This window comes from Gadus chalcogrammus, chromosome 1 (genome assembly GCF_026213295.1).
Source record: "Gadus chalcogrammus isolate NIFS_2021 chromosome 1, NIFS_Gcha_1.0, whole genome shotgun sequence".
In the NCBI taxonomy this organism is placed as follows: domain Eukaryota; kingdom Metazoa; phylum Chordata; class Actinopteri; order Gadiformes; family Gadidae; genus Gadus; species Gadus chalcogrammus.
The window spans coordinates 24167025-24238764 of record NC_079412.1 but is presented as its reverse complement, the minus strand read 5'-3'; the positions used below and the strand labels follow the sequence as shown (position 1 = coordinate 24238764).

The 71740-nt window shown below is 44.4% G+C and overlaps 5 protein-coding genes across 6 annotated transcripts in view; 2 read left to right on the top strand and 3 right to left on the bottom strand.

Annotated features, from left to right (window-relative positions):
* Window positions 1-12245, bottom strand: part of LOC130387927 (deoxynucleoside triphosphate triphosphohydrolase SAMHD1-like) — an 18950-nt gene extending 6705 nt beyond the window's left edge. The window contains exons 1-5 of the mRNA XM_056597222.1: window positions 12054-12245; window positions 10671-10713; window positions 10271-10431; window positions 6689-6819; window positions 6474-6550 (exon numbers count right to left, since the gene is read on the bottom strand). Of these exons, the coding sequence (XP_056453197.1) occupies window positions 6474-6550; window positions 6689-6819; window positions 10271-10431; window positions 10671-10713; window positions 12054-12061 (420 nt within the window). The 5' untranslated portion in view covers window positions 12062-12245. The remainder of the gene's footprint in view (window positions 1-6473; window positions 6551-6688; window positions 6820-10270; window positions 10432-10670; window positions 10714-12053) is intronic.
* A 27619-nt stretch (window positions 12246-39864) lies between these two features.
* LOC130385800 (deoxycytidylate deaminase-like) lies at window positions 39865-43929 on the top strand. Its single transcript, XM_056594538.1, has 5 exons — window positions 39865-40011; window positions 42553-42634; window positions 43206-43341; window positions 43483-43599; window positions 43829-43929. The coding sequence occupies exons 1-5, from the start codon at window positions 40004-40006 to the stop codon at window positions 43927-43929; spliced, it is 444 nt and encodes a 147-aa protein (XP_056450513.1). The 5' UTR covers window positions 39865-40003.
* Window positions 43930-53550: 9621 nt separating this feature from the next.
* Window positions 53551-62616, bottom strand: LOC130385723 (WD repeat-containing protein 6-like). The gene is made up of 8 exons (XM_056594421.1): window positions 62523-62616; window positions 62244-62339; window positions 62002-62154; window positions 58918-61768; window positions 58694-58771; window positions 58349-58465; window positions 57539-58152; window positions 53551-53753 (listed from the first exon to the last, which is right to left on the bottom strand). Exons 2-8 carry the CDS (start codon window positions 62311-62313, stop codon window positions 53551-53553), a joined length of 4086 nt encoding a protein of 1361 aa, XP_056450396.1. The 5' UTR covers window positions 62314-62339; window positions 62523-62616.
* A 123-nt stretch (window positions 62617-62739) lies between these two features.
* LOC130387968 (uncharacterized) lies at window positions 62740-66637 on the top strand. 2 transcript variants are annotated; one of them, XM_056597268.1, is made up of 6 exons: window positions 62740-63032; window positions 63179-63597; window positions 63857-64167; window positions 64367-64422; window positions 64609-64813; window positions 65155-66637. In XM_056597268.1, the coding sequence occupies exons 3-6, from the start codon at window positions 63990-63992 to the stop codon at window positions 65700-65702; spliced, it is 987 nt and encodes a 328-aa protein (XP_056453243.1). In that variant the 5' UTR covers window positions 62740-63032; window positions 63179-63597; window positions 63857-63989; the 3' UTR covers window positions 65703-66637. The 2 variants fall into 2 exon arrangements, with proteins under 2 accessions (XP_056453243.1, XP_056453239.1); XM_056597264.1 differs by lacking the exons at window positions 63179-63597; window positions 63857-64167.
* Window positions 66638-71221: 4584 nt separating this feature from the next.
* Window positions 71222-71740, bottom strand: part of LOC130385645 (cadherin EGF LAG seven-pass G-type receptor 3-like) — a 30394-nt gene continuing 29875 nt past the window's right edge. Inside the window, exon 21 of the mRNA XM_056594302.1 lies at window positions 71222-71740. This exon is cut by the window's right edge and continues 332 nt beyond it. Within this exon, the coding sequence (XP_056450277.1) occupies window positions 71222-71740 (519 nt within the window).

Sequence of the window (71740 nt, the reverse complement as noted above, 5' to 3'; positions counted from 1 at the left end):
GGGGAATTCGGGGGGGGCCCATCAGTACTTCTTGTATAGGGGCCCAGGATTTGGTGCAACGGCCCTGGATGTGTGGAAAGCACTATGAATGCATTCCACACGCACGTTATCTTAACTTGTTCTCTATGGAGTTAGAATCATGCAAAAACCCCGCACACACGCAAAACGTCTTTTGCTCACTTATAACGATTCACACGCATACAAAACGTGTTTTACTCACGCAAAATGATTCACACACACGCTCAGTGTGGTTTGCAAATACAAAACATCATTCACAAACTAATGCATTTTGCTTCAGAAACAAATACAGTATGTTTTACACAAAGTACAAGTACAAGTACAAGTACGGAACACTGAAAGCTGCGCGTGGATCGGAAGGCATTTGCGCACGGATCAGCAAGGCGGAAAATTAGTGCCAAAAGTCACGTGACACACAAATGTCCTGTGATTCACACTACACAACAGCAGGTGGCGCTGTTGAGTCAGTTTAAGGCCGCCAGGACGATCTTTTTTCTCCCCAAAATCTTTATTTGATGCCGGCCAACCGTGTGTGGATTCTATGGAAAGCCAAGAAGGCCACTAACTGGCCCTAGAATGGCGCGGTAAAAGTGCTAAACCGCACGGAAACCGTACGGAAACCGTACGTAATCCGTGCGGTTTGGCAGGAACAACGCCACCTGCTTTTGTGTAGTGTGAATCACAGGATATTTGTTTGTCACGTGACTTTTGGCACTAATTTTCCGCCTTGCTGATCCGTGCGCAAATGCCTTCCGATCCACGCGCAACTTTCAGTGTTCCGTACTTGTAGAATTGTTTTGTGTACTTGAAGGATTTTTTTTTGTACTTTGTGTAAAACGTAGGCATTTGTTTCTGAAGCAAAATGCATTAGTTTGTGAATGATGTTTTGTATTTGCAAACCACACTGAGCGTGTGTGTGAATCATTGTGCTTGAGTAAAACACGTTTTGTGTGCGTGTGAATCGTTATGCGTGAGCAAAACACGTTCTGCGTGTGTGCGGGGTTTTGGCATGATTCTAAATCCATAGTTCTCTTACACACACATACAAACACACACGCACAGGTATGCCATCGGCACACTCGCAGGTAAGAACACCTAATCACGCGCACACACCGCAGCGACGCTCGCAGAGGGGCCTGTACCACGTAGCTCGCTGAACATAGCGGAAATCCTAGCGGAAAACCTTGCTTGACAGAGCCGCAACTCGCAATTAGAGTTAAACGGTACCACAACGCTCACTTTAGATTCAATTAGTCGAACCAGGTTTTCCGCTTTAGGTTCAGTGCGCGTTCACTCGAAATGGGCGTTTTTTGCATAATCTTTCTCACCTTTACGATAGATCAAGCAGTCTATATGCGTATTAGTGAAAAGATTCTGCATATTGTCTATAAAATAACTATGCCAAACGCAGAATTGTTCGCCATTAATCCAAATAGAATGATGATGATTTAAAAATGCATAAGCAACGTCTATCCTGCCTTATTCTATCATTTAGGGAATTCATTTTAAATACACCCTATGTAAGAAATGTATCGCATGTTTTTCAACCGCTGAGAGGTAGCGGCTGTAGCGTAGTGGATTAGTATAAGACCCGAACGCCAGCGACCGGGGTTCAAATACGCCGGTCTATCATCATTCATTTTACCCCCATAGATGTGATGCCAGCACGGCCTTGAAAATATGGGTTCAAGTTCGAAATGAGCACAAAAATATAATTCCATAAGCTTTAGTGAATAAGTATTCCATATGCATGAGAATTGGGAAAAATTTGCGTCACTTGGGAGTCGAACCCCCCGCGCAGAAATTCAAGACTGACGCGCTACCTCCACTCTAGCTCTCTGTCACGGAGACACATTGCGCAACAGTAAGCATTGTCTACATAAGGTCCAACAAGGACGATCAAATAAGGAACACCCTCTGATGAGAATCTGTATCTCTCATGAAGAACCCAAATTTCGTTGTTTTAACAATGACTATAAAGTCTGAAATCTGAATATCGTCAGACAATGCCAAGGGATCAGTTCTGTCCCGTAAAACCCTCTGTCTCCGGAGAGACGCCTGTACGAGAAGTGCGCCGAGGTCCATGGGAACACCCACAAATGGTGACGTCATTGTCAGAGGAGGGGCTAAGAAGCTGCGCACGCCGATTTAAGTAGCTGATCTCCGGCTAGACTTACTAGGCCCCGTCCACACGAAGCCGAAACGGGTGAAACCGTTCCGGTTTCGATCTATCCGGTTTCAGAGTATCTCCGTAAAGACGGAGTCAAGCGAAACCGGGTAAATCTGTAGAAACGCTGTAGTACACATGCCAGGCCCATAAGGGGCGCTGCTTCTGCAACTGAAATCCAGAAGAAAATTAGATAAGAAGAAGAGGCGGGCATGCGCATAAAGGCTTCCCCCTGAACCACTAACAACACAAACAGTCAGTCAGTCAACAGTCTCAATAAATAATTGCTCAGCAACCCAACAAGCGACATGATCTGCTGCAGAACGATTACAAGCTTGTAGTCCGCCATCATCTTTGTTGTTGTGAGTTCTGAGACTCCGCGGGCTTAACAGTCATTGGCTAGAAGGTCGAGGGGGGGGCGATGACGTCATTGGTTTACGGTTTCAGTCGGTTTCAGGCGTCCACACGAATCCAAAACGAAACCGGGTAGAAATTTACGGTTTCGGTCAGCGGATTCGCCGGCTTCGTGTAGACGGAAGGCCGAACTGTACAAGACCTTTGCGGTTTCGCCATGAAATCGGCTTCGTGTGGACGGGGCCTTATGCCGCGTATTAATATCCATCTGTCTCGGAGGTCCGAGGACGTTGCCTAGCGACACGCACGAACACGCCCCTTTTCCTCGGACGGCGATCTCGCCATCTCGGTTGAACTCAGTGGTGACCGAGCAAAATTCCGAGACAGAATTCAAGATGGCTGCGCCCATTGTGACTTGAAGTATGAACTGTTTTCATTGTGCTTTGACCACTTTGGTGGTTTAAATGGTAATTTCAATCACTCGTATTACTGCAATACCTTACTGCGTCCGTATCTCTGCCTATGTACACAAATATAATGTATTTGTGTACAGCACTTTGGTCAACTACTGTTGTTTTAAATGGGCTACATAAATACATTTGACTTGACTATGGCCTATAGCCTACTTATTTTGGAGCGCCTGGTCCTCTGCCAATGCTACCGTGAAAAGAGCTTTCTGGGTGGCGTCCATGTTTTCCTCCAACGACCGAGCGAAATAATAAAACTCCAATAAAACTTGAAGTGTGGGCGTGGCGTCAGATCCGAGATCCGAGTCGGTTCGCAGAGAATACTCGAACGCAGCATAAGCCGAAAAACTGCTCCCGACCAGGTTTGGTTGAGAGCATAAGTAACTATGGTGATACAGCGACGCTAAAAGAGATCGACTTTCGTGGTACAACTAACCCAGGCTTTGAGCTCAACATACCTCGCTAACCCTCTAAGCGAGCTTCGTGGTACAGGCCCCAGGTAAGATGTTATGTTTTTAAACATAACAGCTCAGCCGTCAACAAACTCTCCCAGGTAAGACGTTCTGTCTATAGACTATATCAATTGCGATAAAATGAAGGAAGAGACAATTTCTCACCTCGACAAGCAAAGGCAGGTCGTTCATTTTGTCATATAAAAACTAGAGCTGTCAGTTAAACGCGTTATTAACGGCGTTAACGCAAACCAAATTTAACGACGTAAGTTTTTTTAACGCGCGATTAACGCAAACAAATTTTTTTTTTAGGGCTCAAAACAAAGAAGCAGTGCCCTATACCACGAAGCTCGCTGAACATACCCAGGCTTTCTTGGGAAAACCTGGCTCGACAGAGCCGCAACTCGCAATCAGAGTTAAATGGTACCACGAAGCTCACTTTAGATTCAATTAGTTGAACCAGGTTTTCCGCTTTAGGTTCAGTGCGCGTTCACGTGAAAGGGGCGTTTTTTGCGTCATTTTTCTCACCTTTACGATAGATCAAGCAGTCTATATGAGTATAAGTGAAAAGATTCTGCATATTGTCTGTAAAATAACTATGCCAAATGCAGAATTGTTCGCCATTAATCCAAATAGAATGATGATGATTTAAAAATGCATAAGCAACGTCCATCCTGCCTTATTCTATCATTTAGGGAAATCACTTTAAATACACCCTATTTAAGAAATGTATCGCATGTTTTCGACCGCTGAGAGTTAGCGGCTGTAGCGTAGTGGATTAGTATAAGACCCGAACGCCAGCGACCGGGGTTCAAATTCGCCGGTCTATCATCATTCATTTTACCCCCATAGATGTGGTGCCAGCACGGCCTTGAAAATATGGGTTCAAGTTCGAAATAAGCACAAAAATATAATTCCATAAGCTTTAGTGAATAAGTATTCCATATGCATGAGAATTAGGACTTTTTAAGCTTCACATAAATTCGCGTCACTTGGGAGTCGAACCCCCCGCGCAATAATTCAAGACTGACGCGCTACCTCCACTCTAGCACTCTGTCACTGATACACAATGCGCAACAGTAATAATTGTCTACATAAGGTCCAAAAGGACGATCAAATAACGAACACCCTCTGATGAGAATCTGTATCTCTCATGAAGAACCCCAATTTCGTTGTTTGCACAATGACAATAAAGTCTGAAATCTGAATATCGTCAGACAATGCCAAGGGATCGGTTCTGTCCCGTAAAACCCTTGTCTCCGGAGAAGTGCGCCGGGGTCCACGGGAACACCCACAAATGGTGACGCCATTGTCAGAGGAGGGGCTAGGAAGCTGCGCACGCCGATTTAAGTAGCCGATCTCCGGCTAGACTAAGCCGAAAAACTGCTCCCGACCAGGTTTGGTTGCGATCATAAGTCACCATGGTGATACAGCGACGCTAAAAGAGATCGACTTTCGTGGTACAACTAACCCAGGCTTGGAGCTCAACATACCTCGCTTACCCTCTAAGCGAGCTTCGTGGTACAGGGCCCAGTTGCCTGACTGCTATGTTCAAGGCATATCTTTGTATGTTCATCGTTCATCGCTCATCGTACCGTCCTGTTTTGATCAGTATATGCCAATGTTGTTATCAATAAAAAAACATTTGCACAAGGCAAGCCGATGCATTTCTCCATGTTGATAAGAGCATTAAAATGAGAAAGATGAATGGGACAAAGAATTCAAAGGATATTTAGCATGGAAAAAAAATTGCGATTAATCGCGAATTTAACTATGGCATCAATGCGATTAATCGTGATTAAATATTTAATCGCTTGACAGCCCTAATAAAAACCATTAAATTCAAACATCGCACCCACCGGCATATCAACCCTACAAGTGACGTGATTTTAAAGAGACAGCATCCCTATAACACAACGAAAATATGTCAATAACCAATAGGCTATGGTGAATTATGCCTATAGAGTCGACCAAAAGACTACACTTTATTCTACTCCTCGATGAGCCTCTCGAAATGTCTTGCGATATTGATATCCCCCTTCCCCCCTGCGGACTGTTTTAGTTGTTTTATTTTTCTTATGTTTTGTGTGTATGCTATGTGTGACTGTAGGCTACTACTGCCTGTCTTGGCCAGGACACTTGAAGAGATGTTTAATCTCAATGATTATTGTTATTTTCAACTAACCAATAGTAGTTGCCTTGCATTTTAATATGTCAATGCACTTATCAGCCTTGAATAACAGCAAAAGCTATTTAATAATTGATTTGCATGCATAGTATACTACACTTTCCATTAAAAAATTACCCCTGTTGATTACAACTAGCGGTTGAGCACGAAAACTCTAAATTCTAAAAATAATTATAATCCTCGTTGGGTTATATGCATTTAAGAACCGACTGATTCTTGCTTAACACTGCTAATGAAGTGAAGGAAAAGTTACAGTTTACCCCTTTCAATAAGTTGCCTTAATGGAGAATACTGTATCAAGGATGCGTTCAGTGTTTTGGATTGTTATGCTTAAATTATAGTTGTTTAAGAGCTATAATTTGAGTATAATCTTTTAGAAATGGCATAGTCATCCACCAGCCATGAGAATTTTAGATTTTAAACAATTAATGGCCCTTCCCTGATTGATTCTGGATTCTTCTTGCCTATCAATCACATTTGCAACCATGGCGTTATCATTGAAACAGAGGAGAAACGATGAAGGGAGCTGGGAGGGAGGCTGTGTGTAGACAGAGGGTTGTATATTTACCAAATTTTGCTCTCTTCCACTCATTCCTCTTCACTTAACAAATCTCTAATCTTACCTACGACATTTTGTTTTGCTTTCTGAAAGCTTCAAGTTTTTAGGTTGGAATGCTGGAGATGTGGATGGAAGTTAGTAGTTTAGGAACGTTAGGCCAGACTTTTGGCTTTGGTTTTAGCGTGTTGCCAGATAAGGGTCTGTGAAATGTCCCGGAACAAATAGCGAGCGGAATTTTGGGTAAAGCAGTAGGAGAATCATTCAGTACCTTCCATTTGACTGCCAAGTCTGGAAGTACTTTAGGAATGAACATCGCATCAAACAGATGAGAGAAAGGTCCGTGTCCTAGAGAGAGAGATATGTGTTTAGAAATTTGAAACCATTCATTATTTACCAATCCCTCATTCATTTCATGCTCACACAGAAACTGGCCGATGTTGGATGTTTTGGGGTAAGGGTTGGGGTGCAGCTCTTGTTACTCACCAAGATCATGGCAGAGGCCAGCGATTTGCACACAGAGGATGTCACTCTCAGTGATCTCCGGTTTAGGCTTTGGCAATCTCAGAAGTTTCTTTTGCAGAGATTTAGCAAGCTTTCCAGCCAGGTACCCAACTCTGCAAACAATAAATTAACAAAGATGCTTTAATTGATTAACGTTGCCACAGAGAATCTGGTTAGATACAAACAAAAGTGACCATTATAAGATAACGCAGTTAAACGCTGCAATATAAGTGTCAGTTAACCCTGCCACATGCCAGTGGGTGCCAGCCAGGGGTGTGTCTCCTCCGACACCAAGCCACAGGTAAAAGCTATTCTATTGTAATTGGCAAAATGTTTACATGCAGATCAGCTGCTGAATACCAACATGTCAGAGCTGTCTGTGGTGCTGGCTGGTTTGACCTGTGTGCCTGCTTTGATTCTGAATGCACCCAAGGTGTGCAGCCCCACCCAGATTCCAATCAATCTGACTATAACTCAGGCCATCAGCCACAAACGCTCCACAATACACTTGGTTGGGAGCCTCAAACACTGCTATTCAACAATGTAGGTTTGCGAAACGAGAATATTTAATAATTTTCGGACTGTAAGCCGCGCCTTTTTTCCCATTTTTCGATTCTGCGGCTTATATGACGGTGCGGCTAATCTATGGATTTTGACAGCTAACAGCCACTCGGAAAATTAGCATTCGAAGCTTAAATCAGTATTCGGAGTTCCGTTTTTTTTTCACGTAGGGGAGAGCCGGGTCGATCGAAACACTTTTCAGTTAAACGTCTTTTTCAAAGATGACGTTACGTATACAAATAATTTCAACATGTGATCAACAACTCACATGTGTGTTCTCTTAGTTACAAGTGTAATTTAATACATATGTTGGATGATCGAGCTGTTTTTTACTTTGAACGTAAATTGACATCTGTTTCAAACTCCCCGCCTAGTCGGGACGTTTGAAATAATGCCGGACGAATGAAACAGCATATTTACAAAATAAACTATTGACCTTACTCTTGTTTTTATGCAACATACCGGACAACATAGTAGTGTACTCGTCATTGCTAAAATTTCACATAATTCCGCACAATATAAATAGGTTAAAATATATTTTTGGCCCGTGCCTAATTATCAAGATGCACATTTCGATTAAAACTCACCTTTCTTCTTTTGGACGACTACATTTGCATTAAATGTACTTATTTACCTGTCCTAAGTCCTGTTTAGGGATACACAGTTGAACATCGTTTTATGTATTTACTACCACGTCAACCGGATAACATGACTCCTGTTGTATTTGAAACAAGTGTTTCAATCGTCCCGACAGAGACTACTGACACTTTTTTACATCTAAACTTCAAAACTCTGACATTGCACACTTTAGCCCAGGTTTAAGTGCTAATTCATCTGTTGTATAGTCATATTATTATGGCATGAAACAAAAAACACAACTATTTATTACAAAAAAACTACCGCAGGAAGGATTTTACTTAGCGCTCTCGCTCTCGAAAGCAGGTTCAGGGGATAACATTTGAACGGTGGGACGTCATTGCACGAAATTTGACGTGAAAGCCTTGCATGGTTTTCGAGGGAATCGCTGTGTTTCAATCGTCCCTAGTTTCAATCGACCCGGCTCTCCCTACGTGACGTTACCAGAGCGAGGGAGGCAAACTATAAGCGTCAGCGACACCAAGCAGAGAAGCGAGAGAGGTGGAGGAAGAATAGATATCTTGTTTCCCTTTACTTTATAACACAACATTAGCGGGATCTCGGGAGGAAAAGTAATAGTTAGCAAAATGCTAACCTTAGCTTAGTTGTTTGTTTACGTTCGCTGTACAGCGCCGCGCCAATCAACTGTGACTGGCTTGCTGCAGAGCGTGACCGCCTTGGGAATACCCAGACAATATAATGGATATAATATGGACACATAAGACCATCAATATTCTGTATTTGTCATGGATTTATTGTACAAATTCCCTGAAAGTTCCAGGATGAATTGAAAAGCTCCCGTAAGGGCTGAGATGGCAGAGGACAGCTGATTTGGAATGGAACAACAGCTGTTTGCTTTCACGGAGAAAAACTAAAGAACTTCAACCTACTTAGGCCTACTAATTAACGTTCAAAAGCTATTAAATCTTCAAAAAAATATGTAGATACTGTCAAAATCGGTTCCAGAGAGTATATAGGGATTATTCATTTTGTTTTTGATGGGGTTTTCTTCTGGAACGAGAATTCGAATATTCGCTCGGAAAAACCAACGAGTATTTGAAGCCTGAAAAATGGCATTCGGGCCAGCCCTAATGGTAATCAAACATTAAAACCCCTGCGGCTTATAGTCCAGTGCGGCTCATATATGTACACATCATTCAATTTAGCTGCTGCGGCTTATACTCCGGTGCGCCTTATAGTGCGGAAAATACGGTAAGTACAAACAAAAAAAGTACTGCCATTCGACCAGGATCTGCCCCACGGGCATTTGCAGCCCAGGGTGGGACTTTTTTACTTCCTACTAGGAAAAATCGAGTAAAGGGCGCGTCATCTTGCAGTTACTTGACGCTAACTCAGGTACGATGTCTAAAACCCCATTTCAAGCATCATTGTCATTTGAAGTAATGTCCACATGGATTGTATGAATTTAAAACACATTTTTTAAAGCTATTTGGTTTTCAACTTAGTATGCTTTCAGACCCATCATCATACCTAAACAGTAGTTGGTTTAACCTTAACCCATCAAATAAATGTCAATGTAGTTCTATGTTGTTTTAACTTTAATCTTAACATTTTCGCAAATACTTTAATGATAGTTGTACACAATAAGTGCAAAGTTTAGCATAGGTATCTGTGTTTTTCCTAAAACTAATCTGCCAACTCATGTTTAATTTGCTCTGCCATATTGTGCGGCCCTATTCCTGGCTGGGGTTGGTCCAATAACAACAATTATCAAATTTGGGGCCAAGATGGCTGCCGCTAATGTGTCACGATTTGTTGCTCTAACTGGAAAGATGTTAGCCAATTGAGAACACAACATTTTCCAAAGTTCTTAAGTAGTTATTTAGAAGTATCAAAAAAACTAATATATCATCTAGCACAGCATGGCCGCTGTCCGCCAGATTTCTTTACGCTTGAGTCATGTTTTTGCTCTCAAGATTCTAATTTGGAATTTTGAGGATCAGGACTGGGTTGTGGGGAATGAATTGGGGATTTACCAGTTTGCTGTACTAACTTTGAAGAAAAGTCAGGCGTATAACCAGCATAACTCATGATATTCCACTTGTCACCAACTGCTTTGTGGACATGTGCGTGCCATCTGGTGGTACAGATTTAGAGGTACCATACGGGATTTGACTAATTATCAAAGCGGTTTGAAAGATGTTACACTGGCTCAACCCTCGTACACGGTATCCACTTGACACACAAACAAACACACACACACACACACACACACACACACACACACACACACACACACACACACACACACACACACACACACACACACACACACACACACACACACACACACACACACACACACACACACACACCCCCAACACACACACACACACACACACCCACCCAATGGAATGCTCAAAGCGATTATGAGATGCTCCGGGGAAAACGTAGTATGCCCCTCCGAGCTGCTTGATGTTCCTCAGTCTTTGGAATTGAGGTGTGTCTATGATTTTGACCAGCAGCGGGTGGAGTTCAATGTGTCCGTGGATGGGGTCATTAAAGACCTGAAAGAGGGGAGAGAGAAAACATTACTTAACGCTGTCTGTACCGTTGTTCCGTGGTTTTGAAACCAAAGAGGGTTGGAAACATAAATGCTGAATACAGGGTTTATACTTTTGAATTATGCTTCACAGGTGTGGAAATTATTTTGGAAATCAATTCAAACTTTGAGCTCAGCAACCATTTACTGAGTCTTAATTTAAAGCTGTCTGTGGCAAAATTATTTGTAACATGACTTTCTTACTTTGTATGCTACCTCCATAGTTTCAGTCTCGGTATCATGAGGTCTGGAGGAATAAAAAAAAGGAGTGTATGAAAGTGGATCGGAGAAAGAGAAGCTTAGACGGCACATTTGATCTGCAATTACCATATATTATTAGGAATGTTCCTTACGACTTATTTCCCTTCATTAACGGTTAATATCTTGGAAATTATCTTGCGAGAGTCAAACAATTAAAACTTCTTGTCAGAGTCAAGCATTGTAGTTGATTTATTTCGGCTGAATGAGAGAGAACACAACACAGCCATCAGTAGCTTGCTTGATCACTCCTACATTTCAGACTGTGGTCTTTTAAATATTGCACTTGGTCAGCCTGCCCGCCTGGGGTGTCTGTATGCATCTAACAGAAAATCCTTCAAGATAACTGACATAACACACTGTGACTAAGGCAATGGCATCTCATAGGATGCTGACCAAGAAAACATTTGGACCTGCAAGTTTAGAAAAGCACAGCTCACAAATAATACATCTTTTACCACAGTTAACCAGACCTTTTTTAATGTCTGGTGAATCCTTCTGCTTCCACCTCTGCCACGTCGCCAAAATCAGACACTGCCTGTCCCCCCCTGCTGCCGAATCCCTTATCCACGCCTTCATCTCTTCCCGTCTAGACTATTGCAACTCCCTCCTCACTGGCATCACCTCTCATTCCCTCCATAGACTCCAAATGGTCCAAAACTCTGGTGCTCGCCTCCTCAGTCACAACCGGTCTCGTGAACACAACATACTCCTCCTGACTTTCAAAGCTCTCAACCACCTGGCCCCGCCCTACCTGTCTGACATCCTCATCCCTCATCGCCCCTCCTGAGCCCTCCGATCCTCCTCCACTCTCACTCTGACCATATGAAAAGTGCTATACACAATAAATGAATTATTATTATTTTGTGAACAACTGCCATAAAAAATTGAAAATACCTAGAAATCAATCAAACTGAGCACACTACAATCGGAGAGACCAAACATGGTTAAGAAACGATGTTGCATGATGTAATATTAGTTTTTTATGTTAAAATCCTATTTTAAATAAGGTCAAAAAGCATTTTGACGCGTATATCCTCTCTCCTGAAGCAAATCTTCCACATCACACCAGTAGAGTCATTGTTGGGGGAAAATAACTGTTTTGAGTAATCTAGGTTTAAATCTAAATAATCTTCCAAAATAAATCATCGTCTTTCAAGATAAACATGAACACGGTACTTTAGATGAATTTTATCGATCCGCTCACTGATTACTGTGGACAAGTGACCTGCCGCTCGCTCAAACTCAGAAACAATGTTAAGACTAGAAAGTGCCGAAACAATTATTAGACTTGTGATCATCCTATTTTCTTGTCAATATCAGACTCACCTGGCCATCTTATGTATTGTCTTCAGTTGGATATTGTATTCCAACTCCAGTAAATAAATTTAATTTAAAGAATAATTAAACAATTAAATAAACAAAGTTTTTTGTTTGGCATTAGCGGTCAATGCTTCAAGCCCAGAAGATCCCTGAGCTTGTGTTTTATTTGCTCTGGTATACCTGTCTTAAATCCTATTCAGACAGATCTCCATGGCTGGGTTTGGCCAATCTAAACCATGTATCTAATATAGGGAGGGTTCATTCAATGTTTGATTACAGAGAAGCGCCCCATGGGAGTGCCGTTGACTTTGGACTGTTCATAAAAAAATAAATAAATTGATGCTGACGTTGCACATGTTTCATTAATCTGATGTTATGTCGGTCTTCCAATTTTGCCAAGAGGCAGTAGGCCTCTTGGGGTAGACGTTTCCAGGGGTAGACGCCTATGTCACTACCCCTGGATTGTCTGACAACGCCACCTCTAATTTGAGGGGAGGAGGAACCCGTTCACTTTCAATCATGAGTGCCTTCCGCTTTGCCGATGTGTCTTCCCTTAGCAGGAAGAATGACTTGAGGCATGAATTGGTGTAAAAATATAATCTTAATTATTGAAAACAGCAATGGTAGCAGTCTCTGATTACAGCTTACTCTCGTCTCCTTATGGAATATAAAGAAAAGGTCTGGTTCCCATGTGCATGCTGTCTAGCCACTGTGGAAGGCAAAAGCAGCAAAAGCTAACACCAAACAAAGGGAAAATCATGCACTATCTTCTAAATACTGAAAAAATACTAAAAGTAAATAATAAAAATGTGTATTAAGCAGTACATTAACGGTGCTTTGACACCGCCGCGCAGCAACCGCCCTTATAACTGCTTCGCTGCCGGAGCGTTCAGCGCGGCGTTGCGAAGGGCCATGCGTTTTCAAAAGCGGCTGGGGCCGAAAGTTTGAACACTGGGAAAGCAGAGCGGTAGGGCAAAATCTGTGCACGTTCACGTGGGTGGCCTCCGCTTACTGGTCAACAGCCGCTTTTGTAACCGCCTCCCCTTAACCAGCTTAAGTGTTAAACTGCACACAAGCTGAGAAATGTACATCGGCCAGAACCGCTTCTTCTCAGCGGGGAGAGATCGGAGCAGATTCTCAAAACCATACAGCTGGCAGACTTGCCATATTAGAGCACTCTCGAAGTTCGGTGTATGCTTTTGGGCACACCAAACCATTTGAACCAGCTATCGACCAGGATCTTCGCTACTGTGACGGCTGTCTGATCCTTGGTTGGCACAGCCTGCGTGTACTTAGAGAAAACATCCGTCATGACAAGCACATTATCTCTCCCGTCAGTAGCAGGTTCAAGCAACTGTTCTTACCCCAGGATGAACGACTTTGGAGATGGCACAGCGCTGAGAGCTCTGACAGTGGTTCTCTATATCAGCTCCTATCCCTGGCCAATAACAACGCTGCCCGGCTAGGTAAGTCATTCGTCCCAGCCCCTGGTGCCCATGGTTGTCATTGAGGTTATTTAGAGTTCCTGCTGAAGGCATGATGAGGGCAACAACAGTTACAGCTCCCCATGCGGGTCAGTAACTTTCCTACAGAGCATTCCGTCTTTTTCCCAGAATGCGGTCCCACTGTTTAAAAGACTATTTACCGCCTCTGCATTGACTTGTGTAAACTGGACAACCTCTTCCCTTGCACCCTCACAATGTTGCCCTTGAAAACTCAGCTGTGGCTGCTCTACACTATCAACAGACACAATGTTCCCAACACTTGTTTCGAGTGGAATGTAGCCCCTGCAACTCCTGCATTGACCAACGGCACACAAGCCTGTTAATAGAGAAGGGGATAAAAACAGGCCTTGGGCAAGGTCTGAGCCCCCAGGCTCTTAAAGCATGGTGGTGAGCGCAGCGTGTGGAATCTTTGGACAGCTTACTGGCACAAACCTTACTGACCCGGCTGGTATATACTCCCCAGTGCCCTTTATGACACAAACCTGGCCCTCAGGAACAAGGGGGCAGGCCTCGTGCCTGTGACATTGACGGAAAGCTAGCTCCCAGCGTGTCTCTGCCTGAATGGCAGTCAAAGAGGAAAAATAAAGCTTCCCCCTGTTGGGCAAATAACTCTTGATAGCAGTCTCTGATGACATTCATCCCCAGTAGGCCTGAACATTGCACTGCTGTAGTGTGCAAGCAGTGTCTTTACCAACCAAAGCCCCGAATCCTGGAATCTTTTTACCCAAAACCTGGATGTCTACCTCGAGATACCCCACATAGGGAATATCTAAGCCATTAGCTGCTTTAGAGCTAACCACCCACATGTTTTCCCAATGCTGGCACCCCAGCATTGGAACACTTCTTTGAAGAGGGACTCTGTAATGGCAGTGACCATGGAACCTGTGTCTAGTAGACAATTAATCATTGTCTCACCAATCTGTACCTCTACCACAGGGCATTTACCTATTAAGGGCTGTGAGTTGTTTGAAAGAGGGGCAACCTGCTGAGAATTATTTGCATTATTATCTGTATTATCTACGAAATTCATACCTGAGGACACCCCAGCACCTGGGACAGCTTTGGGTCAGGATGGTCGTTTGGGTAGCTAGATGCTCTTGGCTTCTGACCCAGGCGACGCTGACGGAGGACACGTCCAGGTCTCCGACAACGGAGGCAATATGGCTAGCCTTCTACAGTAAACTGGTAATTTTGCTTAGGGACACGAGAACAGATTGGTCGAGGATAGACTCTCAATTTGCAATTGTTGTTGGTTAAATTGTTAAATCTTAAAACAGACAGTTCTGATCCGTTCCCACCCCTCACAACATGGGAGGCCCCATCTAAATTTACATCAGTGGCATTTAATTGCAGTCTTTTTGGGAGTGGAAGTTGATCTCGTGATCTTGGAAGGTGATCTCGTGATCTTGCGTGAATACGGCTGGCTCGCAAGGCAGCGTTGCGCTGCCGTAACGCGCCCGGTGGAAATGCAAGCAGGGCAGAGTCGCAGCCGTTCCGGGCCGCAGCCGTAACCGTAAGGTGTGCGGTGGAATCCCGGCGTTACCCTACATGCCCACTACCTCCGTCAGTCAACGGACGTGGGAAGGCGTGGCTGACTGATGGGGGAGTAGTCTTTGCAGAGGCATCCGTCAGCCAATCAAATCGCTTCGCCGGGTTCTTCCCGCTTCTTCCTGCTTGTTGCGAGGCAAGATTACCAGATTTCCCACTTTCCAGTATCGTCAGAGCCCGAGTCGCGTCACAGTGCTTAAATTTGCATACGTGATCTGATTGGATGACGGATCCGTCGCTGCCGAAAAAGTTGAACATTTTTCAACTTCTTGACTGAGCCGAAGGCTCCAACGGAACGGACGGATCCACAATGCATTGCGCGTCCGTCCCCATTCAAAGTCAATGGGGATCAGTCAACGGACGGAGGTAGTGGGCACGGGGCGTTAGAAGGAGATTAATGGACGTTGCCTGACAAGACTTCAGCAAAAGAGGCGTAGAAGAAGAAGGGGCCCGGATGTTGACAGTAATGGTTGTGGAACTATGCAGCGCCGTATAACGAATGTATTAGATATGCAAATTTAATCGGACCTGACTGGAAAGTATTACCCGACACAGTGGCGGGTGAAGTGACACAATTCACCCGCCACCATACAGATTCACCCGCAAATGGCGTGTGGCGGGTGGTAATTTCCATCCCTGACGAGGACTATAGCTGAGCACACTTTTTTGCAGTCGAGGTGGCTCATTTTTTAACACTGTTATTTTATCTAAATGATGCGGTCTGCGGAGTGGTGAATTAAACATTTTGCGAGAAGTCTTTGCAGATTGATTTCCTAGGTATATTCTGGCTGGTTGTTTGACCTCAGCTGTCCTGTTGCAGTGCAGGTAGAAGGCCCACCGTTGGTTTTCTACGTCATTGGTTGGCAAAAGGAAGAGTATTTTGACTGAATACTTCAAATGAAAAAACGGCAGTGCCATTTGCCCAGATTTTCGCCCCAGAGTATTTTGCAGGGAACTAATGAGAGACTAATTAAAGGCTAATGTAATCGAGACAACATGGTGAGTGTCAGTCCAAGGAGGGTTTTATGAATAAATGTAATGAAGTGCAATAGTGTGTTTTGAAAGGTGCATTTGTGGCAAACCAGTTAGCTGAGTGAAAAAAGATGCAAGTGTACCTTTGAAACAAACATCCTCAATGCAGAGGTTCCACTTGTTGCAATGGACTGAAAGCATCAGATACCTGTGTACACGGCAGGGTTGGGTAGTTTCTGATTTCACCGGTCTGGTGCAGAGTGCAAGGTTATACCGGTTTATCTTATGCTTACTTAAAACATAGCCTATTGTTTACTTCAGGACCATGTTTTGATGCTAAACATAACTTGTATTGCAACTAGTGATGCTTATTCAGACTTTTTATTCTGAACGATAACCGACACGTCCTCAACCATTCACCGATAAGAACAAGGTAAAGGTGAGGCCATCAAACAAACACATTAAGCCTCAAACACAAAGAGTATTTTGACTAAATACTTTCAAAAAACACTTAAACACATGAAACCAGTGCAATATGCCCAGACCTTCTCTCTCCCTTGTTGTCTGCAGTAGTCCCTAGCACCCAAAATGACAGGAAAATAGGCTCCAGGTTAAACATTGATGAAGTTCTCCTTTAACGGAAGTCCAATGGTCTGTTTTGAAAGGTGTATTTGTGGCAAGCTGGTTAGCTGTACCTTTGAAACAAATCTACAACAATGCATTGGTGCCACTTGTTGCCATGGAATGACAGCAGCACATGCCTATGTACGAGATAGGGTTGGGTGGCTTACCGCTCTGGGCCGTGTTGAGGATTGTATTTATTGTTAAAGGTAGATCTGGTTTTGCCTCGTGCTGTTTTACCCCTCCCTGCCAGAGCCCTGTCTCTGACCCCCAGTTCTGGTTCATGACACTTTTCTCTGCCCTCCAGCCCCACCCTGCCAGGTCCCCTTTTCTGACCCCCAGTTTTAGTATATATATCTTTCACCTTCATCCTGTTATTAATCAACCTCCCTCCCTCCCCCAACTACTCTGGGGGAGTCAATCAATGTAGGTCTACACACCTACAATGATCAAACAATGTAAGCGTATACACCTTCATCCTGTTCTCATCCTCCTCCCTACCAGACGTCTGCCTCTAACCCCCCCTTTGCTTTAAGGATGCAACAGATCAACGAAGCCACTGAAGAGTTGGTATTAGCCTCTAATGGTCCTTCTTGTCTCTTACAGCCCATAAACAGATCCCTTTCTCTGACCCCCACTTTTAGTTCGATTAATGCTGCGTTCGAGTATTCACAAAGGAATTCGGGTTCTCCGACGTCTCTGGTTCTTCCACTTCCACATCAATCTGAAGTAGACAGAACCACGCACTGCCTGCTGCCGGCGCGAGGCACCACCGCCCGGCTGCCCACTGCCGGGCGGTGGTGCTTCGCGGCGGTGGTGCCTCGCGGCAACCGGCGGCAGGCAGCATGTCGCAGTTCATGTACTTCGATGTCGTTCTGTCATTGCATTCAAAATTCTGTAACTAGCCTGTTACTACGAACTAAGCAACTACCGTACATGTATTAGCATTTAGCACTAGCTCAATCACGACTCCTTCAGAATTCTTGTGGGTGGTTACGAACCAACCAAGTGGGCAGGGCCACGAGTAATAATTTGACAACGCTACGTCACAGTGTCACCTTATCCAGATCGGCTCATTTCTTCTGCCTTTTTCCTTTCATTGCCTATTGCATTCAGCAGACAAACTGCATAGATTTCAAACTTACCACAGCTCACAAACTTATTCAGACCTATGTTATTTAACAAACAATAGGAAAAATGTGATTTTAATGGCATGGGCTCTTTAAGGTTTTTGATTGATAAAATAGAAAACATAAAACTGTCTTTTACCCCCTCTGCTTCCATTACTTTACCGTGTCCCCCAGCTGTTACAGCAATATTTGATCGTATTTCACCAGTGACCATTGTTGATCTGAGAGATATTATCAAGCACATTAAACCCTCTACATCTCCCAATGATGCTATCCCCTCTCAGATCATCAAAGACGCCATTGAAACCATCGGTCCAAGTATTCTGATCATTATAAACACATGCCTTGTCTCTGGCACTGTTCCCTCTTGTTTCAAGCACGCGGTTGTCCAGCCGTTGCTTAAGAAACATAACCTGGATGCTAACTGCCCAAATAACTACCGTCTCCCATATCTAAACTACCATTCTTTTCAAAAATTCTGGAAAAAGCAGTCCTCTCTCAAGTACTGCCATTTCTCAACTCTGCCAATGTCTTGGAGCCCTTTCAGTCCGGCTATAAGGCACGCCACATCACTGAAATGGCTTTGCTGAAAGTGTCTAATGACCTACTCCTCACGCTAATCACGGGTGAGAATGCCATTTTTGTCTTATTAGACCTAAGTGCTGCCTTTGACACCGTAGACCACCCCACTCTTCTAGCCCGTCTCCATCAGTGGGTTGGTATTAGGGGCTCAGCTCTGCAGTGGTTCTCCTCCTATCCCTCCCATAGATCGTTTTCAGTGTCCATAGGTCAGCACTCCTCCTCCTCTGCCCCTCTGTCTTGCGGGGTACCCCAGGGGTCCATCCTGGGTCCAATCCTGTTCAGTTTATATATGCTCCCACTGGGGAATATAATATATATAAGAAAATATAACCTGTCGTTCCACTTTTTCGCCGACGACTCACAATTATATCTCCCTCTGAGATCCAGGGACTGCCTTCAGACACTCCTAGAGCCTAGTCTCAAGAAAATAAATGACTGGATGAGGGATAATTTCCTCCAACTCAACAATAGCAAAACAGAAGTTATCATCATTAACCCCTCCAAATTCAAAAAACCAATCTTCACTGACCTAGGTAGTCTAACCTCATTCCTAAAACCATCTGCTAGAAACCTCAGCGTTGTTTGATTCTGATCTATGCTTTAATAAGCAAATCTCCTCCGTCGTGAAGAACAGCTTCTACCAGCTCAGAATCATCTCTAAAATAAAGCACTCCCTATAATACCACAATCTGGAAATAGTCATCCATGCTTTCAAAACATCACAGCTGGATTACTGTAACTCCCTCTACCTTGGTCTCCCTCAGTCCCTCATATCACGCCTCCAACTAGTCCAAAATGCAGCAGCAAGACTGTTGACTGGGTCAAAAAAGTGGGAGCATATCACTCCCGTTCTTGCTTCCCTTCACTGGCTGCCAGTACAACAAAGGATCATTTTTAAGACTGTTCTTATGGTGTTCAAAGCCATCAATGGTCAGGCCCCATCTTAAATATTAGACCTTTTACACCCCCACTCAGCCACTAGGTCCCTTAGATCCTCTAATAAGGGTCTTCTACACATCCCTCGCTCCAGACTGAAACAAAAAGGTGACTGGGCCTTCGCTGTAGCTGCTCCGCGCTTGTGGAACCAACTGCCACCCGACATACGTGATGCCCCCTCCATTTATGCCTTTAAATCAAGGCTCAAAACCCATCTGTACAACCTTGCCTTCCCTCCCCATTAACTATCTGACCTCTGCACTACTGCCTTTGTTATGTGTGGATGTCCGGTTTCATGTCTTTTATTTGTATTTTATTCTAAAGTTATTTTGCCTTCATCTTTGCCTGCTGAATGCCCTCTATACAGCACTTTGGTCAGTGCAAACTGTTTTAAATGTGCTTTTACAAATACATTTTACTTACTATTTTACTAGAAGGCTCCCACTCGCTCAGACAGATTTGCAACAGCCTTGGCCGGGGTTGGGACTAACAAAACTGTAGACTGTATGCAAAAATATTTTTATTGGATTTGGCAAGATGTTTGCAAGTACAGCTCCTCCTGAATGTGTGTGGTGATGGCGGGTTTCACCTGTGTGCCTTGATAACTGAATCTACCCAAAAAGTGCAGCCCTTCCCATCTCCACATTTCAATCAACGTGACTCGGTCAAGGTAAGGCTGCTCAATCCAGCTGTAAAACAAACACATTAAACTTGGTTTGCCCAGTGCCACACCAGTGACATTTGCCCAGACTCTCTCTCATTCCACCCGCCCCCCCCCCCCCCCCCCCCCCCCCGAGCATTTTGCAGCCTCGGAGCTGCCTGTGAACTAATGAGAGACAACATGGCGAGTTTCAGTCCCAAGGAGGCTTTAATGAGTAAATGTGAGCCAATGGATATTAGGGATAGTGTGCAGAGATGGCTGGTTAAAGGAAACCTAGTCAATTTGTACCATAGCATCAATCGGTATGCTCATATTTGAACATTCAAATATGTATTCAAAATACTTGTGTTTGAGGCTCCCAACCCCTGGCAGGGGATGGGCCAAACAAAACTGTAGACTGTATGCAAAAATAAATATATTGGAGTTCGCAAAACGTTTGCATGCACAGCAGCTGGTAAGTCAAAGTCAAAGACAGCTTTATTGTACATTTCTTCACATGAACCAGACATACAAAAGAATTCAAAAGACGTTTCTCACTATCCCACAGTGACAGAGATAAAGTGCACAGGCACAACGGATAAAGACAAGACATTTCCTCACACTAAAGTTGACAATAAAGTGCACAACAGATAAAGGCATTGATCATCCTAAAAATAAACAATAAAATATATGTATACGTAAGAAAGTAGCAGCAAAAGGTTTCTGTAGTTGTAATAGTGCAAAAATAATAGCAGCAAAATATATATTTTATTATATATTGTAATAGTGCAACATTTATATAATGTAATAGTGCAAAAAGTCTGAAGGTCAGGGTTCAGGAATTTGGGGGGAGGGGGAGGGGAGAGAGTGAGCTTTCTGACAGCCCGGTGGATGAAGCTGAGGGGAGAGAGGGAAGAGAGTTTAGCTTCCTGATGGCGTGTGAGCCGGATAGAGCGGCATAGAGGCTCCGATACCTTTTCCCAGATGGCAGGAGGCTGAACAGTAGTGAAGCGGGTGATGATGTGTCTTTCAAGGAGGCGTACGGGGCACCATTGATCCCTCTAGCTGTGTTCACTTCAAGTTGCTGGGCTCTCCTGTTGTAGTCAGTGCAGCTCCCGCCCCACACAGTGATGTAGCTGGACCGGATGCTCTCAACCGTGCCCCGGTAGAATGTGAACATAATGGTTGGGGAGGCCTCTCTTGCTTGAGTTTGCGATAGAAGTAGAGGCGCCGCTGTGCTTTCTTCACCAGCAATGCAGTGTTGGTGGTCTAGGAGAGGTCCTCACTGATGTGCACCCCCAGGGATTTGGTGCTGCTCACTCTTTCCACAGCAGCACTATCGTGGTAAGTGGTGGGTGTTTGGTGTGGCCTCTCCAGAAGTCAACAACAATCTCTTGTTTTGCTGACATTCAGCAGGAGGTTGTTGTCTCTGCACCACGTGGTCAGATGGTTGCCCATTTTCCTGTAGTGGGTCTCGTTGTCCCTGGTGACGAGACCCACCAGAGTTGTGTCGTCTGCAAACTTCACCATGTGATTGGTGCTGTGGGTTTGTGTACAGTCGTGAGTCAGCAGGGTGAAGAGCAGGTGTAGTTGCAATTTTTGTTAACGACTTATCTAATTTACTTCAACTAGCTATGAGCAATAGAAATCGGGGAGTCCGGAAAAAGTAATGACAAAGACTTTATTGTTACCCACAAAATAGGTACAACAGAGCCGAGCATGTGATTTGGCCAAAGACACACTGACTGGGGCTCCGATCCCAGTCCCTCTTATCCACCTCAACCGAGCTGTCATGCATGTTATACGACCGTCCTGGTATATGTTCAAAATGGCCTTACACGGTATGGAAAGTTAGCCTTACATTCCCTTACGTATGTGCTCATCTCCTGTAGTTAATGTAAATAATGGGAGGATGTCCGTAGCCTGGGCCCCAAAGTCTTTGGCGCCTTATTAGGCCATTGCTCTGGGTCCAGAGGTGGTTTCTCTACTTTTCCACTATTAATGTTTATGCCTTGGTATATAGGCCTGATAATACTCAGTTAATACAAAAGTAATGGTTAATTTCTACCACATATCCCCCCTTGTTGGGGCCAATAAGGTTCCAACAAATTACTTGAATTATTGCTAAGCCCTTGCCAAATTGACACCACATCTGGTCATCAGTAAAAACCTCAGAGATTTGACAGGGATTTCAACCTGCAATATTTTCAGGGATTTCAACCTGATTGTAGGCCAAAAAGATTTACCAAATGCAGTGTATTATTAACATTCTAATCCCTACAAGTTGTACATATGTAATCATAAAACCTTTCTAATCATAATAGCACAATATTCCATATTCATCATGCAACTATATAAATGTGTATCTAGAACACCCAAATAATAATCATAAAAAGCATAATAATCAATAATCATTCAGCATGCATTGAAAATTGGCATTTCAAAAATATGTGACATCATATTATACATTTAAAAAATGTGTGACCCAATATTATACTAAAAAGTGGACACAATAATATACATTTAAAGAAATACGTGACATAATAATATGCGTCATAATAATACACTCAAAAACTGATGTTTCATCATAATATAGTTTTTAGAAATGTGAGATTGTCTGCATGCTTGCACGGATTTGAATGGCTCAGGTGATCTTCATGTATTGGTGCGCAGGATACAAGTGGGGGGTTTTGGACATTGTCATAGATGTTGCTCCTGTTGGCTGAAATCAAGCCTTGTAGATCACGAGGCCGGCTCACATCGAGAGGTTACTGGCACATCGTGTGAGCCTCCACCTGGTGTTTGATGTATCACACTCCGCTCTCCTCTTCAGATTCGCTCTGAAGCTCTTTCCCATAGAGCCTCCATTCCCAATCATTTGACTCATCTATGCCAGTTACCCTAAGGGTCATCTCCCTGGAGAGCCTAGATGCTGTCATAGATCACTTTCAGCATCATTGTGTGGCTGCCGCTCCTGACTCGGCTCAAAATGGATCTGGTCCTGGGGCAGCTGGTCAGCCCCAGGTGTGTCTGCGTCTGGCTCCTCCTCCTCACGCTCATCCCTGGGTTGAGCGGCTTTTGTGCAGTGGTTGAGATGATACCATGTGGCACTTCCTTCCACCTGGATGGCTGTTGGTGTTGCGTTTGTGACTTTGTATGGCCCTTCTCTCCTGGGCTCGTTCCACTTTCTCCTGAACACCCTTAGGTACACTTGGTCACCTGGCTCCACCCCCCTTGGTGGCTCCTTCTTCAACTGTTAGTTAGTTGTTCAAAAGCATATTTTCCTTAATTTTATTACTCTCATGGAAGTCCCTTTTGGGACCCTCGAATGTTTAAGTGAAGGCATGGGTCGACCCTAAGCATTTCATTCGGGGTTAGATGCGTCATTCTGTTAGTTTTCATGCGATAACTCATTAGTGTCAGTCGTAGTGCATTAGTCCTTTAATTTAGTACTCTAATTTAATTTTGTTAATCTTTGTTTTATGCGTCCCATTCCTCTCTCCACCATACCTTGTGGTTTGAGGATTGTAGACACGGACTAGTCTTTATTTGACATGCAGATGTTGAATCACTTGTTTGAGTGTTTTCTGAATAAACGCTGCCCTATCGCCTGAGCTAATTAGTGACGGAATTCCAAACCTTGGCATGACTTCTCTAGTCAGAAACTTGATTACTGTAGCCGCACTTTGGTCTTTTGATGGGACTGCTTCTACCCATCTGTTGAACACTGTTTTTTCAAATATTTAGCACTCATTTAGCTGGATGTCAATCATTGTTTGCAAGTATGGTGAAGAAAAACCTTGTTTTCTATTTTTTTTCTAATTCTCCTCAATACCTCCCCCCTTGCGCAATGGTCAGAACCATGCGCATTAAATGATAAGTAAATCTAAGAATGCCGTTGGTGCAACCAACGTCGAAAAGTCTAACCGTAAGTAACAATCAACAAACTGAAACCAATCTTTTGGGAAGGGAAATCGAAACCAGTATGTCCAAATCCAAAGCCCAATATGGGTGGGTTTACCATCAGCCGCCTGAAACCACGCTGTTCCAAAGTCATGCACTAAACCGAAAAAACGTACATGCGTTAGTGGGCTTCTATACCACAAAGGTAAAATAAAATAAAATAAAACGCGACATGCCCCGTTCCAAGACCACCTCTGCTGCCAGAGCTGACATATCTGACTCCTGTTCCCCCTCCACCTTTCATCAGCCGGCTCTTCCTATGATGGTTGCAGTTCGTCACTTCATGTTCCAGTGAGCCAGTGCTCACAGTGACTCTGCCAAGTAATCGTGACTGTGCCTGTTTTAGGTTGTCCCGGGCTTCAAGGTGGGATCTTACCCGTCGTTGGCTAACCAGCCTTCCATACTGGCTTATTGCAGGATGCCGTACCTGGGATACGATTAATCCCCACCTATGTGTGGTGGTATAGATCGCAAAGTGGAGGGACGGAGACAGAGTCTTCAGCCGCATCTGCCCTATGCAGCCATGTGTGTGCGTAATGAATACACATCAGGGCGACTATAAAACAAAAGATAATTTATCAGAGTTAAAATTATTAGAGTGTTGCAGCAGCATTAGTGGCATTTGAAGGTAAACCCACTACTTCCAATTTGACAACATAGCATGTATGACTCCTTCCCAGCAGATGTGGCGTCAATCCACCTATTGTCCTTAACTAGGGAGATGTGAAAGAAAACAAAAATCACAATATTAAAACTTGCATTTTCAATATTAGGCGACTCACTTCTGTCTTAACCGTTACTCAAAATCACAATTCTCTTCATAATCCTACCCGATTGCCTTTCACTATCTATTTAAATTGGACGACCTAATTAAACCTTTTATTCTACCTATTGATTGCATTTAGTGTTTTCCACATTTTCATTCACTACTATACCAAACCCAAACCCTCTACATTGTCCTTATCTAGTTTATTCAACACTGAATTGATACATTGTTTCCATTTACTAATTAACCATGTTGTTTTATCTGAAGTATGCTTGTGTATCCCCTTGTGTATCCCATCACTCTGAGTAGGAGAGGATTCTCCCCTACCTTGGCAGCCCCGACACACACACGAGAACAGGCTCACACACACATCCTTTCTTATTTTATTTTGCTTATTTATTTTAAATGACATTTTGTCATTGTGGATAACCTAAATTAGAAATTTGAATAACGTTTTATCATACTTATTTGGTCAAATTTTTAAGTATTGCCGATTGTTTTTTCTAAATTATAAGATCACTTTTAATAAATTGTCTATTACTTATCATAATCTCTAAGGAAATATTTTATTTGTGTTGTTATCTTGGCACCTAGACCTCGTCAGGTCCAATTACCAAGATAACATCCACCTATCCACGCAGAGTCCATGGGTTGGGTCCGCTCCTCTTTTGATGAGTCACTTTACCCTGGCGCCATTGAACCCATTGACTCCTGTGGAGTGTGGTGTGCAGACAATTTTTAACGCTAATTGCTCATGTTTTGGAGTCTAGATAATTATTCCTAAATCCTGTGATCACCATGTAACTTACTCAGGGACACATCAACACTCAGCTAGGAGGAGATGGGGATCGAACTAGCAACCTTTCGGTTACAAGAGACCCTCTACTTCCTGAGCTAAACCGACCCCCAGCCTCCTCTCCGCTGATTTATTACCTCTGGGTCTCCCTTCTCCAAACACCTTCTCCCTCTGATCCAACCCGTTGTCTCACCAGTGCTCTGTGTACCAAGATGTAATGATATATACCACATGGTGTTTTGACGCGTTGTAGAGTCTCCAAGAACCACAGAATCACCGATCCCAGTGGTGGTTCTACGTTTTTAACATATTAAAGGACCTCTGCGTTGTCCTTGGAATCCCTGCTGTTGATTATTTCTATACTGTCCCTGGGGCCCCTTGTTGTGATTCTGCTTGTTCTTATTTGTGGGGTTCCCATAATCATGGATGTGTACATGTGTAACAGTTGGAGTAGGTGACAGTTGGCTCTGAGGCTGTTGTACTGGGAGAGAAAATGCCAATCGTGGATATTGGTTTTGAAGTGCGCCCTGCTGGACGGCTTGCGATATTACAGCAGCTGATTCTAAAACACCTGCCTGTCTCTTCTTATCTCTTTCCTTCCTTGTGAGATCTTCCAGCTGAAGCTGATATAGCTTCCTCTGGACCTCTTTGCTTTGTTCCTGTATTCTTTGTTTATTCTGACGATATTCATCCACTGCATGAACTAAATGGTCATTAAAATCTCTATGAGATCCTGATGTAAACAGTCCAACCACATCCTCTAGCTTGGCTTTGATTTGGCTGGGAAGTGTCTCTATCACAGAGTTTCTAGACAAAACAGAGAACACCGGATGAATCTCAGGATCCTCATCCGTCTCCATGTGCCATCTGTCTACTTGGGCCTGCAGGTAGGATGCAGGGTTCTCTGTGTCACCAATAGGGAGACCTCTCATGTTTTTAGGATCCATGCGGACCGGGAACTCCCTCCTGAGTGTGGCCCACATCGCCCCTCTGTAATGTTCAAGTGTAGTCTCAATCTACTTTCCATCCAGTTTATCCAACCCTCCATTCCTCAGTACAGACTCCATCTTAGATAACCCCAATACTCTTGCCAACAGAGCTTTCAGGTCCCCCACTGCCATTAACTTTCCCACTGTGAGTTCCTCAAATGTTCTAACCCATTTTGACGCCCCGTTATGTATGTTGGGGAGTTTAGAAATGACTCCCTCCAGGTCCTGTGAACCCCACGGTTGATATTGGACCTGTTGTCCTTTGACTAGAATGGGATAATTACCGGGGAGGGTGTCGGGTGCCTTTTTTCCCCTTCGTGCTCTCCTTAGTTTCCCCCGTGACTGGAGTACTAGGGGGCTTTGTATTGATGTACTGCAGCCAGACACCTCTGTGCCTGGGTCCCCACTGACCCTCCCTTGTGTGTTACATTTATTATCTCCTTCATCTAGTGTGACTTCCCCTTTAAATTCCACGTTGCCTGTTACCAGTGGATACATGTTAGTTGGTTTGTACGGCGGTGGCTCAAGCTTCAGAGGCAAAGGTTGAGCCTCTTCTTCCTTTGTGATTATTTTTCTGGCCACTCGTTGTAATGCGCGCCACCTCTCTCCCTCCTCTTCGAACAAAGCTAGCACTAACCTTTCCCTGTCTTTCTTCGCTAAGGCCGTTTTTCCACTTCTGTTATCTATGTAATTCCTTATTACTACCTCCATGTCCCTATACATTATTGGATCAAAAGTCCCTTCCATGGGCCATATAGTGCCTGATCCTTCTGTCCTATCTTCCCATTTCTCAGAGATCTTTATCATCTCTCCTTTGAGCAATAGACGGTCTCTACTCAAAACTTCTACCGCTGTTGTTGCCATTTTTAATTATTACTTTATTACTTTATTTATTTATTTAGAAATACACTATTTATTAATACAATTTATTTGAGTTTATTCTACCAGTTAGTTTAAATTCTTTATTATCTCTAAGCTACAAATATGAACTCCTCCCAGTCTCTCGTCTCCCTCCCGAAGATTGGAATGTGGCCCCTGTTATCTATTTTTAGACCTGGCCTGCAGGCTCCTGCTTCTCTGCTCGTCCCCGCTGTGATTGCTCGTGCACATGCAGTTAGTCAGCGCGATGAGGTTTAAAGTCAAAGAAGATTTCCACATTTATTCAGTACTTCAACAAATGTACTATTCTCTATCGTTCCAACTGTTTATGATTATCAATTACTTCAAACAAATTAACTATTCTCTGTCCGCCTAATTTATTTATGACAGAATCAACAAAAAATAAACCGGGTCGTAAAAGGTCTCTGAGGTAATTTAATCCTAACACGATTTAAATACAGACAATAAGCCGATTCATACAATTTCTTTATATTGTATTGAAAAATGTCCGAATTGTTTGTATTTAATTACAAATAAAAGGTTGACCGAGCGTAGAAACTGGCCTTTTAATTAAAACATGACCGGTCGGATGGATAATCAACCAACCAAAATTTCAAACAAGTACCTATCGCTTCACAGTGCCAAGATCAGAATTATAAATTAACTATTTCAGCAGTTACAACAGTTACGCAATCGTTCGAACTGTGGACCCAACCTGAGCCGAGATCTCAGAAATCCAACAGTTACGCAATCGTTCGAACTGTGGACCCAATTTGAGCCGAGGTCTCAGAAATCCAACAGTTACGCAATCGTTCGAACTGTGGACCCAACTTGAGCCGAGATCTCAGAAATCCAACAGTTACGCAATCGTTCGAACTGTGGACCCAATTTGAGCCGAGATCTCAGAAATCCAACAGTTACGCAATCGTTCGAACTGTGGACCCAATTTGAGCCGAGACCTCAGAAATCCAACAGTTACGCAATCGTTCGAACTGTGGACCCAATTTGAGCCGAGGTCTCAGAAATCCAACAGTTACGCAATCGTTCGAACTGTGGACCCAACTTGAGCCGAGATCTCAGAAATCCAACAGTTACGCAATCGTTCGAACTGTGGACCCAATTTGAGCCGAGATCTCAGAAATCCAACAGTTACGCAATCGTTCGAACTGTGGACCCAATTTGAGCCGAGATCTCATAAATCCAACAGTTACGCAATCGTTCGAACTGTGGACCCAATTTGAGCCGAGACCTCATAAATCCAACAGTTACGCAATCGTTCGAACTGTGGACCCAATTTGAGCCGAGATCTCAGAAATCCAACAGGTGCGCAATCTTTCGACCTGCGGACCCACTTTTCTATTGGAACTTTCTCACTAATTCGTTCCTCTAGAATACAGCCACAGGACTTTATAGTAGGTATATTTTAACCAAAACACCAAATAACAACAACTCGTATCAAAATAGGGAGCCACAAAGCGTCTTGGTCATTTAGAACCACAGAACGCGTATATGGCCTATGTGCGTGTGCACGTCAATCTCTCCCGGAGCTCCCGTCTCTCTATCTCTCCTCTTTAACTTAGGTTCGTTTGACTGAAGAGACACTTTACCCGTTCACCAAGCGTTCAGACGGGGCAAAAACAGATCAACCAACCGTTTAATTAGTGGTAAGCCAAACTTACCGAGAATAATTTTGTGCGCTTGGTTGTGTGATCCGTCCGCGCCCCGCCTTGCAGCCCGGCAGTTGGGCTGTCTCTTTCCAGTCCTGTTCTTCGTGACGCCAATATGTAGTTGCAATTTTTGTTAACGACTTATCTAATTTACTTCAACTAGCTATGAGCAATAGAAATCGGGGAGTCCGGAAAAAGTAATGACAAAGACTTTATTGTTACCCACAAAATAGGTACAACAGAGCCGAGCATGTGATTTTGCAAAAGACACACTGACTGGGGCTCCGATCCCAGTCCCTCTTATCCACCTCAACCGAGCTGTCATGCATGTTATACGACCGTCCTGGTATATGTTCAAAATGGCCTTACACGGTATGGAAAGTTAGCCTTACATTCCCTTACGTATGAGCTCATCTCCTGTAGTTAATGTAAATAATGGGAGGATGTCCGTAGCCTGGGCCCCAAAGTCTTTGGCGCCTTATTAGGCCATTGCTCTGGGTCCAGAGGTGGTTTCTCTACTTTTCCACTATTAATGTTTATGCCTTGGTATATAGGCCTGATAATACTCATAGTTAATACAAAAGTAATGGTTAATTTCTACCACACATGCAGGCGCACGCAGGCGCACCTGCGTGCTCGCTGCGCACCTGCGTGCTCGCTGCGCACCTGCGTGCTTGCGCATTAGTCCCTTCACAAGCTCTCATTCCACACCGTACGAGACAGAAGCTGGTAGCGTAAAGCTGTCCCTGCATCTCAGACATCACTTCCGCAGGCATTGTCCAAAGCCAGTCCTTAAGAAATCCTGTGATATACATTTTTCTCCATACCGTACAGCCCCAGTACATACCCCTCTGCTGGGAGAGTCAATGGAGACCTGGGGTCCACCTATCTGCTCCTTGATGAAGACAAGGTCCTCCGGTAGAACCAGCCCGTACTCCTCCATCACCGGCATTACGTCATTATCCTCAACCAGATAGTCAAACATGGCTAGTGATGCAGTCTCGTGCTGCAATGACACACAAGCAGAAACACATTTATGATTCAACAAATTTTCCCCCACAACTCGACCACTGCACAAAAGTACAAGCTTTTCATGAGCTTGTATAAACTTGGTTTGATTTGCAAGTGCAACTAGTTTGTTGAAAGGATTTTTCAAACAGCTGATATTTAGCTCTTATCTTATTTAATGAATGCCAACAGCCAAATAGAGACCATTTAACATTTCAATGGCCAACCCTTATCGGCTGAAACATTACTGCCTGCCAAAAGATAAACCTAAAGGGCTGATTATGGTCACAAGTTCAGGCAACAGAAGGGGGGTACAGACCTGTTAGGTCCTTGCAGACCCTCCTTACGTCTACCGCAAGGGCCTGAAGTGCGCCTCCCAAAATTGTAAACGTCCGTCGAGGCGACGCAGCAGCAAGGGCTGCGATTGGTCCGCTCGCTAAAACCCGACACAGAACCAAAACAGGTTGACGACTGCGTCGAAGCGTCTGCGTGGTCCTTGCGTTGCGTGAACGTGGAACCATAATCAGCCCTTTAATGTGGTGTGCTCATTGGTACAGATGCACAGACACCAGTACCACACTCCGTATTGGTCCCAAACTCTGCTCATGGTCACGTTCTCTTAAAATGACTCAGATCCAACCTCACCCGATACCATTTTACAGCAACGTGGCAGTCACCTCTCTTGAGTTGAGCAGGTATGCAGAGGAAGGGGTGCGGATACACACAAGTACGTAGGAGATCGTACAATTTTCAGAAACAATCAAGACACATGTGGATACATGATTATATTTTGCGTTAAATCTGCGTTGGGTAAATATATTCCATGCTGTCTATGGTATTCTCAATACTTTCCTTAGTTTGTGAGTGAGTGTCGGCCTCACTCATTCGCATGATTGAATAGTATTCCCACTGATTCATTCACTTTGTTAAAGGTCCCATGGAATGAAAATTTCACTTTTAGGTTTTCTAACATTAATATGCGTTCCCCTAGCCTGCCTATGGTCCCCCAGTGGCTAGAAAGTACGCTAGGTGTAAAATGAGCACTAGGTATCCTGCTCCGCCTTTTAAAAATTAAAGCTCAGCCGTGTCGATTTGGATTTGGCCCGAAATGTCGTCATAAGGGGCCAGGTTACCTCCCCTTTCTCTGCTTTGCTGCCCAGAGAATTTGGCCCCCCAATGAGACAATGACAAGACAACGAGCACCACATGTGTGTGTGTATGATATACACACACTAACACAGGTGTTGTACACCTCTTTGTTATTTGGATTACTGTTCTGCTGTTGGTGTTATGGCGCATACCACCCAACATAAGGTAAGGTTTGCGTAAAGCTCCCATTTGGTGAAAAGACTATACTGCGTCGGGTTCTCTGATGTCACTGGTACTTCCACGACGAGACTCATAGTGGGGGTTATCTCGGCCATGGTTGAGAAGGACTTTGGCTTTGACTCTCTGAAGTCTAGATTGAACCAGATTGAACCGCTACATTGTCTCCCGCCGAGACAATGTAGCGGTTCTGATGCATTCTGATGCGAATAGTAAAGGCACAAAGCATTCTGATGCATTCTGACAAAATAGTAAAGGCAAAAAAAGAACATTTACTTACAAAGACGAATGGGGCCAGGGAACTAAGTTTTAAGTTAATTTTTTGCCTTGTAGAAATCAGCAACATTAAGAGATATATGCAGATACATCAACAATAACTTTGAATTACACACAAGGTAACGTTCTCTCTCTCTCTGTGTGTGAGTGAGAGACAGAGATAGAGATAATGGGTGAGTGTGTTACGGCCAAGTAACTGTGTAATTGTGTTGGTAAACGTCACTCATAAATATATCTACAGTCTGCATTAGTATGCATTTAGAAAAATGCAATGAAATATGAATTCCACAAAATTCATGTAAATGTGCAAACTTTTGTGTGTGGTTGTTGAAGACACACTTAAGGCATGATACCAACATAGGTTTGCAGAGGACTACATACAGTACAATATGCACACTGAAGGCCTGATGCCACCATAGGTTTGCAGAGGACTATATACAGTGTGTACACTGAATAGGTTTGCAAAGGACTATATACAATATGAACACTGAAGGCCTGAAGCAACCATAGGTTTGCAGAGAACTATTTACAGTATGTACACTGAATAGGTTTACAGAGGACTATATACAATATGCACACTGAAGGACGACCTGATGCCACCATGTTTGCAGAGAGCTTTATACAGTATGTACTGAATAGCTTTGCAGAGGACTATATACAATATGCACAATGAAGGCCTGGTCCCACCATAGGTTTGCAGAGAACTATATACAGTACACTTGAAAGGGGTGGGGGGAGGTTGTGAGGGTCTGCAACCAGTGTCCATCTCAAGGGAAATACATATAGGCTAGTGGAATAAATAGAAGTTGCTTACCTCTAGCATGGCTAGCTTCACAGTTGTTCATATGCACTCTTGCTCGCTTGTGTTTTTTTAATCCGTTCTGACAGATGTTTCAGGTCTGTCAACCCTGTCTGTGTCCACGAACTATCACTCGCACTTGTTTTAAAAAGTATACAAGGAAAGCAAAAAAATTGCATTGGCATACCCACAGCTAGTTAGCCAAGCCTGAGCCAAACTCTGGAAAAACTTCTCTTGTAGGCTCTATCTTTTTCTCTTGCTTGTTGGGTCATGTTAACTTCTGGCTTTTCTGCTCCGATTTCTTTTACTTGCAATTTTTCTGCAAATGTTCTTCTTTCGAAGGGATTCATAAGCAAAGACTTGAATTTGGGGCTAGCTGAACTCACAGGGAAACAGTGGTAGCAGTACTCAAAGTCGCCATCTTGCTGATCTCTGAGGTAATAGCAAATCCGCGGTTACGCGCAGTGGACGGTGCACTGTATGGCAAGCCATCCCCGCCAGAAAACGGCATAATTTAGACGCGTATCACCTTCATTAAGACGTAAAAAACGCCGTAAAATGTAGAAAAAGGCCGTAAAATACGCCGTCATGCGCAAAAAAGCGCCGCTTTTTACGCCGCAATTGAGCCTTTCAAGAGCGTGCGTAAAAAGCGCCATTTTGAACATCAAACCGCTCGTAAAATACGGCGCTTTTGTGCACATCACTACGGCGTTTCTCTAGTATGCTAATAATCTCCGCCCTTCTTTTCTCTCAGCCAATGCATTTGAAGTGTTTGCGCCCAATCGCTGAACAAGACAAGCAGACCAAATCAGTTCAACACAGATCTCCTCTCATTTGGCGTTAGTTGTAGCGTCATATTCATATAGATATATATATTAGTAAATGCAGTTTCAATGTTGTGATAACGCGTGTTCCAATCGATAGAGACGCTTGCTATGTAGGGTAGAGGTTGTCGGCTCGAATCAATTTATTGTCAGATTTGTGCTTTTGTCAGATGGTCACGCTTTTATGATCGCAATGCTTTTTAGTCCGCAAGCCAGACCTCCTGTGTTATAAGTTCCAAATTCAGTGCCTTTTTAGTCAGCCAGCCAGATCATCTAGGTGTCTTGTTACACGCTTTATAAGTTAATCATATTTAAATTATTACAGCCATGGAGCCTTTATTTTCGCGGAGTTATCGTAACATCCTCTCTTGTTCAATCGATACAAATACACAGTGGAAAGGAGTGAGAGGGAGCCATAGAGAGAGACACTGATGAACTGGGGGGACCCATGCTCTAACAACGTTCAGAGGCTTGTAAACAGTCTACTGAGTCTGACACGGTGCTTAAATGGGCTCTGGAGACGCAGGAATGTTGTTGGATTCAACTAGGCTATTTGTGCATGGAAGCAAAAAAATATCTCCCCATCAAGGACAACAGCAGAGTAGCCTACGAAAAGAATAGACTGATATGAATGCTTCAAATATTAAAACCCGATTGATTAGGCCTATGCCGACATAATATCAGTCCTAATCCTGAACGCACCGTGCGTACATTTTTCACGGCATTTTCCCCCAGACAGATAGACAGACACTTTATTTACCCCAAACTAACTTTCATAATCCAGCAGGTTACACAATACAAATAACTCTTACACAAATACAGACAGCCTATACAGTAGGCTAATACAGCGCCCACCTCAGCAAAAGGTAAAATTTAAAAAGAAGATATAAGCTACATTTAAAATACAGATGCTGTAGCCTACATAAAAATACAGATGCCACATGAAATATGAAAATAGGATGCAATATATAAATATGCAAAACTAGGATATAACTAGGCTATAATGAGAATACTCGGTTACAGCTGTGCAATGACTATCCAAAATTAAATTAGTTGTATGGAAAGATTTTTGTCTATGGAATGATCTTGTCACTTTACTGCCGCACATTGTGTGTGTCAGTAACGTGATAGAATATAGGAGGTAGGAGAATCCGTGCATGGTTCGTTCTTTGAATATTCCGATTTAAAACAAAATCAGAAAAAACAACTAACAGGATTGTTTTTAGTTTTTTCTGATTTGGTTTTGAAACTGAAAAAGGGCAAAAGGAATTTGTGTTTCTGTGTTTTGTGTGTTGGTTTTTTAAACCCGAAACAGAAAAACAAAAATAGATACATGCATAGTTATAGGCTACACCAGAAGGTAGAACGCAGCGAAGAAAAAAGAGCCAACCACCTTAACCAGCAATAGACTGTCTGATTATATTTAGCCTTAGTTATGGCCGCACTTGAACCTCATGGTGATTTTATTCGTGAACTAGGCTATTTGACACTGGAAAGACACACGACGCGATCAGTATACCGCTCTAAAGCAATCTAGTGCCCCGAAGTGCTCCGTTATGACGGTGAGGAGGTTCTGTGTGGAGCACAACCTTCAAATAAGAATTCTAGTAGGCCTATCCGATTTAGTTTCAGATAGTCCACTCGCAGACTAGTCGCCGGCTCCCATGGGAAACAATAAAGCTGGCCATTGTAGAATGCGAGAGACTCGATGGAACGTTTGAAACGTCAATATATGTATTTTTATTCATCTCATCTCATCTTCGTCCGCTTATCCGGGGTCGGGTCGCGGGGGGAGCAGCTCAAGCAGGGGGCTCCAGACTTCCCTTTCCCGGGCCACATTGACCAGCTCTGACTGGGGGATCCCGAGGCGTTCCCAGGCCAGTGTTGAGATATAATCTCTCCACCTAGTCCTGGGTCTTCCCCGAGGTCCCCCCCTTCCCACTGGACGTGCCTGAAACACCTCCCAAGGAAGGCGCCCAGTGGGCATCCTTAGATACCCGAACCACCTCAGCTGACTCCTTTCCAAGTAAAGGAGCAGCGGCTCTAATCCGAGTTCCTCACGGATGGCTGAGCTTCTCAACTTATCCCTAAGGGAGACGCCAGCCACCCTTCTGAGAAAACTCATCTCGGACGCTTGTACCCACGATCTCGTCCTTTCGGTCATCACCCAACCCTCATGACCATAGGTGAGGATAGGAACGAAGATCGACCGGTAGATCGAGAGCTTTGCCTTGCGGCTCAGCTCTCTTTTCGTAACAACGGTGCGGTAAAACGAACGCAATACCGCCCCCGCTGCTCCGATTCTCCAGCCAATCTCACGCTCCATAGTACCCTCACTCGCGAACAAGACCCCGAGGTACTTGAACTCCTTCACTTGGGCTAAGGACTAATTTCCTACCCGGAGTAAGCAATCCACCGGTTTCCTGCTAAGAGTCATGGCCTCAGATTTAGCGGTGCTGATCCTCATCCCAGCCGCTTCACACTCGGCCGCCAGCCGATCCAGTGAGTGCTGAAGGTCACAGGCCGATAATGATCCAATGAGGACCACATCTTCTGCAAAAAGCAGTGACGAGATCCTCAGACCACCGAACTGCAACCCCTCCCCACCACGACTACGCCTCGATATCATGTCCATGTATATCACAAACAGGATTGGTGACAAGGCGCAGCCCTGGCGGAGACCAGCACCCACTGAGAACGAAACTAACTGGCTGCCGAGGACGCGAATGTATTTTTATTTATTTTTTAAAACAACCTCTTGCCTACAGAGCAAGCGTCTCTATCGATTGGGCCACGGCCACGGTGACCACACTGTTGTAACTGGATTTACTAATATATATCTATATGACGCAACAACTAACAACAAATGAGAGGAGAACTCCTCAAAGCAGATCTGTGCTGGCTGAACTGATTTGGTCTGCTTCTCTTGTTCAGCGATTGGGCGCAAACACTTCAAATGCATTGGCTGAGAGAAAAGAAGGGCGGAGATTATTAGCATACTAAAGAAACGCCGTATTTTACGGCGTTGTGATGTGCACAAAAGTGCCGTATTTTACGCGCGGTTTGATGTTCAAAACGGCGCTTTTTACGCGCGCTCTTGAAAGGCTCAATTGCGGCGTAAAAAGCGGCGCTTTCTTGCGCATGACGGCATATTTTACGGCGTTTTTCTACATTTTACGGCGTTTTTTACGGCGTAATGAAGGTGATACGCGTCTAAATTATGCCGTTTTCTGGCGGGGATGGCTTGCCATACACGAGCACGCACAAGTACGCGAATTGAGAAACGGCCTATATATATCTATGGATGAAACGCTTCAGGAACGCCTGATGGGCGTTTTTGTGTCATGACGGGAACGCCCAATGGGCGTTTTTGTGTCATGACGGGAACGCCCAAGCCTGCAGCTGGACCCTTGTGCGTTCGAGTATTCTCTGCGAACCGACTCGGATCTCGGATCTGACGCCACGCCCACACTTCAAGCGTTTTATTATTTCGCTCGGTCGTTGGAGGAAAACATGGACGCCACCCGGAAAGCTGTTGTCGCGGTAGAATTGGCAGAGCACCAGGCGATCCAATATAAGTAGGCTATAGGCCATAGTCAAGTCAAGTTTATTTAGATAGCACTTTAAAACAACAGTAGTTGACCGAAGTGCTGTACACAAATACAATAGGCTATATTTGTGTACATAGGCAGAGATACGGACGCAGTAAGGTATTGCAGTAATACGAGTGATTGAAATTACAATTTAAGCCACCAAAGTGGTCCAAACACAATGAAAACAGTTCATACTTCAAGTCACAATGGGCGCAGCCATCTTGAATTCTGTCTCGGAATTTCGCTCGGTCACCACTGAGTTCAACCGAGATGGCGAGATCGCCGTCCGAGGAAAAGGGGCGTGTTTGTGCTTGTCGCTAGGCAACGTCCTCGGACCTCCGAGACGGATGGATATTAAAACGCACCATCATACAATTCGACGACGCTGAATGGCGAAATGATGTACTTTTCTGCCTAGCAACGGGGGAACCATTGGCTAATAATTCAGGCATGTGGGGCTGAGCGAAAAGCGCCCCACGGAAGACATCTACTTCACCAAGATGAACGTTGAACATGTCAGTGAATGGAGATTTAATCATGGGGGATTCTAAAGATATTTTAAAGTAAACGCATTATTCGAATGCAATTAAAATAGATTAATTCTCAAAATGAGAAGATTATTAAAAAATATATATATAAATATATTTTAAAAAGAAAATATGGCCGGTCGGCGGGAGGGCGGCCTCTATAGGCAAGCCGCCACTGTGCAGCAACATGTTGCTGCAGCAGTGAACTCGGTCAGTGGCACGGAGCGCACAGTCCCAGAATTAAAAAAGAAGTGGTCTTGCATAAAGGTACATATTTTTATGTACAAATAAATCGTTATGGTCCCTGAAGACCCTCTCCCTCCGAATCCTGCCATTTGAATGGGCCTCCAGCAGTGCCAGCAGTGCCATGGTGCAGCATTACGCACGGGGCTCACCGCTGTATTTATAGGGTTACTATAATAAGACTGACCGAGAACACCTTGGATAATCAGTTTGTAATCACCCTCGTAAAATGTTCTTGAACATAACCCCTTTTGAATGTCTGATTTGTCATGAAAAGCATCAAGAGGAACGGACAATAATATAAAGATTGTGATGAGTTTGTGACTTGGTTTTCCACACTTGGGATTTAATTGACATTTGATTATGTGTTTACAGTGTCAAATAAAAATATTATGTTATTGATTCATGTTGGACAGATGATTTATTCCATGCAGTCGCGCCGTCAGTGGACATGGAGTGACGGGATTAAGTAGGCCTATAGAGAATTTTAATTTTGAATTTTCATTTCGATTCTAAGGAGATGTTTCTGGAGTTATAATTGAGAAATAACGCAGTTGACTCAAATTATTCTGATTACATAGATTTAACGCATGATACGGGTTGAAATTAAATGTATGAAGGGCGATGATAAAACATAATCGTTCTTCTCTACATTTCTTCTGTCTGACTTCAGTTCACCACCACATGTGTGTCGCCAATTCTCCTTTTCCTCCAAACCATGCGGACGCATGGGTCAGACTTTGCTTAGGGCTGCGCACATTCTCCCGTCAAGTTAGTTTTTTATATATCACAAACTTGGCGTGGAAAGTCACGTACGCCAATTTCAGCCCCGTTTTGTGCGTATGCAACGGTTATAAATGAGTCCCCTGGTCAAAAAGCACATTTGCTTTTTGGCCAGATGCACTTCCTTGAGTCGAAGAAATGCACGTGCTCAGCATGAGCACGTCAACGAAGGACCACATCCGAGGGACATCCACGTGGCAAAGGAATGTAAATCCTTTAAAAGGGTAAAACCAGACAATGCACCATGGCCTGGACAATATCCCTGGCGGGTAGGCCTACTCAAGGCGTGTGCAGACCAGCTGGCAGATGTATTCACGGACTTCCGCGTGGCACTCTAGGAGAGGAGGGTAAATCCTTTAAAAGGCTCATGTCATGCCACCTGGTGTGGGCGTGAATAGTATAGCCGTTTGAAAATCATTCCTTTCCTGTGCCATAGTGACATGCATCACAATTGGATGTGTCCACCCAGATATATTGATTGATTGTCTTTATTTCTAACATGTAAGCAATAAAAAAAACATTATTATTAATCAATTAATGATTATCAATTGATAATAAATAGATGAAATAAAAAATAAAAGAGACAACAAAAAAAAACACAAAAGAAGTACAATTAAAAAAAACTTTCTACATGCTCGAAAGGGGGTAGGAAGAAAAAAAACGTATCTAGTCCCACCCCTTAATAGATAAATTTAGCTTGGATAAATGTCACCAACATGTCAGTATAATACAAGCTATAATAATGCATATAAATATGAATACAGAATAATTGTGTTTATATATATATATCTACGTATATTTATAAATAGTCAATATAATCACATAGCCTACAAATATTGTAAACAATTATATATATAATTGTAAACAATTATATATATATATACTATAAACAATTCATATTACATTATAAATACCTATGTATATTACAAGTTACTATATATATAGATATTACAAATATAAACACAAATACCATGTATGTTACAAAACTAGTGTCTACATATGTCAATGTTACAGAGGCTTTTCTAAATTTCTGTACTTTGTGAAGATGATGTCTTTATATTTGTTTTTGAACTGTCTTATGCTTTATATGAAGACGAACAACGTTTGCTACAGTCCACTGTGTAGGCTGGTAGACTGTTAATAATCCACCCGAAGCAATATTTTTTTCAAAAGTTGATACCCGCACCCGCCCAATCATCATCCATTATAGTATGGGTGAATGATCAGGCGTCCCACTTTCCACAGCTGCCATTTTATTGTTTTATGAAAATCTAATAAAAACGGCACTTCATGCAAGAGGCTAAACAAATATCGAATCAACCCGCCCCCTATTAGATAAATGTTTTTGATTGGCCCAACCAAGCCATGGAGGTCTGTCTGAATATGATTCAATTAGCATACCAGAGCAAATAAAGCATAAGCTCACAGATTTTCTGGTCCAAGGCTCACAGCATTGACGCGTATAGGCCTATTCCACAAACTCGAAATAATTAACACTGCTTTAGTTTAATTGTTAAATTATATTTGAAAGTAAATTTATTTAGCAGTTGTAATACAATATCTAACTAAAGGAAATCCATAAGATGGCAAGGTGAGTCGGATATTACATTTTTTTGAGTTTGAGTGAACGGCGGGTGACAAAAACGACAACAACGGTTCAACTGGTGTGATGTGGAACATTTGCTCCGGGAGAGAGGATGCACACGGACAAATGGCCTAATTTAAATTAACAACATGCAACATAGTTTCTCAAACCTGTTTGGTCTCTCAGATAGCTGTTGATTTATTGAACGCTACACCGCTTTCGGTCATTGCTGACAATAGGCTACACTGGTTAAAAATTGTAAACATGGGTAAAACTGTATGAACTCGGCGTGTCATCACATAAAATTGAAAAGATTGGCCACATAAGACAAGCCTACGGCAAAGATTAAAACGTAGGCCTATCACACACACACATACCGCACACGCACACACACACACGAACCAAAAAGGCAGCACGAGCAAACTTACATCGTTTCTGCTGTTTAGTCTGTCAAAAAGGCTTGCTAGTCTTTATCAGAAAATCCACGATTTCCAGCTGTGTTATAACCTGACCAGCTAATAATAATTATTATTATTTTAAAACCTGTCAGATGCGTAATAAATTAGAATGGACCACAAGGCGATTCTATCTATGCCTCCTCTTGAATTGCTTCATGTTTTAGTCGGCAGGGGCTTGTAATGCTGCGTAGCATGATAAGCATGATAAGGTGCAAGGAGCAGAAAATGTTGGCATGGGTGCTACTTTTCAGTTGAAAAAAAATGCTGGCATTAATTTATCAGCTGAGGGCATGTTCATTGCCATAACAATGTGACAAAGTACAATATGTTCTAATACTATGAGACTCATGGAAACGCCCTCAGCTTATAAAATGTGTGTGTGGGGGGGGGGGGGGGGGGGCGAGCGGCAGACGGGAATTAGTTTCTTATTTTTTTATTTTAATAAGTTATTTATTTTATTTTAAATAAACATAATACCAAGGGTCAGAAGTTTTACAAGAATTTTGATCGTACAAAGTCATGACAGAGAGACTTGGTGTCTTTATTCATGCTTGAAAGATGAACATATGTTATTTTTTTTTGAAAGGGAATAACATGATGAAGCTGACAAGTGACCAATGTTTACTGTTTAAAAATATTAATATCAAACCCCAGTGAATCATATGCTCTTGTTTCTCTGTTTTGAGATTCACACAGACTAGCAGTCTTGTTTAAATGTTACAAATTGAGTTAATAAACTGAACTTGGTTGTTGCAGATGTTATCTCCGCTAATTGTATTAATCTAAATAAATAAATTATTAGCAGGTTCTCAATAGTAGGCTTTTTCAATTCAGGGAGTGCGCGAAAAAATTAATGAAAATAAGCACACTTTTTTTTTGCATCAGAACAAGATCTTTTTGCATCAGAAGTTTTATAAAAATGTATGGGTCCCTGAAAGTGAGACAAAGTAGTTTATTGCTCACGAAATAGTGGTATGTTTCTCATATTATTAATCTAGCACATGTTGTACCCATGTGTTTCAGTAACTGTGTAAATAAAAAAAAGGGGAAAATATGGTCATTTTTGAGTGAAACTTACACAAAGGAAATTTAATATACCTCAAATTTGTTATTACAGTTCACATCCATTGATTATTCCTAACAGTCTTTTTTCCTTTCATCACTTTAGTGATTCAGAAGTGCATTATTTAGCTGACACTGACAGCTTCTGGCTTAGACATACAACAGCATAGTAACTAATAAAATAAAGGTTGTGGAATAAAAAAATCTTGGACAGGACTTTATATACTTCATATACCCTTGTGGCTTCCTGGGGTAGAGCCCCCAAAAGTCAGAACCTATCGCCACTGTAGCTCACAATGGTATGTTTTGGTTTATTCTCTATCTGTTAGTAAATATTTTAAACTCCCCAACCCTATCTGTTACATCGCTTATCATAACAGCTGTGAAAATCTATACCGTCAGATCCTTTTCCCCCACAATAACATTGTTCAATGCAAAATGCTTATTATTAAACCACATCACCGCAAAATCTGAAATGTGGATATGAAGGTTTACACTTTCTATGGAGTTGCATGGCTTTCCAACTGACATTCTGATTAAATGATGAATCTCAACGTATGTTAACCTGACTTCTAGATGGCTCATGATTTGAGGAATTTATGTTATCAGATGTCATCACCGGTCTCCCCTACTCTCCTTTTTTCCTAGTTTCTTCTTTCAGAATATCAATGTTCAATACAGTGCTGCAAAGTTGAGCAATTATGAAAAGTTTGCAAAGTTGCACTTGCAAAGTTGAGGCATTATAGTAAATTATACCTTTACTGTATCTCATTAATACATATTTTAATGAATAAGCCTGAGAAGAGCAGGAGATGTGTGTAAATATCTTGTTAATGGGTACACAAACGTATTGCGACCAATGCTAAGGCCTGTTTCTCTGAATTGTTCTTTACTCCTCAATGATATAGTCTGTAACTGTAACTATTCCATATAATATGTTAAAATAATGAATGACACTACACTCTGCTCCTCCATCTGTCTCTCATTCTGTCTCTTCTCTTATGTCTCTGATTGGAAACACGTGTAGGTTGGACTTCTTGGCCCATAATGATTATTGCATGGCCGTGGCAGCCCTGGCAGCTAAGAGAAGCAAGGACCCTGAAACTCAGGTCGATTATACCATTCTTTTGAATATTAACCTCATATCGCACGTGAATTTGAGTGCTGTCATCATGTTTGACTTACTCAAAGGCCATCCTAAATCTTCTATTAATCCTACTTCAAATTAGATAATGACCATATAAGGCCATATTGGGCACTTCCTCCACAGAACCCGGCTGACGGAGCAGAACCAGTTAATTGACTTGTTTAATTGACAACCGCTTTGAAGCTGTGTGTGTGTGTGTGTGTGTGTGTGTGTGTGTGTGTGTGTGTGTGTGTGTGTGTGTGTGTGTGTGTGTGTGTGTGTGTGTGTGTGTGTGTGTGTGTTGCACAGCTAGAGATTGACAACCTTTTCTGCTGTTCCAAATGTGACCACCAAAACCGTTAGTTCAGAACTGCATCACCCAGAATTTTTTGTGGATAATTAACTTGAGTTTATTTCAATATTTCTTGTTATAAATTGTACCTAAGAATTTAAAGTTTATTATTTTAACAATTATCTCAATTTCCCAAAATTCCTACGAATCATAGTCAAGACTTTTTTTGTGTAAATAACTTTGAAAATCTCCCTGATTACAGGTTGGTGCCTGTATAGTGAACCAGGAGAATGACATTGTTGGCATCGGTTACAATCGAATGCCCAAAGGCTGTGATGATGACAAATTATCATGGAAAAGAGAAGGCAGGGACAAATGGGACACTAAGTACCCTTATGGTGAGTTACTTCGATTTATTTGGGGTCAAACGTGTACCTTTTATTATTCATTACTGTATCATTCTAAAGAAACCTTATTCAAGAATAAAATATCAGTTGACCTGAAATTTGATTTCCCCCCTCCCTACACACCAACACCAGTGTGCTGTGCAGTGCTTGAAGCCATAATGAATAAGAATGGCGCTGATCTGAAAGGCTGCACCATTTACACGACACTTTTTCCAGGCACTGAGTCTGACAAGCTTATCATCGGAGCAGGTGGGTGGCAGACTGGGAGAGCCACGTACGCACACAAACACACAAACACACAAACACACAAATCCATTAAAATAAAGTCCTGAATTACCAGAGGCCATTGCCTCTGGTAATTCAGAGATCAGCACTATAAGAAAGGTATTTGATGTAATCACTGACGTTTTGGTAGTGAATGTATCAGTTGCATTTAGTCTACCAACATATCCTTAATGTGTTCTTAACATCCTACCAGGTATTACGAAAGTGGTGTATCTCTCTGACCAGTACCGCGACATGGAATTGATGGCAGCCTCTAAGAATTTTCTGAAAATGGCAGGCATAGAGTTCAGGTGACACACACACACACACACACACACACACACACACACACACACACACACACACACACACACACACACACACACACACACACACACACACACACACACACACACACACACACACACACACACACACAGATCTAGATACAGTGATCTAGATACAGTTACTTCCTGGATTCCCGAAATCCACAGGATATCCACCTCAGAGTTTTTTGATATGTATTTCCATCGGGTATTGTGATATATAATTTACTAATGGGCCTGAACTGGTTTCGGACCGACTTCTGAGCCTGTGTGGAAGTCTTGGGGAACGTAGAGACGACAACCTGTCCTCTAATGATCTGTCAAGGGAACACTGGTCAGATGCACAGGGAGATCAGGCAGGATGCAGGGTTGGCACACAGGTCCAGGACCTGTGGAAAGGAGTGGAGGGAAATTCAGGAATTCATATTGTTTGTTTCAATTGTGTCATTTCCCAGACGTTGCATTTGTCCACTTCTAGTATTAGGTAGTGGAATAGTTTCTGTTTAAGTTTTTTTCAAGAGAGGAATAAAGGACGCGTCTCATGGAAAGATTGGAGGGAAAAGGAAACAAACATTGGCGATAAGGCGACGCTAAATGGAAAAAGTTCTTCAAGAGTTCATTGAGACTTTCTCTCGAAGCAGGAGTGTGTTTAGGGGTCACGGTTGAACTGAACCAAAATGAAGTTCTAGTGGATGGTGGGTGACTGATTCATTAATTACGTTGGATCACTTTTGTCTCCCTGTGTTTTTTTACAGACAGTTCCAGCCTTCGGTGCCAACAATCACCATTGATTTGACTGTCAATAACTAACCTGGAAATCTGGACGGCCAGACATGCAAAAGTTGGGGGGCTTGCTTTGTCTAAAGGGAATACTTTCAGATATCTGCGCTTTGAAATCTCTTTCCCATCCTTTTGATAAACCTCATGAATATGAGGAACTTTAAATTTATACTAAGCTTCATTAGGCTTTAACATTTATTTGTTTCATATTTGAATGTGTTGTTAACTCTCTCTGTCACAACAAAGGGGCAGTCGTGAACGTCCACCATGGACCCTTATTATGAGGGTTTGCCTTCGCACAAAGTGCGAAGGCAACCTATTGTAATTAGTTAGTGTTATTATTATTATTCTGCCATGTTTGACTTGCACAGCCTAAACCGCTCGAACGCTTTTTATGAAACTTACTACAGCTGTAGAGGCTGACTCAAGATTAACAGAGAGCAAATATTAGATTGACGTCTAACTTGTCTAACTAAGGTTTTCATGCATCTTATCTATGGACTGGCAGGGTTTTATTGGTCAGATTTAGGCTTGGCACCCGTAAAAGGCTGTTTCAGCTTTAATTGATTTTGATTTTTGTTTTAAGGACTACATAGAATATAGGCAAATATGAAACTTGGCAGATTCTAATTACAAGTCTAGACTATTGTGCAAATTGCATTCTTTCTTTCTTTCTTTCATGTGATTTTGTTTTGCTTCATATGGGATGCTCAATGTGGTTTTGTGGATACCATGGTTTTATGCTTGTTGTTTAGTTATTGGCATGCATATAGACAACATAATGGGTGATATGCTTTAAGATTACACAATAAATGAAACATAAAAAATAATTGGCATCATGGGAGCACGTTTGGTTTACTTCAGGACCTTATAAAACCTATCGGTTGAATTTTCAAGACTTTTTCTGAAATGTTTTCCTACTCCTGTATTCTGGTTTCCAGTAAGCCTCAGCTAATTGTAAATTAATCATGGTAAATTGGCCCCTGGCAGGAGTGAGGTACAAGATGATCCAACCCCTGTAATATGGAGGGAGGACCTACCATGTTAGAACCATAGCTAATGGAGAGAAGAGCCTATTAGAACCAGAGGTTATAGAGTGAATATCGTGAAGGAAACAGAGATAATGGAGAGAAGAGCATGTTAAAACCAGAGGTTAGAGAGTGAATATCGTGTTAGAAACACAGATAATGGAGAGAAGAGCCTGTTAGAACAGAGATAATGGAGAGCAGAACCTGTTAGAACCAGAGGTTATAGAGTGAATATCGTGTTAGAACCAGAGATAATGGAGAGAAGAGCCTGTTACAACCAGAGATAATGGGGAGCAGAGCATGTTAGAACCAGAGGTTATAGAGTGAATATCATGTTCGAACCAGAAATTATGGAGAGCAGAACCTGTTGGAATCAGAGGTTATAGAGGGAAAAAAGTGTTTGAACCAGAGATATGGAGAGAAGAGCCTCTTAGAACCACAGAGATAATGGAGAGAAGAGCCTGTTAGAACCACAGAGGTAATGGAGAGAAGAGCCTGTTGAGCCAGAGGTTATTGAGTGAATGTTATGTTATAGCCACAGATAATGGAGAGAAGATTGTGTTTGAACTATTGATCCTGTTATCAACAGATGCAAGATGTGTGTATCTTATTATTGGTAGGGATCATTTTGGAACCAGAGATAATGGATATATCCTGGTAGAACCAGAGGTAATGGATATATCCTGTTCGAACCAGAGGTAATGGATAGATCCTGGTAGAACAAGAAGTAATGGATAGATCCTGTTAGAACCAGAGGTAATGGAGTGTAGATCATGTTAGAACCAGACATAATGGAGTGTAGATCCTTTTAAAACCAGAGGTAATAGAGTGTAGATCCTGTTAGAACCAGAGATAATGGAGTGCAGATCCTGTTAGAACCAGAGATAATGGAGAGCAGATCATTTTAGAACCAGAGGTAATGGTGTGTAGATCCTGTTAGAACCAGAGGTAATGGAGGGCAGATTGTGTTGGAGATGTATTACAAGAGAAAAGTCTCTTGACTGCCTTGTTGCTCGTCTCCCACACAACACTCATTTACAATGTACATATGGTCAATTTCTCCAACTTGAAAGGCATGGAGATGCTCAACATACACAGAATTTAACTCAATAAGAACAAAATGTATAGCCTCTTTTTTTAGGATTATTAAAACAATTTTACCAAACCATGGCATTTCTTCCTCAACATCTACACACACAGCAGATCCTATGTGATAGTCAATGCCGTCGCATTTCACCCATGCAGTAGAAGATACAGTAGAGGACCTATCGAGTTGAAAATATTCACAGACCAGCTCTTCTTCATCTAATTCACTTAACATTTGGGTTTTTACTGGTCCTGATTCAATACCTCTAACCGTGAACGCCTCCCAATGATAGGCAATAGCTAACTGATGTTTTAATGCTAAAGACTTTGTCACATTTTAAAGTTTTTAATGCTAGATTTGAAAAATATGTGCTTCGCTTCATATCTCATGGTCCAGACATGAAGTAAAGGACCGATTTTTCTAATAACAGAGGGATAATGGATCATTAAATGATGTTTGGGAATAAGATTGTGTGTGGGGTAAATTTGTTTGAATAACGTATGATGTTCGGCAATAAGAGACCTCAAGTAGACAGTCATTCCCTCAGAGATGTTAGGTGAGAAGACTATGTACACAATATCAAGCAGAAGCAACAGTAGATTCCAATGATTATCATTTTCTGGAACAACATTGGCAAAGATGAGTGGAATATTTCTCAAAAGACACATTGTTTGACTGGCATTAAGACCAAGCCCATTTCCATGAATATTGATCTTTGTTGGCCTGTTCTTACGGTCCAAGTATCCATAGCTATAACCATAGCTATAACAGTTGTAGAAAGCATCTCCATAGCAACCTGACGTCGTTGAAACATGCAAGCGAGCAGATAAAATCTTCCTAATAACTATAAAACTAAAGATCAGACACAATCACTGATTGAAGATTTCTTTTGAAAATGATTGAAATGTTATTAGAAACACGTTAAACGGTGAATCGGTCCTAAAATATTGCATTTCCCATTCAGATAATAAAGATTAATAAAGATCATACACATTCACTGACTGAATATTATTCAAGGAAAAAGTACATTTCTCACTAGAAATGTCATTAGAAACACGTTTAATGGTGAATCTGTCAAACAAATCAATCGACAATAGTTGCATAACGTGACGGCATCACCGTTGATAGACATTGATTTCCTATCGTATATATCCGACGGTGAGGGATTAACATGAATGTCTATCTGATTGACCCCCGCGTTGAAAAACGACGCAAAAGGTATTACATGAATGTCTATCTGACGGACCCTGCGTTGAAAAACGACGAAAAAGGTACCCATTTTTCGTCGGAAATTGACGCCAGGGATCCTTGGCCATGCGTCACACATTTCACGAGTAGGGAGTGAGACTGTGTTGGCAACAAGAGACGGTATTGGGGTAAAGGACAGCACTGAGCTCAAGGTTCACTGGGAATCCTCAGTGTCACACTATTGCTCCCAGAGTCACAGAGAGACAACAGACTGGGCTGACCTTGAAGAGGGGTAGTGTGGCCTTTTCTTGCAATATTAGAGTAAATATGTGGAGTGCATTACTTATTAGTGACTGTTGAATGTTGACTGAACTTAGATTCCGTTTGAGATTTATGAAAAATGAGCCGCCATGGGTGGAGTTAAAGATGTCTCATAATCATAGACAGACAGACAGACAGACAGACAGACAGACAGACAGACAGACAGACAGACAGACAGACAGACAGAGAAATAGATGTGTTTGACGGGGGGCATGGGTTACAAACACTCAAGCATGTGTGGGCCACTGTCAGTCTGAGGCCCCTCCTTATCTGAAGTGATTATTTGCAGGCACGCTACCATGCTATCAACTCTTTGAGTTGACAACGCGAGAGGGGTGGCAGCTGTGAGTTTGCCAAAAAGACCGGCATGGTGGCCAAGAACATGTCCATGGTGGACATGTTCGGAAATGACATGGAACATTTCCAAAGGCCACGGTTTACCATCTACTGTCTCCCATAACACCCCACACAGACCCATGCACTCACATGCACTCACATTCACAATGCACTGGACTTGGAGCAACAAGTCACATGAAAAAGTCAGGAATCTTTTTTTATTCTGTTCCAAGGAATATCCTTTAATCATTTAATACCTGTCTCCGGTTCCTGTGATGTTAGATGAGAGATCATTGGACTTAACAAGTCTTCATGTTTTGGCTTAAGTCATTGAGCCAAAATCCATTAATTTAGAAAAGACACAATTATTGTCTTGTTGTGCTGACTCAAAGGCAAGGTAAATACATAACCTCTAGCTAGCTTATGAATGAAATTGTTGCTTTCTGGGATATATTTTACAACAACACTTTCCTGATGAGTCAAGTTGAAGGAGGGAATGAGGAATTGTAGAGTATTATGCACACACAATGGTGTTTGTTTTTTTAATGCCTGACAGACAAGGTATCTCATAGTAACACTCTCTGACTGGACCACTTGCCCATGGATTCCATGCATTCTGTGTATAAGGCTGTGGATGCCCCAATAAGGAAACAAAGAACCCTTCTATTCGGTTATAGTTCCTGGCACTACGTTTTAATTCTGGTTGAAGGCACATGGCTTTGCAGCAAATAAAGCTATTGTGGGTAGGAACGGTTCCAACATATGTTCTGAATGTGAAAATTGTTAGCCCTTTATTTCCGAGTTGGAAAGAACACAGGCATGATTAAGCGTTTCGGCCCAAAAAGGCTGGATGATAGGAAACATTAAAGCACCTCAGATAAAAATCAGTTCATCATGACTTCCTTTAGTAAGATGTCAGCTAGATCAAAGAGGGCCTGAACTACAGCAGTAACTCACTTTTATGTTCTCTTTGTATTAACAGTCACATTCTGTAACTTTCTATACTTTTGTAATAAATATTCCATAAGACGATAACACTTTTCTTTCTCTGAGTAGAAGTATTAACTGTTTGTTTTTTTGTTTGTTTTTTGAGACTCAACTGGTGACCCAGGTGAGTCTCATACTTCAGGAAACAACTGCACTCGTAAACTGATGACTAAAAAATTTAAGAAAACGCTCATCTGATTATCCTTATTCTAAATTAAACGTCTAGGGAAAGGAATTTGTTGGAATAAAAGTTTTATTGTTTGGTATTTTTCGGCATATGATTGAATCGATTTACACTTCATACTGAGAACATCCACGTTTAGATCTTCCCAGAGCTGCCTGCATTTATGCTACTACGTCACATTAACATTTACACAAGGGGGCAGTATGGTGTTTCCATTCCCAATGGTCATGCCCCGAAGGGCAAATCCGGGTAGGCTCCCTTGAAAATATGTTGAGAAAGCAATATATCCGTGTGAATTTATTATTTGAATGGATTAAAAAATTAGCGTTTGGTGTGGAACTAATTCAACACCCGAAAACAGTGTCCTGTGCATATTGTTCTCGTGTCTGGCTGCCGAAATCTATACACTATGCTTGTTTCCTGCTTTTAAAACAGAAGGTCATTCGGAAATGATAATGTTCTGACTTGCATCTGCTTGCATCAAACTCATGTCCTCAGAAACATGAGTCGGAACACTCTCAGCACCAATCAGGAGCTCTATAAAGGGGACTTCCTCATTAGTAACAACCAACAGTACAAGGCTATGTTTCAGGTGAGCATCCGTAGAGATGTAGACGCAGTAAAATCATACGAGCAAACTAGTCTTTCACCTAAACGATATCTTATCTTCATGTCCACAGGACGATGGAAACTTTGTTGTCTACAAATGGTCTCCAATCTGGGCCACCAACACTGAAAGTGGCCAGGCTTTCAGAGTGGTTCTACAGGAAGATACAAACCTGGTCATTTACACCCAAGCAGATCAGGCACTCTGGCGCACTGGTTGTCACACTACCACTCCTAGACCTCGGGTTCGTCTGACCCTGACCGACGATGGGCACCTTGTAACTTACGACAATGGGGTGCAAACCTGGTCATCTTAAGCATTGCTAAGAAGTTTCAATTCAAACTGTGCTTTTATGCGGTCGATCGAGACATGTCACGCAGTGATTGGTGTAACATGAAATAAACATATCATAACCGCTCACTGTGTGGCCCTTTTGTTTGTTATTTGTGTTTGTTTTATTTCTAGTTTTAAGTGTTTACCATCAAACCACGCTTAATCTTTTCACTACAAACTTTGACTAGAGGTAATTTGTAATGATTTGACTATATAAGAAGATAAGGTACCACTTTAAAATAAGGGTAAATTAATTAACATTTATTAAACATTAGAGTCACTATGACAAGGTAACCACGAGTTTCAAAAGGTCAGGACCCTGTTGTTTTTTTGCGTGGAGAGAGAATTCATCGCTGGTTTTCTCCTGTTAACCCTGGCGTCTCTGCCTATGACGGTAAACAGTCAGAGCGTCGACGATCATATCATCAGTAACACGCCTATGGCTTATCGATGGGGACGTTGTTGAGGTCCTGGTGAAACCTTGAAATAGCACTGTTTCACTACTTGTTCCATAAATCATGCTGACGAGGCATTCCAATAAAAGCAGAAGAAGCCCCCCCACCCCCTCGCCCTTTTTTCTTGTCACTCAAAAAATATTGTACAACATTTCTATGATTTTATCTTAATATGTAGGAAAGGGGAACTTCCCTGCCGGGGTTCGGCCCTTTGTAGGGTCACAATGACAAGGTAACCAAGCAATTTCCACCTGTTTTGACTTAAATGTCAGCTCAACATCACACAGGTATGGGTGGGGTTAATGGCGTCCTTGAGCTGAACTGATGGAATCGGATGGAACCCGATGCATCGGACCCAAAGCAATGAGGTACATGGAATCTTGTTGCGTTTGTTTTGGATACACGGCGCAAGCCTGCATACACGTTCCATGGGTTTTCTTCTCTAAATACAGTCAGATCTAAGTTTTCCTACAGCCTTAGGCCCAATCCCGTTGCACCCCTTGGCCAAATCCCTTAACCCTAGCCCTACCCCTCAATCCTAAACCTATGAAATGGGACAACCCTTCAAGACCCAGTTAGCGTACGTCATTAGTAGTCGTTGACGGGGTTTTGATCTTTATTTCTATTTTATTTTTTTGATCTTTTGATACAATATCTGTCTCTAGAATATGACTGTATAGTTTGAATGTCTTAGGAATGCAAACTTACCCACATGGAAAAACACGGTATGATTAGATAAGAATATTATTCATGCTCACAATCTGCGTTGGAAACTGCAATATTGCACTTTATTTTGGATCTAACATTATACAAGATCAACATGATATAAAAATCCAGAATAACCATAGAAACTGAGGTAGTATGCCGGTAACCCTTCCTTTTACAGTCCCCTAATTACTAGGTATTTAAACAAACAAGGCTTTCTTTTACAGTACAGTTTCAGCTTAATTACTGGGTAAATTGTCGTTTTACTTACGTTGCAGAACATATGGTACAAGTTTGTGTTGATTGCATGGAAAGGGAATAACCAGTTGCAAATGATATGGTAAGAGCCTGGTATTACCATGGAAACAAACAAGGCTTCCTTTTACAATACAGTTTCAGCTTACTTACTGACTAAATTGTCATGTTTTACTCAGTAACGTTGCAGAACATATATGGTACAAGTTAACTCCATGGACAATGGAATCATCTATTACAAAAGATATGGTAAGAACATTGTAAAACCATGGAAACAAACAAGGCTTCGTACCCAGTATTTAAGGAGATGTACCATGACACTAGAGGAAAAATTGTTCCAGAGATTACCAGGTAAGTATTGCTGTAATTTTTCAACTTAAATAAAAACAATTTCGTAGTTTCTGAGGTAAGTCGAATAAAGCTTTTATAAATGGGTGTAGCTGTGAACAATAACAATATAAGAAAAAGTAATTTATTGGAAAGTACTATGTTAATTTCTAGATAGTACATAATTAGACTTTGGCTGTTACCAACATAAACCTCAGATAACTACAGTTGTAACTTGAATTGATGGGTAATAGAAGAGTTGTTTCTAAGAATTGGTTGCTTACTTTCCTATGAAGTACACAATTATATCTGAGTTATTACCAACTTAAAACAGTTACAAATACACGGTACTTAGATGAGTTGATGGGCAATAGTGGAGGTTTTTCTTCAGCTGTAGTTCCTCTTTACCTTATTATTACTAGTGGTAGCCTAATTACCCAATAATATCTATGATTTCCCATATATTTACCAGGTAAATACCTAGTAATTAGGGGACTGTAAAAGGAGGGGTTACCGATTAATATACCTTTATTAAACATTTATTCGACAGTAAAAAGCATTAACTAATAATTTGTTTATTGAAAGTTAACTACTGGACGATTAAAGATTTTCTAATGGTGTTCAATGTTTAGTAATTATGTTCATTTAAACTAAGGCATTAATTTATATATTATCTAGTACGATTAAAAGGTTTGCAGGCACACGTACGCACCACAGACAGACAGACAGACAGACAGACAGACAGACAGACAGACAGACAGACAGACAGACAGACAGACAGACAGACAGACAGACAGACGCACAGTCACTCACAAGCATTGCTAAAGTCTGACCGTGAGACTTGGGGGGGGGGGGGGGGGGGGGGGTCTAACACTGGGAGACAGGCGATGGATAACAGGGTTGTCTTGTTAGCATCTGATTTGGGGACCCCCACCAAAAGCTAACGTTGATGTGAAACCTCGACCCTGGTACAAGCCCCACTGTGACCCACAGAGAGAGGGAGAGCCAACCCAGGGCTCAGTACTGCATCTGCCTCAGCAGGAGCATGACGTGGCGGACCCGCTCGGCGCGACAGCTGGCCGTCTGGTGGACCGGCAGCTCGAAAAAGGAGAAGGTAAAGCTGCGCGTGAAGCTGAGGCTGGTGATTGGACGCAGCGGGGGTAGGCGGGGCATGCGCGGAACAGGCCTCCGCCTGGCCCGTAACTCCCTGGCCTCCCTCCCTAGACAGAGACAGAGACAGAGACAGAGACAGAGACAGAGACAGAGACAGAGACAGAGACAGAGAGTGACACAGAGAGAGAGAGAGGGACAGAGAGAGAGAGAGAGAATACACAAAGAAATAAAGAATATCAATTTACCCATGGTCAACTAACTGTAAATTAAGTCGATAGCCTACTAAGACCTACTTAGAGTACACAAGAGGACAGACTAAAGTTTCTAAATATCTTTATAGTCAATAGTAATAACATACTAAATGCTAGGGAATGATAAGGGAATAAGGACAACTACGAGGAACACCTTGGTCTGGTGTAATATTAGCTGATACTAATACAACTATAAAGAGATACTGCAGTGATACAGGGATAGGCTAACCACTTAGCAACTCTGCAATGCTACCTGGGCTCTCCATCTGGGCCGACCCGCGGTGCAACAAGGAAGGGGAGCAGGGATTCGAACCGCCCACCTCTCTGCCCCCCCCGCGCCGCCCGTGGCAAGAGGGGGGGGCCGCGGGACGAGGGGGGGGGGCAGGCGGGTGCAGGCGAGGTTGGACCGGAGTTGGGGGAGGAGGAGGAGGAGGAGGAGGAGGTGGAGGGGGGGGAGGTGGAGGAAGAGGGGGAGGAGGAGGAGGGATGGAGGTGAAGGAGGACTCGGAGAGGGAGAGCCCTCCCCAGGGGGTGATGGAGGTGTCGGCGTGGAGGAAGGCATGAGAGAGGGGGTGGGAGGAGGACGAGGGGGTGGGCTGGGACGGCCGGCTGCTGCGCCGTCTCAGTCCGGCCAGGGGGGGGCGCTTGGGAGCAGCGGAGGCGGAGCTTGAGGCCTTGGCTGGTGGGGAACAACACGTTTGGTTTAGTTTAGTTTATTTGTTTGTAGTTTCGTGGACAGTCCCCTTTGATTACGCTCAAAGGAGCAGCTTTAGCCTATTTTGCTCATTTCCAGCTGTAGTCCCCGGCCAGTTGTCAAAAGGCAACCTAAAATACAATAAGAATAAGGGGAAAGGGGAAACAGAAACAATTGCACAGACATATTGCACACAATTTGAGCAAGAACAAACCATTTTGTTCTTGCTCAAATTGTGTGCAATATGTCTGTGCGATGGTTTGTTCATATGGTTGATGGAGAGAGATTGTGTCTGTGATTCAACATTTAAAAAACATCTCACATAAACATTCTCACACCGACCGATTCTAACAACACCATGTAAACATTCTCAAACCATTTGGACATTCTAATAAACAACCACAACATTCTAAAATACACCTATGAAAAAAAAACGTCGTATTTTAAAACCACAACATTCTCACACCGTTTTTTATAAAAACACTTTACCATTCCAACTACATAATACTACGTCATCACCCATTATATCCTAACACACATACACACACTGCTCACAGTTGAGAGACATGTGCTCTGTTACTTTGAGTTAGCCTCTGTTGGAGGGCAATTAGCAATTTAATTAAAAGATAATCACATAATCAATACCAGGCTAATCTGTCAATTTGCAATTTATAAAATCATGAGTCTTAATCACAAGTGATTACCTGCACTCTTTTTTTTCGAAGATCCAATCAGAGGTAAGCGCTCTTGTGACATCATAAGTCCTGGTTATGAAAATGAATTAAGAGATGCATTCAAAGTAAATACGTAAATTCCTCAAACTCATTAGTGGTTGTAATTAGCACAATACTCACTACACATGCACGTCTATGTCTACTTCTGATTCGTCCATTAATTCCATCCTCATTCACTTTTCCTCTCTCCCTTTTACTCAAACTCATCCATCCACGCCTTAACTTGTCTTTCGGTCGCTGCGTCACTCTATTTAACCCTACGTAATGTTATGTAAAGCCTTAGTAATTCCTTGATATTCCTTTATTGAATTTGGTTCTTTCTTATCCTCTTCAGTGCGATATAAAGTCTAATAAAGTCTTCGTCTCACATAAAGTCTTTAGTTTCCTTTGCTTCTCTTCCCCCTCTCACTCTCTCTCTCTCGCTCGCTCCCTCTTTCTCTCTCTCAGCATGGGGTCTCCCCTATCACTTACCACATCGTGTCCCCTATCACAGTGCATTCACCCTCCCTATTCTTATCTGCACCGTTTTACAGCCAAACATTAGGGGGAGCTTGGTACAAATGTGCCTTCAAACTTCAATATGTTAAGGTCCAATGATCAGGAACTAAAGGAACATGAAAATGTATTTGAAACAGTTACAACATTAAGTTAATTCATGGTTCTTGAATGAGCCTGGGGGATAGTCCTGAACAAATCTTTAAAAGGTAAGGTCATGAGTTCTTCTTAAGAGGTCAAACAATGGCCCGTTGATAAAGTGAAAGGAGCCATTACGCTCTGATGCCTCCCGCTCTCACCTGGCCACGCCCACCTGTTTCCCTCTCTGCTGGGTCTACGGGCTTGGCTCCCTGAACAGGACTGCAGAGGGGTGAAGGGTAGTGCAGTCTTCCTCCTCTTCCTTGCTTCCCACTCTTCATACATTAACCAAATGTAAATATCTCTTTTACAGTGACCTTCTCTGTCTGAATGGTTTGTTCATCTCCTAACCTCATACTACTCTCTCTCTCTCCTTTCCATCTCCGCGATGAGGAGATTGCAGGACAATAGGCAATATGATATCAGGTTGAAATATTGATGGAAAGCAATGGGCCCCTGTGTACCTACCTAGAACGGGTGGCGTGCACACACACACACACACACACACACACACACACACACACACACACACACACACACACACACACACACACACACACACACACACACACACACACACACACACACACACACACACACAGAATACATTTTCATTCCTAAGCAAGTGTGCACCCATCCGGACACTTGCATTCAATTAAAAAGCACACCATCTCCACACACACACACACAAAGCTCATCGTCTTGACATTGATCTCCTTCTGCTTCAGCGCACAACGGATCCACCTGCTGTCCGACACATTCACATACTACACACGCCTGGGGAGAAACACAAACTAGAGAAATACTGCGTCCTCTTTTTTCATGCATGTTTTTTGCATGTTCAACAGCACCCGGGCACTACTGGTGCCCGGGCGCTGACCAACAACTCAGTCTACTCCAATCAGATCTGAGGGGCGTACACACACACACACACACACACACACACACACACACACACACACACACACACACACACACACACACACACACACACACACACACACACACACACACACACCAGTAGAACTCAAAACCTCCACTTATGAGCATTTCTCTTTGAGTTGTTAGCATGGAATTAGCATTTTGCTTTGCAAATAAGCAGCAACACAACACGGCGCCACATCGAATTATAGGCCTCATCTTTGATCTCGCCGTCTCACACACGCACACAAGTAATATATTCTCCACTCACACATGCAGAAAGATTCCTGCCACATTCTCCTTTGATTGTTTGAAGTTAATCAATGAAAGAGATTTGTGATACAGCACACACACTTTGTTGAATGCTATTAAATATTCACCAAATTCAGTTTTCACTACATTCACTTTATAATCGATCACATGCCCAATTACCGCGATGGTCTTCACATTGATGTGCAGAACTATAATTCACAGGAGTTCTGGATTAAACACACACACACACACACACACACACACAGGACTTGCTCTCAAATCGTCCCTGTAAATGTATGTGCTTTTCTTCACTTTCTGTCATGGTGAAGACGTCCTGACGTGTAGCAGCTGTAGGCCTTGACCACAGACCACCACCCACCCCCCCAGGCCCAGACCCCTGCTCTCACGTCCAGGATCGGCCTTCACCCACCCCTCGTCCCCCTCACCCGGACCCCGCTCCCCCCCCCACGCAGCCAGGCCGGCCGCGTCCGCCACGTGGGAGTACAGCGCCCCCGTGGGGCGGAGGCCGGTACTGCACACCCTCCAGAGACGCACCCTCTGGTCCGGGGAGGTGGACACGAGGAAGCCCGGGCAGAGGAGGCTCAGCGCGGTGACCGGGGCGGAGTGGGCCAGCGAGACGCGGGACTGAGAGAGGAGGGTGAGGTCGGCCTGGGAGAGGAGGAGCTGCTGGTGGTGGTGGTGGTGGTGGTGGTGGTGCTCTTGTGAAAGTACTCTGCCGCCACCTGTCTGCACCTCGGGGTACCGCACCTGAACCACAGACAGGGTCAGCTGTCCGTCGTCGCCTCCGCTGGCGACGGTTACCAGGCAACCGTCCTCTGTTCTCTCCTGCCACACCGCCAGTGAGTTGACTCCGCTCTGGTGGGCGGGAAAGGTGAGGCACGGGCTGGGCCGAGCGGATGTGCCCGATTTCGAATTCAAATTTCCCGCCAGTAATGAGGTTGGGGTAAAGTCCCACAATGCAATTCTGCCATCAGTTGCTGCACTAAGAAGAAGTCTGTATCTGTGAGATTCAAAGAGAAGGCGGCATGTTGGGACAAAGACATAATTTAGCGCTAAAGATGTAAACATGTTATTTCAACAAAGTAGCAGACACGGTTAATATTTTTTTAAAACTCTGCCATCAATAGAGTGAATTTTTTTCTTATTTTATAAGCCAGGATGTGATAAAATTCTGTCCATAAGAAACCTCTTCTTACCTGTTGCCTGTAGCGTCTGCCAGAAAGCAGGGGGCGACACTGAGCACACAGCGCTGGTGGTAGAAACTCTCCCATAACAAATCAAATTGACCTTTGACCTCGCTGATTGAGAACAATCTGGCAAAAAAAAGACAGATGATAAAGAAAAGTATGAGTGAGTGAGTCAGAGACTGAAAAGTGGATTCAAATGATAAAATATGATATTAATGTTAAAGTGTTTGCAAGGACAAGAATAGAAATGAAAGTGACCGTTTCTGGTGATAAACAGAAACAAAATCAATCACACAAACAAATTCCTGTTTTTCTTTTAAATCTTCATGATTTTGTCTCCTGGGGCAAACTGACCTGATTGCTCCATCGCTGCAGGCTAGCGCCACTACAGCTGTCGCGGTGTCGCTGTTAACCACTGCTATAGACATGTATCTGGAGACACACACATACAACATAAACATTAATTTGATTAAAAGTTATTCAAAAAACTAAAGATGTGAAGATTAAAGTATGATCTTGAATCGCTGAGAAGAGGAAAAACTAAAGTTGTCACGTCTTAATTTTTATACACCGCTTGCCTCGTCTCTGGGTCTGCTTTCACCGTCTTGTGTCGGTTCCGCCTCTTCTCCCACTGCTCGTCCAATCGGTGACTGGCCACCTGAATCACCTGACAATAAGGCTCCCGCCTCTTTTCGTCCCATCCAATCAGCAGCCTGTAACACTGCATTTGAGCCCGACCACCTGCGGACACAAGCAGGGCGGAGAGCGAGTGTTTTCCGGGCCTCGCGCACGCTGGGTCCATGACAGCCACCAGAGTGCGGATGTTGGAGATGTGGTCGGTGATGACGGACAACACTTGGACCGTTCCAGAGCTCGGCTGGACGGCCAGGACGGTCAAACTAGTGTCCTCCCCTCCGGTCACAAGGACCTCCCAGTGTCCTTCATCCGACCCCATGCCCTGAGTAGTTTGAGACCCGTCCCCGGTACCCCCTACCCTCCCCAGCCTACAGACGCACCCGATGCCCTTCCCATGAACGCCCTCTCTGAGGCCGCAAGCCCCGGTCTTGCCGGCCACCCCGGCCGAGGTCGAGGCCTCTCTGGGGGGCTGCGTGGCTACCACGGCCCCATGCTTGATGAAGACCAGGGCGCCGTAGCCCGGCCACAAGCTCTTGCAGGGGGGCCAGAGAACCCAGGAGCGATGGCCGCCGCCGCAAGGCACCGTCAGCAGCCTCTCCTGCCTCACGGGATCCCACACCACGAAGTTGACCGCTTGAAACCCGGCGACGACAAAGCGGCACTCTCGACCGTCGTGCCATCCCTTTTTTCCTCTGCCTGTAAGTTCCTGTTCTGCTTTAGTTTCCGCGGCCTGCTCGTGACGCCATCCTTCCTTTTCTACTCCTCCTCCCTCTTCCTCCTCCTCCTCCTCCTCGTCCCCGAGCGGTTCGGCCGTCGAGTGTTCAGGAGGTGCGAGGATCAGAACCCTCTCCAGCCACTCCATGCCCTTACAGGCCCGCTGGACCCTCAGAACCTCCAGCTGAGGCCCGCCGTCGGGCTCCACGATCTCCCCAGCGCTGGGTCGGCGGTCCCCCGGGAGGACCCACTGCGGTGTGGCGGGGGGAACCCTGAAGACCCGCACACAGCCGTCCCGCCCGGCGCTGTACAAGAGGCCCCGGTGCTCGCAGACGGAGGTCACCCCCTGTTTCCCGTGCACCCCAAACAGACAGCTCAGAGGCTGGAGGGCCGGGTCACCCTTTCCTGCGGGTTTCTTCCCGCCGCCATCCGACCACTCCTTCCCTTCTTCATCACAACAGTTTGTTTCCTCTGGATCTTCCCTCTCCTCGTCTACCCCCACTCCTCCTCGTGGTCTGCTACCTTCCTGAAACAGCAGCAGGGATCCTCTCCGGTCCCCACACACCCACAGCGCCCCCGGTGGACTTTTGCGGAGGCGCACCGCGCTGGTTAACCACCGCTTGGCACAGGGGGGCAGAGCAAACGGCGGGCGAGGCTCGGCGATCAGAACCGAGCCCGAGTCTCCGTCCGGCCGTGCCTCCACGCGCCAGCGGTGGACCAGGCCGTGGGAACCCGACGCTAGCAGGTACCCCGCGTGGGGCGCGTGTCCCTCGACCCAAACGAGGCTGTGGATCTTCCCGTCCCCTCCTCTGAGAGACAGTCCGCACTGCGGACGGGACATGTCGAAGACGTGGATCCCGCCGCTGAGGTTCCCCACCGCACATAGGTGAGCTTTACGTGGGGTGGTACCCTTCACCGTGACGGTTAGGACCTCCATCACGCAGTAGGACTGGTACGCCCGATCCCCCTGCCACAGTAAGTCCCACTGTCCGGCGGCCGCGCAGCAGCCCTGGTACACTGCCCCCTGGTCAGTGCATGCCAAGATTTTACTCCGGGCCCAATTTGCGGTTCCGTCCTCTACCACGCACACCCCCTTGGGCGTACCTCGTCCAGAGAACTTCAAGTCCGTCAGGGCCGCTGTGGCAGCCATCCCCACCTCCTCCTTCTCTTCCTCCTCGTCGTCTTCCTCCTCCACTTTTGTCTCCTCCACCCGCCACAGCCTCACTCCTCCATCCGCGCCCCCGGTGGCCACCCACCTCGCTCTGGTGCCGTCCTCCTCCCTTCCCTGGCTCACGGCGAGCGCTCGGATCCCGCCGGCCCGATGGCCCTTCAAGGTCTGGGCCACCTTCCCCCCGCCGCCGCGGGACCAGTCCCAGACCAGGCAGCACCCATCCTCCCCGGCGCTGTACACCTTCCCGGGGGAGAGGTGCACGGAGAACACCCGGGCCTGGTGTCCGTACAGGACCACGAGGCACGTGGGGTCCGGGTCCCCGCACGTGGGACCAGGGCCCCCCAGAGCCCCGACGCCCCACACCCTCACGCTGCGGTCGTCGGAGGCCGAGGCCAGCCAGCCTTTCGCCCGGAGGTAGCAGATGCTGAAGATGACGCCGCCGTGCCCCAGCAAGCGCCTCTCCACGGGGGCTTTGCGTTCAGGGTCACCCCCTTCCTCCCCGACCACCACCGCTTCCTCTGCCCTTCTGTTGGGTCTCCAAAGAACCAACTGGTTGAAGACTGTCCCCCCGACCAGGACGGAGTCGTTCCAGGATTGCTCCACCAGCAGCAGGGCAGAGTACAGCAGACATCCATCCAGGCAGCCGCAGCGAGCGAGGGGGATCCCTTCGTGAGGGTCCAGGAGAAGAACGCTGTTATGGGCCAGAGCCACGCCGAGGAGGGCGCGTCCGTCCTGAGTCAGCCAGCAGAGGTCCAGGATCCAGTCTCGGAGCTCTATGAGGGGGCCGTGGGCCTCCAGGCGCACCGGCTCCCCACCGTGGAGCTGGGTGATGAGACGCACCAACCGCACACCCTTACCTCCAAACACCGCCAAGTCATAGAGGTCGGGCTCTGTGGCGGAGCTTCCTCCTGGGGGCAAAGATCAGGACATGCATTAGATACTTGATAAAGACTGACGGAAATACATGATTGTCATGATCAGGAGGAGAAAGCATTGTTCATATTCAGTTAATAAAAAAAGTAAAACCAAATAAATATTTCACTGAATGAAACAAAAATACATGACGATTATTTGACTAATAAAGAGCTAAGGGATGCAGTTTCAAATAATAACCGGTTAACTGTGAGTAATCCTTCCCAACCTTCTTCTTTCTCTGCCTCATGGTTCTGTTGTGGTTGTTTGTGCTTATATTTGGGGCGGACACCATGAATCCGATAGTGCTGAAGAACAGCAATCGAGGCTGAGGCTCTAGTGCGCGACCGGAGGCTGAAAACTGTCAAGATTGGACCCTCGCCTGTGGGAAGAGTAAACAGTTAGAGAGAGGGAATGGGCAAGTGTAGGGAAAGACAGAAAAATAACGGCTGAGGTTGAGGAAGAGCTTACCTTTCAGTAGGTAATCCTCCAAGAAAAATTCCAATGCTGTGATTGGAGCAATTAACACCACCGTTTCCATTGTGGAGCTAGGTAATTATTACCATCCTGAGTGAGCGAAGACGGACTGTAAGTATCACGTTACAGAAGGAGGTCTTGAGTAACTTGGATACTTGACTATAACTTGCAGGTTAGCCGCATAACAAGTCAGCATAACAAGTCAGTAAATACGTTTTTTTTTTCCTTGTAATGAAACACAGTATATATTTATGCATGTCTTGTTTTACTTACATAGAGCTATACGTGATCAAATGTGTTTACAATCCAACCGTAGGCGCTTCTCGTTCTCACAGACAGCTATATGAAAATGTGTCTGTCCAATACATCCACGCCGTTCCCATGGTCCTTCTTCCGCATGTGTATCTTAACCAATCACAATCGGTTATAGGACAGTCAGCTGGATCCAACAGGGCCGCCTATTGGCTAAGCACTGTTGTGATGGGGTGAACGTCACACGTGACAGCCGCAAAACTCTGTTCTCCTGACCATTGTAAGCGCTGCGGACCTGCGGTGCCGAACTTTCTACGGCCATAAACATGCCTGGAAAATGTAAATTCCAGGTTGCGTGGCTTTCCAAGGATATATACAAAGACTGGCTCGTCAAAGACCCACAAGACATTCAGTTGGCCAGATGCAAAGCTTGTTGCAAAGCAATTAAACTGCAGACGATGGGAGAGGCAGCCCTCACAAGCCACGCCGCGGGCTGTGGCCATAAAGCAGCAGTCCGCAAGCTCGTAGAAGGTAGTCCAATCCACAGATCATACATGTACACCCCAGCAATGTACACATCTCGTGTGTAACAATACATCTCGTATCTGTGGCCATGTTCATTTGCCAGTAGAGAGGTTGGGTTTTGTAATTCGTGTTCCCCTTGTTCTTTACTGCAGCAACAAACGCAAACGAGGATGCCCATGCAAGCGTGTGTGTGTTGATATTAGGTGGTCGGATCAGCAACCACACAGACCCACCAAAACATATTAAAACCCCTAGCAGATGTCACTATTCCATTCAGACCGCCATTTTGGGTGTCAGGCGCGGATCAAGCCTAGGGCCGAGGCTTGCCAGCCTGAGAGAACCAGTGTGCAGTTTTCCAGGTTATATAGTCCCGCTCTACTTTGGCCATAATGGTGCACGCTTGTGTTGCTGTTGGGTGTCACAAAAGGAAGACTCCTGGCTCGCTTGTGTCATTTGACCGATATCCCCATGATTTGGAGAGAAGGCAGCACTGGGTGACAGCTGTGAAACGCAACGGTGCCTGCATTGGAGCCCAGTCGACTCAATCTGCACAGTGCACTTTGCATCTCGGGTAAGTTTTAAAAAAAACTCTCAAACATGTATGAATTTGTAAATAGACGTTAAAAAGTGGCTGCAAGCAAACTTACAATCTTAGTCACAAGTTCATCAACATCATTTACTACTTGATTTAATATTACATGTTAAGTAACACATAAAAGTGTTTTCATGCAATAGCAGCACAAATCAAGTTAATAGTGTTGATAACAAAAGTTGCATCGATGTGACGGTTGATTTAAACAGTTGTAACATTTGCTTTCCTCTTCCTCTAGGTAAACAAAGTAGGAATCCACTGTCCCCGGACTACTCTCCAACAGTGGTGGGAAACCTTGAATTTCCGCGTCAAACAAAAAAAACCTGCAGCTCTTAAAACCAAAAGACGGTTGAGCAATAATAAGGCGCAGGATGATGCTGCTGCCACTGCTGCTGGGGTCACACTCCTGGGACATGACGACAGCCCCCCACAACGTGAGCCAAACACACCAGCCAAACCCTGAGAGCCTTGACGTAGTACCCCCCCTGGTCAGCCCTCGCTTGACACCCCAAATGGCGGCGAATGCAAAAGTGACATCACACGCAAAGGGTCCGTATTGTGTGGCGTTCCGAGTAGATGCTGGTTAAGTGATCACCATGGCTGCGGTACTCTTTATTCCCAGAGGGAAACACCGGCTTACTGTTTGAATAATTGTTCCTCTCATCCACCCTCTGATTCCCATCTTCTCTTCCTCTGTCTGTCTGTCTGTCTTTTTGCTACGTTTCTTTCGCTCCGCCTCTTCGGTTAGGTCACATCATGGTGATGAATGTCGCCGATCATGTGAACGGCTACGGCAATATCAAGGTAAAAGCAGTCACCTGCTATAACATATACATTACATTTTCTAAGCGGGTGTCGTCGTAGGGTAGGATGACTTCAGCTGGGACGTCTGACCTGGGATCACCGAGACGCTGGCGTGGATACAGTCGATGCTTCGGGGCGTCACCACCGCTTGGTAATAAACACGCGTCACGGTTCCCCCCTTCCCAGGATGAGGAGGAGAAGGAGCCGGTGGCTCTCGGCCTGCACCTCAACGCCTTCGACCGGCTGACAGGAAGTGACCCGTCGGCAGACCTGGAGCACAGTGTCCTCGGCGGCAGCTCCGCTTCCCACAACGCCTCGTTCCAGGAGGTCACGTTCCCGACCAGCTTCATAGACTCGCGCGGCGTGCCGAGCCAAAGCAGTGTGGACTGTGGTGCGTTTAGAAAACACGCAGACTGTTTATTTACGAATCAAAAAAGGTTTACTTGAGGTTAAACTTTTTGATTTGGGATTTTTGATTCAAGGACATTTCAGTGGATTTCATCCACATATAACATTGGCTTAATGACACACACACACACACACACACACACACACACACACACACACACACACACACACACACACACACACACACACACACACACACACACACACACACACACACACACACACACACACACAAATAGTTTTAATGCCAAAACTGTTGCGGTCTGTATACAACGTCATCCCCACCATAACATGACACTCACCTTTGAACCCTGACCTCGCCAGGTGTCCCCAGGGTCCAACCTCCCAACATCAACCCCCACCACCACCCTCCCCGCCTCCTCCTCCACGCTCCCCAGCAGCCCCCCCTACACCACCGGCCTCCGTCACCAGCCCGACGCCGCTGCGAGGAGCCGGCGCTGCGAGACACGGCGCCCCCTCCCAAGTTTCCTCGCACGCCTCGCTCCGTGACGGCGGCGGCGGCGGCGGCCCTCGCCAGACGGGAGCGGGAGCAGCGGGAGAGGGTGGAGGCCCTGGAGGAGGAGCGGGTGGAGATGCTGGGGGAGCAGCAGCAGCAGGAGGGGCGCAGGGAGCAGATGGAGAGCCTGGAGTGGGAGCGGCGCATGCGGGTGCTGGTGTGGGAGCAGGAGGTGCTGAGGGAGAAGGGCAGGGCGGCCCGGGAGAAGGCCCGGGCCTACCGCATGAAGAGGAGGTACTACGGGGCCAAGCTGAAGAGGATGGGCCAGGACGTCCCGCCGTCGTCGTCCTCCGGCAGCGACCAGGACGAGTGGGGGAGCGGCGAGCGGGCGACCAAGGAGGGGGCGATTGTGTGACGTCACAACGAGATGGACTTAAATGTTTTTTTTTATTTTTTTTATTGACTATATACCCGTTTGTCTTCATAAGACAAATGGGGAAGACTATTTTTATATATCATTCGTTTGTTACGTTCCCAGTGATTGTACCCACTGCTTTAATGTGCGGGGAATGTGTCGGTATCTTGAAACAATCTCTGACGTTGTTTTGAAGAGATTGTTGATTTTGCTGCTGTTTGAAAGCTCCGAGACAATATCAAGTTAATGGAGGACTATAAGTATGGTTCTAAATGATCTTAATTATTGAGGGCAATAATTTCAAAAGTCAATACAAATCTGGAAGATTTAAATTTCATGATTATATTGTCATTTCTTTTTTTAATACTGTAATATATCATTGTACTACTTTGGATGCCCATATTGAACTTGTTTGTAAATGTTTGCCTGGTACAGTTTGATGGCCTTGTGACAGTGAAACCATCCAAAGGTTTAAGTTTGAGCAGCAATGGATTTTCACATATGGGCGTGGCCTGACATTAAGAATTTGAGCCAATCTGAATAAATTACTAGGTAACGCCGTTGGTCTCTTCGCTCATGCCAAATAGAATAGTACATAAGGCAGAAACATTGAAATAAGTATTGTGCAAATTACTGTTTATCCTTTAACATCGTTATTCAATCTATTTCAGATGAGAGGGATCTGATGCTAACTCCTCCCCCTACCGCTGATTGGTCCAATTTTACATTTTTGAGAATGGCTTCATCAGGCTCGAGCCGAGACTGATCTGCGCAAATCGAGAGAATGTGAAGTCACAAGCTCAGGATAATCCCAAACTGCTAACGGTTTCAAGGCACAAGATCTAGAAGGCTAATTTGCGTCTTTTGTCAAATTGTCTTAACGGTCATGCTCAATAACTACAATCACAGTTGATGGTTTTAAAATTCTTATTAAAAGCCGCTAAATTGAAATCAGTTTATTGGTTAAATGTTCTTCAGACATATGCTAATGCTTACTTTTATATATTCTTTCGCTTTTTTGGTGGGGGTTCTCAAAACATACCGGCTTGTATCATATCAGGTCATATTTGTAAAGCTTTACGTTTATGATTACCTTTGAGAGAACTAACTGTGCCAGCAGGATGATATTTAGTAGGTTGAGAAGGCCTAACTCACAGCGCTTTTAAGTAATCCAACTTGGACTGCATGTGAATTTGAACCATCATTGGTTCAACACAAGTTAATTCAGAATTAAAGGCATTTAAACTTGTATGCTGGCACGGTTCAGTGGCTGCACTCTTTAAAAAAGCACTGTTTTAAGTTAGTTCTGTGAGGGGGAGGTAAGGATCTGGGCAGCCTATAGTTTTAAGCTATCGTTAAATGGTTAGTTATGTTTTAAATATGTATGGAGTCTCTCTTGACCCAATGTGTCCTTCCCATGTGAACTAGAATCTATACCAAACCACACAAACAACACCGTGACAGAACAGGTTAGTTTTAGTTTTCTTTTAATGAGCCAACATTTCTTCATGTTTTTTCGTGGTGAACATCCGAGGAACAGTTGTTGCCGTGACAACATCCCCATCCCGACAGTGAGAATGACGATATCCCAAAATGAACAGACGCAACGAACAAAGACAGTCTCCCAAGCTTTCATGTCTCCTGCAATCCACCCAACTCCAACCCGAGGTTCAAATCCAAAATACAACTTCATCCCTTAGTGTCTATTCAGTCATTTAGTAGACAACTGAATCGCCTCACTCTATTCAATGTTAACTGGACCAAACCAGACATTTTCACTTTACTATATTTTCGATATACAAGTCCCAACCATCCATATCCAGTTAAGGCTGTGTTTACACAGTGGAAAGACACAGGTGAAATCCGTCTATCGTCAATGCCAAACCTCTTGCATAAAGGGTTAGGTTTGTGGCGTCATAAAATGTTGGATTACAGGGACGAATAAGCATCTTATAGGCCTACATTAAGTATAGTAGTATGCATTTAGACAAAAGTTGTAGACTGCATAGAGGACCATGGGTTATATCAACCACTTTAAGATACATTTGAATCAGACACAACTGTAAAGGGATTGTTGTTACATTTTTTTTTAAAGGATTTGTCTCAGAGTGATCTTTTATCTCATTGGACAGGAGGTCATACAAAACATCACGTCAAAAAAACAAACAAATCGAATAGAGATGTCCAGTGCTCACATTTCAAACAGACAGCCATGGACGGCCATTTTGAATCGATAAAACCCCCAGGTAAATAATGAATGGATCAATAAAATAAATCTCATGTCTGTACAAGAAGGAGGTTAACTTACCACTAGATCAGCTGAATGAGGGTGGGGATGGATGAACGGGAAGGTTGTGTCAAAGGAAGTGGGTTACCTTGACATGAGGAATGACAGACAGTAATAGGGCCCCTCCCAACGCTGGCACAACAGTTAATGGGAATTGATGCACGTTCACCCTTCTTCCTTCCCCTAATCCTCATCCTTTGAACATTGATTTGCTTTTCTTTTTCAAATTCAAAACACAGCCCGTCTATGTTTCTGCATTTTATACGGTTTGGTATTCCGCGTTGTCATTTTTCTTATTTATTTTCATGGTAAATTATTTTGAGTCAGGATAAAATACAAAAATTGTTTGTATGATGACTAAATATTAGTTGTTGAATGTTTGTGAGCCAATCAATCTCCTTTGTAGGTGTACAGTTTCCATAAAAGAAAAAAGAAAAAGATATGTTCACCCAATGTCATTGTAGAATCCATGTTTAAGATCAGTTGTTTGTACACGGTTCTGATAGTGCTCGAGAAAGACCAGCGTCCCCCTCTGATTGGTTGTTGACATCCTATGACACGCGCACAGCAGTCCAATCAGCAGCGGTGCTGGGCCTGGGAGCAGCTGGCGCGTGCACATTAAACATTAAACACATCTGGGTCCTGAAAGCACTTAGGACGCTTTTAGTGGGGACACATCTGACTGTGACAGAGAGACAAGCTGGGAGTTTGTCCACGGCCCAGATGAAATGGGTTTTCCTTGTGTTGTCGTGGAACTCAAAACAAACAAAAAGCTGTTGATGTTGTTGGTTTAAGATTGGCTGTTTTTTCTTATGTTGGTAAAACACGTCATGGGTTTTAAACACGGTTTTAGACAGGGGAAGTCAACTCATCCTACCAGACAAATGGATATACCTAAAACCAAACACTAAAGGTTTCAGGGTTGCAGATAGAACAAAGAGAGGTCTTAAGTGCCAAGTCAGCGTCGGTTGAACAAAACCCAACGCTTTGAGCTGAACGCGCATGAACCCGGAGACCAGTTTATTGAACGCTTCTATGGCACATTAAATAATACATCACAAAAGGAATAAATAAATAAATAATACATTTATAAATAAATAAATAACTGCATCAAGATTCAATGCAATACTCTGGTATAGACAATAAAAAATAAAATGAGGTTCTTCTGCTTACAAACGATGTCGGAGAGAATCATCGGAATTACAAAATAGGGATTGAAAACATGAATCCTTTGGCTTAGGTTTGGTCGTGAGCACGGAGCTTTAGTAAGTGTGTCTGCCTGCGTTTTGGCGGGAGATTCGTCCAGCTCCAAAGGGTGAAAGGGTAGTTCTTTTGAGGCAGGTTGAGATGGGATTCAGCAAAGTGTGTGTAATACCTGGATTGGTTTGAAGATACCTTCTGCGGTTGTAAACGGATATACACCTGTTGCCCACGGAGCCGGAAGGACCTCACGCCTCTAACTGCAGGTCTGGAAAGTTCTATAAGGTTCCAGAAACACTTCTAGATCCAAATCGATTGTTTTCTTCCTATAACTGATATGGTTTGAAACAGCACCAGGCACAGAAAAAATTTAAAAGAGACAAAATTTACTAGGACGAAGGAAACATTCACCTCCAGTAGGTGTTGGGGTTCCCGAAAAACAACAGCACAGTTTGTCGAGAACATGACCTTTAGTCTCAGTCCTCGACCCAGCAGGAACCAAAATGGGCGATCTCTTTCGGCCTTGCCATCTTACCATCAACCGTCTGTCCTGGCACAATCGTTTCGTGCCGTCGATTCTGTTTTTTTTTAGAATTCCTCTCTGTATCTACAATCACTTCTTTCAAATCACTTCCTGTTAATCTCATTCAATCACAGTCGCCGGCCCCCTGTTCCTACGTTTTATACACAAAGGTAATGATCGGGGAAAGAGAGCAAACGGGAAATGAATAAAACTATTGGTGGTGGTGGGTGTGTGGCGGGTTGGGGTGGTTGGGTTTGTGAATTTCTATTTTCAGCAATAAATGATATTCTTCTTCATCCAGTCGCCTCACATCCATCCACACATGGACATAAATCTTCAAAAAACATCACAAGTAGTTTTCATCTTTTCCTTAATCTCCAATGAAAAAAATACAAAATGTATAAAAATGTTATGTACAGTTTTACCCCTCTTCTTTGCCCCTTCTTTCTTTTTTCCATGTTTCGGGGCGTATGTTTTGGAGATCAGTCTGTTTTTTTTTTTTCTTCCATCAAAATCCACCCAGACACACTCTCCAGGTAGAAGAGGTGGTCACCATGGCAACATGGCACCATGTTCATCAGTAAGACTCAACCCTTGCAAGGAATTGGTGACGAAAAAAAAAAAAAAACTCAATCTATACAATCAGCCCATCATAGTTGCATCCTTTTGAAAAAAACGATAAACCAAACCGAAAGCCTTAGAGACGCAGATTTTTTTTGACATTGTATGTTCCCGCAAATCACTCGGTCACCCTTGACCCCATCGGAAATCAGAGCTCCGGTAACCCAGAGTCGATCCGTCACCTTTGACCCTAGCCCTGGTGACTCAGGCACACTGCATCATGGGATTTGGAGGCGGTCATCAGGACTGGCCTTCGCTTCTGTTGGCTCTGTAGACAAAGGGAGATGCAGTTGTTAAAACGTGCGCTGTAAAAGGTTTTAGTTTTAGCCCTCACAAAGTCTCCCGCTCCACAGTAGTTAGCTAGTCTGCTGTTATTCCTATTCCAAAAAACGTATTTGATACAGGAATATTGTTAAAGAACATTAGTTAAATAAATAAGAGAAGAAGATGAACAGTAGGTCAAACTTGGGGGGCGGGATGATGGAAGGAAGGAGGAGGTAGGGAGGAGGAAGTAAGGGATGACAAGAAACTACACATGACAACCAATCAGAACTGTGCTGAGAGGGAGTGAGGGGGTGGGGTTATCGAGCAGGGGGTGGGGTAAGCTAGCAGGGGGCGTGGTTAGCTAGAAGGGGGGCGGGGTTAGCAGTGAGGGACAGACAGGGGAGTCGGGGGGGGAGGGGGGTCACTTACTCTGAGTCGGGGGAGACCTCAGAGATGCTCTGGGAGGTGAGGGAACGGGGCGGGGAGGGGGAGGGGCCGTGGGCGGAGCCATTGGCCCCGGGGGGAGGAGCCAAGACGTTGGAGCTGAAGGAGGCCAGGATGGAGGACAGGATGTCCAGGTGCTCGCTGGAGGGCGGGCGGGTCAGGGGGGGCGCGCCCGGGTACCTACACGAGGGGGGGGGGGCCCCGGCCGCGGGGGGCCCCCGGGGCGGAGGGCTGCTCCTGCTGGGGCTCCTCCGAGATGGGGGGGGGCGGCGACGCGGGGGGCTGGTCCGGGTGCGAGGGCTGGCGGGGGGGCAGCGTGCGGAGCCACTCCCGGCAGGGCTGGGCCTGGGACCCCCCTCCCCCCCCCCCTCCTCCTCCTCCTCCGTTGGTCTCCAGCTGCTCCCGGGACCGGCTGCTGACCAGCGCCCCCCCGCCCGCCGCCAGGTGCTCCCGGGACGTGGCCTGCCGCCGGGTCAGCGTGTTGAGCTGCGAGCGGGACCCCCCCAGGTAGCCCTCCCCGCCGCCCCCGCTCAGGTCCTCCCGCGAGGCGTGGGCGCTGCCCGCGTGGGGCGGGTAGTCCAGCCGGTCCCGGGACCCCGCCAGGTTCTCCCTGGAGGACGACACCCGCTGGTGGTCCGGCCCCGCTCCGCCGCCGCCGCCCCCCGGGCCCAGCTCCCTACGCCGGGGCAGCAGGTCCAG

Bases quoted from the DNA above. Each gene is read 5' to 3' on its own strand.
- LOC130385800 (XM_056594538.1), top strand. The intron at 43,342-43,482 runs GTGAGTTACTTC...CACCAACACCAG, and splicing joins GGACACTAAGTACCCTTATG to TGTGCTGTGCAGTGCTTGAA. The intron at 43,600-43,828 runs GTGGGTGGCAGA...ACATCCTACCAG, and splicing joins CAAGCTTATCATCGGAGCAG to GTATTACGAAAGTGGTGTAT.
- LOC130387968 (XM_056597264.1), top strand. From the start codon at position 62,828: ATGCCTGGAAAATGTAAATTCCAGGTTGCGTGGCTTTCCAAGGATATA. The intron at 63,033-64,366 runs GTAGTCCAATCC...CTCTTCGGTTAG, and splicing joins AGTCCGCAAGCTCGTAGAAG to GTCACATCATGGTGATGAAT. The intron at 64,423-64,608 runs GTAAAAGCAGTC...CCCCCTTCCCAG, and splicing joins ACGGCTACGGCAATATCAAG to GATGAGGAGGAGAAGGAGCC.
- LOC130385723 (XM_056594421.1), bottom strand. From the start codon at position 62,313: ATGGAAACGGTGGTGTTAATTGCTCCAATCACAGCATTGGAATTTTTC. The intron at 58,772-58,917 runs GCAAGCGGTGTA...GTGTGTCTCCAG, and splicing joins AAAGCAGACCCAGAGACGAG to ATACATGTCTATAGCAGTGG. The intron at 53,754-57,538 runs GTGAGAGCAGGG...GTCTCTGTCTAG, and splicing joins GGTGAAGGCCGATCCTGGAC to GGAGGGAGGCCAGGGAGTTA.